General features: G+C 39.1%; 1 protein-coding gene across 1 annotated transcript; it reads left to right on the top strand.

Moving 5' to 3' along the window:
• The first annotated feature begins 36,482 nt into the window (after nt 1–36,482).
• LOC139144821 (uncharacterized) lies at nt 36,483–47,636 on the top strand. The gene is made up of 5 exons (XM_070715613.1): nt 36,483–36,585; nt 43,943–44,133; nt 45,281–45,402; nt 46,559–46,623; nt 46,802–47,636. The coding sequence occupies exons 2-4, from the start codon at nt 44,000–44,002 to the stop codon at nt 46,621–46,623; spliced, it is 321 nt and encodes a 106-aa protein (XP_070571714.1). The 5' UTR covers nt 36,483–36,585; nt 43,943–43,999; the 3' UTR covers nt 46,802–47,636.
• The last annotated feature ends 24,453 nt before the right edge of the window (nt 47,637–72,089 follow it).

The following is a 72,089-nucleotide window of genomic DNA, read 5'->3' as shown; positions in this document are numbered from 1 at the left end:
GATATCGGGGAGCTGGTGGATATTGAAGGTATGGCCAAAGAAAGAAAGATGTACTCTGTTTATACTGAAATGGAAGTCAAATTATCGGATCCGAAAACTGGTAATACACAAAATCGTACATTGCCTGTTAAATTAAAAAATACATACACAAAAGATGTAAGAGGGGCGGATGTGGGGCAACAATTAATAGATCGCTACGATCGTATGCTTGATACAATTGAAGCTGTTGAGGGTTCTGGTCTCGTTCTCGAGGAGATACTTAATTTTGAAGTAATTCTAGTAGAAGTTTTACTCGGGGCTGGCGCAGTCCAACTTCCCGGATGGTTAAAAAATAAGCATTGTGTTAGCGATCTTATTCTACCGGTGGGGGTCGAGAATTGTTTTCAGTATGCCGTCGTAGCAAGTATAAAGTTGAGCGATCCCGAGTTTCGTGAAAAGAGGGGTGGTCAGGTAAGGAGAAACTGGAAGACGTACGCTCCATTTATGGCTGACTACTGTTGGGAAGGTATTCCCTTTCCTACGCCCGCCGATCTGACTGTGTTCAGGCGCTTCGAGCAGCAAAATCCGGGAGTCCAACTTCAAGTGTTTCAGATCCACGAGTCCGATCCCGACCTGTCCGACATAACTGTGTTATATAGCGGAACCGAAGGTGGAGCGGGACCCGTTCTGGGAGCGGATCGGGTAGCAAATATATTACTGATAGTTGGTGGGGACGGGGGTCACTTCGTGCCAATTACTTCGTTAAATCGCCTTCTTAATTCTCATACTGATCGTAAGAATAAGCACAGAAGGAAGTGTATTTGCCCGGTTTGTAAAAGAGGTTTTAAGTCAACAGAAGAATTAGAAAAACATCAGGTATACTGTGGAACAGACGACGCCCAGCCAGTTTTTCCTAAGGAAGTATGTCAATTCGAAGGACATCGGAAGAAGGTTCCTTCTCCCTACGTCGTCTATGCAGATACTGAGGCAATTATTGAGAAGGGGACCGGTCGACATATTCCAATTTGTCTTTCGTATGTTATGGTGGAACGGGGGTGGGGGGCTCCTTCGGAACGGCGGCCCACCGTTTATGGTAAAAGAACATTCACAGGTCTCTCCTGTGTTACAGAATTTCTAAAGGATATGAAAGAACGGGCCGAGTATTATTCGAAATCGTATTATTGGAAAATAATACCGATGGGGGATCCTTCTAATTACAACAATCCAGTCTGTATTGCATGTGGAGAGCCGGCAGGATACCGAGTAGTGAAGGAGGGGGCGACTTTTTATTGCGAGGGATGTCGACCGTCGAGAACCATTCCTATCTACTTTCACAACCTCAAGGGATACGATGGTTCTTTTATTTTGAAAGAATTACATGAAATAGATGATGGAGGTACCGGACTAGAGCCAAATATCATAGCTAAGACGAGCAATGGAGGAATTATGGGTCTCTCGAAAACATTTATTTTTAGTGCCTCAATTGTTGTTGCCGGAGGGAAGAGGGAGACAAAGAAACGTTTCTTTTCTATAAAGTTTATGGATAGTGCTCAGTTGATGATGGGGTCATTGGCGAAGTTGGCAAAAACTGTGCCGGAGGATGGGTGGACGGTACCACTTTCGTACCCGGACATTCAAAGGGCAAAAGGTTTCTTCCCCTACGAATATTTAGACTCGTTTGACAGACTAGAAGAGGGGGAGCTCCCGGAGAGGAGCAAATTTTATAGCGAATTAACGGAAGAGGGGATTTCTGAGTCTGATTACGAACATGCATTGCGAGTATGGGACGAAGTTGGATGTCGTACGATTAAAGATTATATGGAATTCTATTGCGAGACTGACGTTCTCCTTCTTGCAAATATATTCGAAAATTTCCGTGACACATGTTTAGAAGCATATAAGTTAGATCCGACCCATTACATGTCAGCGCCCGGCTTGACATGGGATGCTATGTTACTTTACACGGGCAATAAATTTGGGCTCATTCAAGATGCTGAGCAGATGAATTTCGTACAGAGGGGGATTCGAGGCGGTATCAGCCAGTGTAATATTCATTATTTACAGACAAATCATCCTGCTTACGCCGCCGCCGAAGGGGCTGGTGAAGCTGGCGGGAACTGGGATCCAGAGAAGCCGGTGACCGAAATAAAATATCTCGATGCAAACAATCTCTACGGCTGGGCAATGAGTCAGGCAATGCCTACGGGCGGACTTCATTGGATGACGATGGAAGAGTGGGAGGAATGGGAAGAAGGGGGCCGAGGCGGAGCCGGCGGAGCTGGCGGGGCGTGGGGACCTGGCGCCACCTTTCCACCAAGTTTTCTAGAAGTAGACTTAGAATATCCGGTCGAATTACATGAAGAACATGACGATTTACCATTAGCGCCGCATCATTACGAATTTCCGGGCCACGGTACTCGACTGATTACAAGTGTGTTGGATAGAGAGAAATACGTCTTACACTACAAGTTGCTGGAATTCTATCTTCGGATGGGAATGAGATTGAAAAAGATTTATCGGGTGCTTGCTTTCGATGAGAGGGCATGTCTCGCGAAATATATTGACTTTAACACTAAAATGAGGGCAAACGGGAAGACAGATTTTGAAAAGAATTTCTATAAGCTGATGAATAATGCAATGTTCGGTAAGACAATAGAAGATGTTCGAAAGTACAGAGACTTTAAATTTGTTTCGGACTGGAACGGTACGGATAGTGGCCGTAAAAAGATTCAGAAGTATAATCCAAAGACGAAACATATAACTTTCATAACTTCCGAAGAGGATGGCGATTCCTGCGACAGTGCCCTACTGGAACTGAAAACGGATGAGCATAGATATGTAAAACCAGTTTTCATTGGCGCGGCAGTGCTTGAACTTTCTAAGCTGCTAATGTATGAGACGCATTACAATTACTTTCGAAAGCGGTTCCCTGGAATACGATTAGCCTACATGGATACTGATAGTTTTGTTTACAGTGTACCGATCCCGGACCCGGACGTAACTTTCAATGATATAGTCCGAGAAGATGTTGAAAAGAATGGTGAGAAGTCTATATATGATACTAGTGGGATGAGTGGGCCCAACTTTCCGAAGATTAATAAAAAAGTGATAGGTAAATTTAAAGATGAGTTGAATGGTGAACCTATTCTTGATTTTGTCGGCATACGCTCGAAAGTGTATGCTTTTCGAACTCCCGTTTCCGAGACGAAAAAAAATAAAGGGGTGAAAGATGTTTGTGTTAGAAAACATTTGAACTTTGAAGATTATAAAGATCTATTTGAAACTGGGAAGGAGCCGGAGCCGGCACAATTTGTACAGTTTGTACGGAAAAAGGCTGGAGAAATCCGTAGTGAAAAGCGTAGTAAAATCATGATGGCGCCAAATGATATCAAACGTGTGCAGTTATACAATCCAGACACGGGCGAATGGCTGGCAGAAACATGGCCGATAGGGAAGAGTCCGTTAAAATAGTAAAGACTTTAATCTACTATTTTCAACAGAGACCTGGGCATCGCTAATAACATAAACGTGGGCAAATATATTATAAACGTGAGCGTCGTCGCCAGTCATAACTGAGGTGTCCATTTTTATTATCTCAAGTTGAATTCCATCCTTTGTGTTCATTACTTTAAGACCATTTCCATGAAACTCAATATCTTTAAAACTACGCAGATCGATAAACAGACAGAATTTATTCTTCAAATAATCGACCTCATCTATATCAATTTCACACCAATCTTTATCTTCAGCAAAATACCGTCGCGTCTCTCGCCAAAATTGTCCTGGTATCATCTTCTGAGCGTACACTTTATTTGCAATGCCTTCGATTGATACAGACACAGATTCAATGTGTGGGTTAAAGAAAAGTTCACTGTTCAGTTCTGTCTGATTCTGATTTTTAGTGAAGAGTAATAAGATACCTCTAATGCTACGTCGTGGCACATTTATATTTTCATTGATAACCGTGTCCGATTCTTTGAATGGGATTGTTCTAAAATAATGTATATGCTCGTAGAGAAAACTTTTCCCACTGTTGTAATAACCAGCAGTATCTCTCGCGAGTACGGAATCAGAAATTGTTTCGTATTCCATTTGAATGTTTTTTAATTTATAATTGGCTGTAACAACCTGATTACTGACAAGTAATTGGGAGGCAGGTGCAAGCGTAATTTCCCATTCGATATGACTCCCTAACGCTTCTGGATATGCAACTCCATGGCCTGTTATGAGGGGGTGAGTGAGACGAATAGCATATTTTGTTCTATACGTGTTGGAAAGTAAAATATCGTCCAAAACGGTAGTGTCTGCATCGTCCGCAACACTTCTCAATTTTCTTAGATTTTCGTTCTGAATTCCGTACAGCGTCATGTTTGTTCTCTCCTTTTTATGTTTGAAGAGATCGCGATAACATTCAATAAGGTTATATTTATTCAAATTGAAAAGTTGCTGCCCCTCAAATGTGAGAACCATACGCTCCACCAAATTTTTTGCAACATTTTGTACTACTCGGTTATTTTCATGTCCCGTTACTTCGAGATCAAAAACCAGGTCGAAAGTATCTGGAACTAGTACTACTCCGCTTTCTAACTTCGGACATCGTATGATAAGTGTCTGGCCTGGATCTGCCTCACTTGGATTATGAGCAACCACATGATGAGTTCTATATGACTTTGTTCCATTCGGTATTCGGTTGGTGAAATTCGGTAATAATGAACTATCGTACCCCATTTTCGTGTAATGTATATAGTAGTGTAGAAGAAAAAAGAAAAAAGAAATCACATCTTTACATAAATATTTCCGTCTGCCTAAAAGATAAATCAATTACCTGTGTCGCGAATCAATCGAAGGACCCAATATTCTTGGAGATGATGAGCCTCTTGGTCATCCTCAGTATCCTGGAATACAGCTATGAATTCTAGTCGCTTAAAGAAGTTAGTCTTTTGACATTCTTTAATGAAAGCTAAAATGTTATGATACAGATTATCATCTTTGAGTCGGACACCTGGATTTGCTCGAAGGATATGGCGATTTACCCGCCGAAGTTTGCACCATTCCAATTCGACAGAGAAACCAAACAGGTCTTTATTTTTAGAAAGAAACTTTGCAATATTCTTTTCACCAAACATGCCGATTCCGTAGGGGCCATATATTAATACATAATTTTATTTATAATGACTAATGTTAATCCAGTTAAAAATATCCATAGCTGTTCTCCAACAAATCCAACAACCGATCCCGCTGTTTTTAAAAGAAAACTGACAAGGGAGCCGATTAAACCTGGTATTGCAGCAGCACTTTTTGCGGCCAATGTTTTTAACCATTCGCCAAATTGCTTTACAATTTCTTTCGCTTTTGTATATACTTTGAGCGGACCTGAACCACCTGTGTTTGCTCCAGTTCCTCCTCCCCCTCCTCCCCCTCCTCTAGTCACAGCCAGGGCAATTGTTGATATTGTCATTCCAAGGGCAGTCAGTATTGCAGCGATTGTAATACCATTTCGTTTAAATAACTCTGTCAGCTTCAGCCTGAGTGACAATTCTGGATCGGAAATTACATCACGAAGAGACCTAGTCGTAGCCAGTCTTTCACGTGCCCCGCTAATCTTACCATTTTCGTATTCAATTCGATTGTCAATTTTAGCTTCTCTTGTTATAAGTTCAGCTAGTAGTTTTTCAGCTTTTTCTTTTCCTTGGGTGTGATCTTTAGGAATTTCCTTTAACTGTTTTTCAACTTCTCTTTTCTCTAGCCTTATTTTAACTTTTTCATTGTTAAGGTCGCTAATACGCATATTCGCAATCTTTAATTCATCATTAATAGCTCTATATTCTGGGTTTAGATTGTTCCATTGTTCGATTTTATTTTCAAAAGCTTGTATTTTATCTGCATTACCAGAAGCATCTTGTCCGTAAGAATGTCAGTTCATCTTTGTATACACCCATGTCTTCTGGCGTCATCTTCTCAGCCGGTATTTTATCATTTTTCACATCTTCAGAATACAATGTAGTACTCACAAATTCGGGCTCTGCGCTAGAGCGATATTCGACTCCACTCCATGTGTATACTTTATTTACGAATTCAGAACCTCCTTTTAACTTTTTTAATGTGGATTTCTCTAAAAATCTACTTCCTTTATCTGTTGTAACTCTGATGTTTTTATAATACAGATCATTACCAATAATCTTAGCATTTATAATCAATTCGTTTCGTGCATACGGATTAGTAATCTTATATTTGTCTAAGAGTCGTTCAGCCATTTGCTTTGTAATTTCTACTCTCTGTTTAATCGTACGATCCACATACGGACTATCGCGTGCGCTAGCCTGGAAAGGATCGGCTTCTGCAAGGGCATTATCATCGTCTATAAAGAATGTTTCATCAATAACATCATCATCATTTAAATTTGCATCATCGAAATCCTGGAGTGGTATATTTTCTTCTCCTCCTTCTGCCATATTGTCTTTCTATATTACTACAATTATTTTTTATCCTCCTTACATATACAGTAAAAAATGCACATCTCAGTTGTTGAAAGCGTTGAACAATTGGCTGATTACATAGAAAGAACAAGTGCTGCATATCGACGAAGTTATAAATTAATGGGTCGAATTGATATGGCTCTTAATGTAACTAAGGGAATTCTTGTAAGTTCAGCTGTAATAGCGGCAATTCCGACAGTTCCAGTTCTTTTAGCTTTAACTCCTATACCAGGCGTTATTATTGATGTAATACAAGGGAAAACTGGAGTATCAAAAAGAAGAGAGAAGTATAAACATTATTACGTTCAATATAAACAGCTGCTTACACAAATACAAGAAAAAGGTGCAACAACAGAGGCCCCGGGGTCAGAACTTATTCAGGACATATTTCATCAGGCGCTAGAAATTCAAAAACAAGAAGGATTTAGTCCACCTCTGGAAAGATACCTAAGACATTATGGATTGAATGGATATGAAAGTTAGTTAACTAGAGTCGTTCAGAAAAAATTCCACAGAAAATTTTATGAAAACTGTAGAATGGCAGACATTGAACATGACATCACAAGTTGCTAAGCAACTGGAACGGTATTGTGAAATTCCTGGAAAGCCCCTGCTGGAAAGGTATTGCACAACAGTGTTCTGATAGGGGTATTGCGCAACATCCCTATGGTTCCGCTCGTTCCGACGACTCCAACATAGTGAAAAGGGACCAGCCAGCAGATATTGATAAAATCCACATCCAGAAACGAGAATCAGCTCCGGAACCGTAACAGAAGGTTGCCTTTGTAAGAGCAGACCGGCTCCGGTACGGCTCAGTCAGAATCTATCTAACAAATGAGAGAGAGAATAGAATGTCGTTCCGTTTTGATAGTGGGGGTGAGTCATAGCGCATTGCGCAAGTCTCATTCAGAATGTGACCTGACTCAGCAGGGAATTTCCCCGCTTAGTTCAGGACAATGCACTGCTGCGCCAAAATTGTTGCGCGTGCGTGAGTTCGTATATAGGTCAGGGTCATACTTTAGTTACATGGATGGTTAATTTTTCCTTCACTTCCTTTAGATAAATGAATAAAATGGGTGTAAAAATTCTTATTTGTCACGGAAGGGAACAAAAACTTACTACTCACGGTCCCTCCCGGTAGACAGACTGTGATTATCAGTGTGTAGCATTAACATTTAGAACAGCGCCCTCTGTGCCAGTAACCTGAAGTGAATAAAAAATCATGCCGATGCAAATTAATGTAGCAGTGGATGAACTAAAATAGTGCAGCTATTGGCCAAAACTAGATAAAAAATAGCATGTTTCGATAGACTATGACATTTTGTTTGTATGATTCAGTTCTCTTTAATATGTGGCGATTTTATATTTGCACAAAATCCTGTTTACTCTATAAGCTTACATACCTATGGAAGACCGGTCACGACATGCGACATGCGAGTTTTTTTAAACTGCGACCTGGGAGTTCTTAAACTGCGACCTGGGAGTTCTTAAACTGCGACATGCGAGTTACAAAACTAATAATGGCGTTTGCATACATGTCATTTCGTTCTCCTCCTAACGATAGATTACAGAGGTAGAGACGGGCTTATTTCTTCATACTTCTACAATGAATACACCGTGGGAGAAATAGCGGCCACGTTAGGACTCAGACATGTATGGAAGACCAGTCACGACCTGCGACATACGACCTGCGTCTTTAAACTGTGATCTGCGACCTAACCCTAACCGTAACCCTAACCCCTACTAACGCTAACTAACCCTAAGTTATGCCGTTACGATTTCCCCTCCGGCCTAACCTCCAGGGTTGAGAGCGAAGTAAGGCTTTTTACCAGAGAAAACCTAACCTCTAACCCTAACCCCTACCCTAACCCTTCCCTAACCCTAACCCCTAACCCTAACCGTAACCGCAGATCGCAGTTTTAAAAACTTGCATGTCGCATGTCGTGACCGGTTTTCCATACATACCAATTTGAGAGCACCTGTTAAATGGTTGGGAGAGTATGGGGTGTATGTACATATATTGACAAACGGTTATAAGTCACTTTGCACGAGGTCATGGTCGTAGCCCTTCCAAAATAGTCAATACTCACTGACTGACACATGCACCACGCATATACAATGCCAATATCCCACGTCAGTGTTTACAGTGATCCTGGGACAGTGCAGCTTTACAGCAGAAATTGTTTCGAATTGAAACCTGCTGCGCAACCTAAAGGGCTGAGCCCTATGTGATATTAGTATTAGGGGTTATGCGCATGCGCAGCTCATCTTTTTTCACAGATTGGTTTACACCCTGTAATAAGGTACCGTTCAGTTTTTACGGCCGGGGGGTGGGGGGGGGGGGCGGGCAAAATCCAGGGGGGGGGGTCATCAAAATTTTCGAATCCGCAAAGGGGGGGTCATCGCTTTTTCACTGGTAAGAAAGGGGGGGTCACCACATTTTCAAAAACATAATACCAACAATAAAGTTCACTTTATGCCATTGCTATGATCGACCCTCTTTACCGGCGGGCCGCCTTTGGCGGCCCACTACAATAAATATACATTATGTATTACCCATGACCCTCTTAACAGGCAGACGCCTTTGGCGGCCCACTCCAATTAGGTTTACTTCATGCAATGGCCATGATCGACCCTCTTTACCGGCGGGCCGCCTGCGGCGGCCCACTCCAATAAATGACTTTATGTAATACCCCACGGCAATCTTAATGGCCGTGCGCCTTCAGCAGCCCTGTCCAGTAAAGTCTACTTTATGCAATAGCCATGATCGACCCTCTTTACCGGTGGTACCGGTGGCCCACTAGAATAAAGTTGACTTTACGTAATGGCCATGACCCTCTTAACCGGAGGGCTGCCTTTGGCGAACCACTCCAATAAAGTTCACTTTATACAATGTCCATGGACATGAGTTGTCTATTGAAATGAAGTTAAAAATTGCCTTACAGTCGTCCTAATTAACAGACGTTTCAATGGATGTGGCTGAGAAGTTTGTGCACTGGCATCTCTGCTACACGAATAAAGTGCGCGGCGTACCGGAGTTCAAATCCAAACCATGTGGGTAAATTTGACGTATGGGTTTTAGTTATTTTTAAGCGGGGGGGGGGGGGGAGTCATCAATTTTTTTCGTCTGACAAAGGGGGGGTCATCTTTTTTTCACGAAAAATGCAGGGGGGTCTATATTTTTTTGAACACCGGCGACAAGATTTTGCCGCCCCCCCCCCCCAGCCGTAAAACTGAACGCTCCCTAAATGGGTTTTGGCAAAGCAGAACCCGTTAACTTTCAGTGTATAGCCTAGGTCATGATCCTTACCCTTCGTAAATAATCTTCAACCGTATGACATTTCATCCACTTATGGTCAAATGTCAGTCTATCTTTTTACATTAGTCTTGACCGTGACAGTGTAATTATGCGTCCATTTTCAATACATTTATACAAGACTTCCTGGGATGTCGTAACTTCGTCGTTCAGGCGTACTTCTGAATAGCTCTGCAAATTAAATATTAAAATTTAATTGACAGTAATTTTTTGACATGAGGTTCGATTTAAAATCTTACCTTTTAAACACCGATCAGCATTCTTCAATCACAACAAACAATACACTCAATATTCGATACTCACCATGTAACCCCAGGAGTTCTGTTTTATGAAAAAGTTTCCTCTTATTCCATGCCCTTCTGGTTTATCATCCGTTATGTTTGAAACCTATCTCAAGGTGAATTCACCAAGAGCTGAAAAAAAAAATCAGAGACCCTAACACAGGAAAAAACTACATGTATGATATTATTGCCTCGGCGTTGTTTACTCCTCTGTGATAAGGCAATATCGTTAGCTTTATTCTTGGTTTTGTTATTTCATGACACATGATTCCGTTCAAAATCATATCGTACGTTCAACACTTGGTCTCCTATTTGAAAGTGTTTGACAACAGTTCAGAACCAGTCTTCTGTAAAAGCCATTGTCAAGTTCTCTGTTATTAGCAGTCTCCTTCAAGACTAGATCACTCAGCAGTTTTATTTGGGTTTGCTTAACAAAGTCATGCGTAGAATGCAACGTTTTGTATATTGTTGTTTCTTTTATATGCACGCTATTATGAATTTAGTTAACATAGAATGCACGTGGGGGACAGATATTTGGACTCTCAAATTTTTACAATTCTTCTCTGATCTAGCACTTGTGGGTCTAATTTTAAAGCTCTCGGAATAAGACAAAAATTTAATGTTTTAGTTTTTCGAAAATCCAACATTTTATTTTTCTCCCAGAGTCAACGCAGGGATAGTGGTCATTTTGAATTTCACATATCAGTAAATATTCGGTAATTTGCTTCACTGGTACTACACGTTGCATGGTGACCCCTGATTTTATTCTTGATTTGGTAAGAGAATGGTTTAAAGTTTTAGCAAATGTTTAGGTCTCTCACGTAAGAGGCGCACACTACCTTAACCGGAACTACAGCACTGTCGGTGAAATTTTAGAACGATTGGTTGATTCGTGCACCAGAACCAGTCTACTTTTAATGTCTTTTATTCTGTTGTGATGTGGTTAGCAATACTTCTTTGAATACAGAAAAGCCACTTCCTTTCATTTTCATGCGATAGAAACAACTCTAAAACTTAAAAAAGAGCTAAACCACCCACTGGCAGTTTTTTGATATAGTTCTAACGGTGTTTCAGAGAAACGCACTGCGTATACTTAAGAGAACATTGAATAAGTATGAAAGATGATCCTTTAGATGGGAATGGTCACATGCAAATATTTTCGCATTCCCAAGATGCAACGTATTTTATCGATTCAGTCTCATCACATTAAACGAGAGGATAGGATACTTTTTACTCATCATCACGTGGATGGCTTTGCGAGATATATCGGAGATTCACTGATGTAGTATTGACTTCACGACTACCGAAATCCACACGTTCAAGATAACATAAACTTAATTTCAAAGAGGCAGTTTCATAAACGCCATCTTAAGATAAAACTTCTAAAATATACCACTGTGTATATCGGTGTTGACCCAAGTCATTATTGTGCCTGTCAAAGGAAGTCGGTATTGTTGTGATATGGGTTTATAAACTAAACTGTCAAAGAATGGCTTCAATCCTACAAGGGTTATGAACACGTTTGGAACTAATTTTGGATAATCGGATGGTGAAGTAATGGCGGTTTAATCCGCAAATGAAAGCTTATCTGCTTTTCTTTTTGAAATTATACACTTGTAATTTTCATAAGCAATTTGTAATATTGCAACAATCAGTTAAAGGGCACCTAACACTTTTGAGAAACTTGAAAAATATGAATATCAAATTCTCCCAAATTAGTTCCAATCGCCATGATGGGTAAATAAAGGAGTCACCAAATAAAAAAAATTATTAACAAAACAATCATTGAAGTAATTATGGGAGGTACTTCAATATCACAGTTTTAACCAATTTGTGCATACCATATGCAGTATAAAGTTGATGGGGTCAACAAGTAGGAGGACAGATGCCGGGTAAAGGGACAAAGTCGCATTTTTGTTTTTGTGATATCAAAACTGCATGGAACACTTGCGTACCCCGTCAATGCATGCCTCATAGCGTCAAAAATTAGGTCGAGGCTATTGACACGCACGTGCAAATAGCCACCTTTAATATTGATACGCCAAAATTTTGAGCGATAATTTTGAGATTTTATCCCAATATGTAATTGACAATCTTGACTGTTCACGTCTGAGTCCCTTTACCAATAATTTGGTCAATAATCCTAACCAATCGTAATATGTTGCTCGACTTCACCCGCGATGCAATGTTAGTAATGCCCAATGAAAACGGACATCACCTCATCATAGTTTGTCAACGGTGAGCTTTGAATCACATACGTTTGAGAGCATTCGATCTTGTCTATAAAAAAGCACGATGCGTAAAGTTTTGAGGACTAGTCTTTATCGTTGATGCCAAGGCTAGAGCTCGAGCATTCATTCCTGACGTATTTTGCTGACGTCACTTGGAAGGGGTGGGACAAACATGAGTAGTATTGAGAAGTGTGTACCCCCAAAGTGAAAGACTTAGATTTGTTGTTCAAACTTTCCTCGATAAAACTCTTACCGCAGCAGGAATATAAGCCTTGGGTGTACGTGCAAAGTTTGGTACTACAGAGACAATTATTTACTGATATTTGAAATTCAAATGACCGCCAACAATATCCCTGGATTACGACGATGAAGAACAATAGAATTTTCGATACAACGTATGTTGTGGAGACCTTATTCCTTATAGTGGTCCCTGACCTCAAAGTGGTCTCCATGTTAGAATGACTTCCAAATATCGATATGACTTCAAATGAGTCATTTTAAAGATAAGTCATGATTTATATAGACACTAGCCCTCCCCATTGTTAATTCTGTGCTCAGCATTCATTTTGTATAATTTTTTCCAATTTTGGGTATTAAATAGCAGCTAATATTACATCAAAAATGTCCCTGTGACTACAAAAGCGTCCATTATGCGGTAGGTGTTGGCAGACTTCAGTTTAACCCCCTATCTTACCGGACATTTAGTATGGGGGCCACTTTGTGGTCGGGGACACCACGTTCATGGTTAAGAGAGAAATGCATGAGGTTACATGCTAGAGAAGGATAACGTGGATCAAGTTCAGTGCATCCCTCAGGTTTGATACGGAACAAACTGCAGTGATTTTCTCGTCTGCTACTATACTAGTATCTCAAGAGCCTGACAGTATCGCTTCAAGGGAAGCCATCAAAGCAGAAGGCGACAAAAAGGAAGAAATGTAATTATCTGGTAAGGCCTTGATAACTTGATAATGCATCAAAAGTGTGACAAGTTCAACAGTAGCCGTTTTGGTTCCAACATTGATATCGACAATAGCTTTTAATTACGAAAATTCATTTATATCACGGTTAAGAATAACTCACGATCTTCTTTTGCAAAACGTCATGATATAGGCAACTGTTCATTCAGGACGAGTGGTCTTGTAAATGTTTACTCGTACGTCATAATGCAAGTGCAGCGCCAAAGACGGGCTATGGCGGGCGAACTAACCGTCTAATACCGTGGAAATAAATTCTACCCCATGCACTGTCGGCATCATACTCCATGGGGATTTAAAAGACCATAGCTCGGTTGCTGCTATGCGTAATGTACGTCCATGTGTTCATCAAAATTGATTCGAAACGAATAATTCTGCGTATAAATTTCTTACAGTGTTACGGAGGAAATTCCACCATAATTGAAGTAATGTTAGAAAAAGTGTTGGCCAGACACAGTCCGCCATAAACCTCAATAATGTTACGTGCAGAGAAAACGAACAAAAGGGTGAACTCAGCAGTTAATGTTTAAACAAAATTTATTACGAAAATAAAACTAATTGCTAAGTCAGGGATAGAGTACAAGCTTTAAAAGTGTACAGACTACTTATCTCAGCTGGGACGGCAAAGCTCCAGTCTCAGAGTTGTAACAGTCAGTTGGATGAATGAACAGTCCTTTGGCTTGCAGGCTTGAAGCTGCACAAAGTCCACAGTATAAATCCAGCGTTGGCAGTGAAGGTCTTGAAAAGTCTTGAGAATGACTACTGCTGGAGTTTAGTAACACACAAGAGACACGATCCCAAAAGTCTGACTGGAAGCTGTGCACGTCCCTTTTATAAAGGCATATAAGAACAATCTAGAACTTTTATTGACATGCTAATTACTGTTCTAAAATTATCTCTCTTACACAACTAATCAACTTTCCAGAACATTCCAAACATGACTAATTGAATTCAAGGTTGTGAGGTCATTAAGGGCAGTGACCTTGAGAATGTTCTAGACTAATTGAACTCAGGTCATGATGAGTGTGGGGTAAATGACCTACATAACACACCCCCTCTTCAAAAAGAAAATTTTTCAAAGAAAAATCTTTCTTTTGCAAATGTAATCTTGAAAAGGATTTAAGTACTCAAAATTTTTTTTTTTTTTTTTTTTTTTTTTACTCTAAAGTAAAATTTCTTGAAAGTGAACAACAATAAACTCTAAATACGAGAGAGACAGTCTGCAATTAAATTGTCTCTGCCTTTGATATGTCTAATATCAAGATTAAACTCCTGTAACATTAAACTCCATCTTAGCAATCTCTGATTTTTGCCTTTAAATTTCTGCAGAAAACAAGAGGGTTGTGATCAATATAAACCACTATTGGCTGATTTGAAGAAGTAACATAAACTTCAAAATGCTGTAAAGCTAATATCAAAGATAAACACTCTTTTTCAATTGTAGAGTAGTTTCTCTGGGATTTGTTAAATTTGCGTGAAAAATAGCAAACAGGATGATCTACACCATGACTATCCTCTTGCAATAAAACAGCACCAGCAGCCGTATCACTAGCGTCCACAGCTAATTTGAATGGCAAAGTGAAATCTCGTGCAGACAACACTGGGGCACTTTGCAGTATGGCTTTAAGTGTATCAAATGCCTATTGGCATTGCTCTGACCAGACAAACTTTACTTTCTTTTTAAGTAAGTTAGTCAAAGGCTCAGTAATTGTGGAGAAATTTGGACAGAATTTTCTGTAGTAACCAGCCATACCGAGAAAGCGCATCAGTTGTCGTTTGCAGTTTGGTATGGGAAAACTTGAAATGGCACTGATTTTGGCATCAACAGGTTTTACCTCACCCTGTCCTACAGTATGTCCGAGGTAAGTTACCCTAGCCCAACCAAACTCAGATTTGGCAAGGTTGACAGTCAACATTGCTTTGCTCAGTCTCTCAAAGAACTTCCGCATGAGCTTGATGTGTTCCTCCCAGGTGTCACTATACAGGACGACGTCGTCAACGTAAGCTGCACATCCGTCTAGCCCGGATATGACGTCGTTGATCATCCGTTGGAACGTTGCCGGAGAGTTCTTCATTCCGAATGGCATCACCTTGTACTGGAACAATCCGTCTGGTGTAACAAAGGCGGATATTTCACGAGCACGATCCGTCAGAGGGACTTGCCAAAATCCCTTCAGTAGGTCAAATTTCGTCACATACTTGGCTTTTCCCACTCGGTCGATGCAGTCATCAATCCTCGGGATTGGGAAAGTGTCTGTCTTTGTTAAAGTGTTGACCTTCCTAAAGTCCGTGCACATACGATAACTGTGATCTGATTTGGGAACAAGTATGCACGGCGAACTCCAGTTACTTTTACTGGGTTCAATAAAGTCATTGTCCAGCAGGTATTTGACTTCTTCCTGGAGATATTTCGCTTTTGTTGGATTCAGTCTGTATGGATGTTGTTTTACAGGCTTACTGTCCCCAACATCAACGTCGTGATAGATGACGTTTGTCCTCGTTGGAACATCTTGAAACAGGTGTTTATATTCATGGAGCAGTTCTTTCACCTGTTGTTGTTGTTCTGGTTGGAGGTGTCCAACTTTGTAGACTCCAGCTTCTCCAGGATTTCTGAGTTCTGAAGCTTGACCGAGCCCAGCTTTGAGTTTAGAGTATTTTCACTCAAGTCAGTTTCAGTATCACTATCTTCATAATGGTTTGAACTGACTGCACTGACAGGCTGAGTTATAGTAGGATTATCCCTATCCAAATATGGCTTAAGCATATTTATGTGACATAGCTGTTTTTGTTTTCGCCTGTCAGGTGTTATTATGATGTAATTTAAATCACTCAATTTCTTATCAATTAGGTATGGCCCAAAGTAACGAGCATGGAGTGGTTTGCCAGGAATTGGAAGTAGAACAAGAACTTTTTGACCTGGTTCAAACTTCCGTTTTGAGGTGCTTTTATCATATTTGATTTTCATTGACTGCTGAGATGACTCAAGATTTTCTCTGGCTAATTCACATGCTTTAGAGAGTTTCGTACGAAAATCTGACACATATTGCAAAATATTCAGACAATCATCATCGTCTGATAGGAATTTCTCTTTAACGAGCTTAAGTGGGCCACGGACTGTATGTCCAAATACAAGCTCAAATGGGCTAAAACCAAGAGACTCTTGAATTGACTCTCTAACAGCAAAGAGCAAAAATGAATTCCTTCATCCCACTGCTTCTCTGTGTCAAAACAGTAGGTCCTAATCATGTTTTTCAAAGTTTGATGAAATCGCTCAAGAGCACCCTGACTTTCTGGATGATAGGCGGATGACCTATACTGTTTAATGCCTAGCTGATCCATTACTTGTTGAAAAATACCAGACATAAAGTTGGAGCCTTGATCGGACTGGACACATTTAGGGAGGCCAAATAAAGTGAAAAATTTGACTAAAGCTCTCACTATAGTCTTTGTCTTTATGTTTCTCAGTGGTATGGCTTCTGGGAACCGAGTTGATGTACACATTATTGTCAACATGTACTCATTTCCTGATCTTGTTTTTGGTAGGGGCCCAACACAGTCTATTAGAATCCTACTAAATGGTTCTTGAAATGCAGGAATTGGCTGTAAAGGGGCCTTTGGAATGGTCTGATTTGGCTTTCCTACCATTTGACATGTGTGACAAGTTTTACAGAAATGTGCTACATCCTGCCTGAGATTAGGCCAATAAAAGTGACTGAGAATTTTATGATAAGTTTTCCTGACTCCTAAGTGACCAGCCCAGGGCGTTTCATGGGCCAGGCGCAATATTTCAGCACGATAGGGCTTTGGAACCACAATTTGATGTTTTATAGCCCAATCGTCATCAACCAAAACGTCTGGAGGTCTCCATTTACGCATGAGAATACCAGACTTTGTATAATAGGAAACAGAGCTATCTGAAGTTTTACCTTCATCATCTACCCTGTCAAACAAAGACAAAATATCTGGGTCTTTGTGTTGTTCTGCAATGAGATTTGATCTAGAAAATGTCTGACTTTGGTCAGCAGAAGTTTTACTGGAAGTTTCAAATCCACGAGGGATAACGGAATGATCCGTGTCAAACACCTGACTGAGAAAGGTGTCATTTAAGTCAACATCTGTGACATTATTTTTGAGAGTATTTTGATTCTCGGAAGTTTTCTTTGACATGCTCGAGTAATGGCACATGAAGGAAATAAATCGGTATCTCTTGTTCAATTGGCTCTGGATCCTGATCTAAACTAGGATTATCAGTCACAAGTGGATTAGTAATGACCTTGTCCCCAGCAAGGTCGTTTCCAAGAAGAAGGTGAATCCCTTCAAAAGGCAAAAAAGGCCTAATACCTAAAGTCACAGGTCCAGAAACAAAGTCCGAAGACAAATAGACATTATGGAGAGGAACAGGAATAAAGTCATTGCAATCTACCCCCTTAATAAGAACCTTAGAACCTGAAAACGACTTTTCAGAAAACGGCAGGGTATCTGCCAACAAAAGAGACTGGGAAGCCCCGGTATCTCTTAAAATTTTGACAGGGGTAGCGGAAGAGAAATCACCAGAAAGCGATATAAAACCATCATGAATAAATGGTTCGAAAATACCCATAATGCTATCTTGAGAAGAATTGACCTTGACCTCATTAATTGGGGATAAGAGGGGTTTAACCTCAGAAAATGTGTTGCACACATTATTAGACTCTAATCGAGTTGATGAAGAAATAAAGCCGGCTGGCTTAGATCCACTTTGACCACTTTGACCTTCACGTTTTCTTTTCAATTTGAAACACTCTGACACCAAATGGCCGTCCTTCTTACAATAATTACAAGAAAGTGTACCGAACTGTTTGTCAGAAGGAGATTGAGACTTCGGATCTGATGATGTGGGAGTGATACTTGAACTCTGTGAACTGTTGTCATTTGATTTCCTACTCTCCTTTGAAAAATTCTTGGATGAAAAGGAGGAGTTAAATTTACCTGCATTGTTTCTGTAGGAAAAGGACTGGGATGGTTTGCTGAGAAATGAAGATTTGTGAGTCAATGAGTAATCATCGGCCAAACGTGCAGCAACCTCCAATGTATCTGCCTTTTGTTCATTGATAAACGTCTTGATGTCACTCCGAATGCACCTCTTAAATTCCTCAATCAAAACAAGTTGTCGTAATTTGTCATAATTCTGACTGACCTTTTCAGAAGAACACCAACGATCAAACAGTTGTTCTTTTGTTCGAGCAAATTCAACATAAGTTTGATCCTTCACCTTCTCACAATCCCTAAATTTCTGACGGTAAGCTTCAGGCACCAACTCATAGCCCTTGAGAATTAATTCCTTCACAGAATCATAATCTGAAGCCTGCTCTACTGACAACTGAATGTAAATTTCTCTGGCTTTACCCACCAAAGCACTCTGCAAAAGCATAGACCAGGACTCCTTAGGCCAATTCAGACTCTGAGCAATTTTCTCAAAATGAAGGAAATATTTATCAACATCCTTTTCTTGGAAAGGGGGGACTAACCTGAAATGCTTAGTGATGTCAAAACCGTGTGAAGGGAAGGATTTTCCTGACTGTCCAAGCTCTAAACGTTTCATTTCTAATCTTTCCTGCCTATCTTTCTCTCTCTGTCTTTCTTCCATTTCTAACTGCATTTGAATTTTTTCTTTTTCTATTTGTAATTCTAGTTTCTTGATCTCCAAATTTGTCTGCATTTCTAATTCTAATTTTCTGAGTTCAGAGGTAGACTCGGGCTCATAATCTTTCAGGGTGGATTCCTCAAATTGGCCTAAATCAACTAGATGTTTGGCAATACGGTACTGTATTTCCCTCTTGCGCATAGATCTTTTGACTTCTACTTTAAGGAAATTGGCCAGTGTTATGAGGTCGTCTTTTCTGAGGGAATCAAATGTGTCCTGATCAAGGTCATCCATTTCCTCTGGTTTAAATTCCGCCATGATTAAATTTCGCTGAGTTCACAGTATACAGTAGTTTTAAAAAGGCTGTCAAAATGTTGTCAAACGGCTCAAAATATTCGTTCTCCCGGACGAGCCCCCAATTTTGTTACGTGCAGAGAAAACGAACAAAAGGGTGAACTCAGCAGTTAATGTTTAAACAAAATTTATTACGAAAATAAAACTAATTGCTAAGTCAGGGATAGAGTACAAGCTTTAAAAGTGTACAGACTACTTATCTCAGCTGGGACGGCAAAGCTCCAGTCTCAGAGTTGTAACAGTCAGTTGGATGAATGAACAGTCCTTTGGCTTGCAGGCTTGAAGCTGCACAAAGTCCACAGTATAAATCCAGCGTTGGCAGTGAAGGTCTTGAAAAGTCTTGAGAATGACTACTGCTGGAGTTTAGTAACACACAAGAGACACGATCCCAAAAGTCTGACTGGAAGCAGTGCACGTCCCTTTTATAAAGGCATATAAGAACAATCTAGAACTTTTATTGACATGCTAATTACTGTTCTAAAATTATCTCTCTTACACAACTAATCAACTTTCCAGAACATTCCAAACATGACTAATTGAATTCAAGGTTGTGAGGTCATTAAGGGCAGTGACCTTGAGAATGTTCTAGACTAATTGAACTCAGGTCATGATGAGTGTGGGGTAAATGACCTACATAACAATAATGAGACAGTGGGTAACACTTTGCCTTTGTTTTTTGCTTCCTCTCAAGCGATAAAGTGTGCGACGAGAGTTACTCGTCGGTAACTTCGGCGATAAAGGAACTTCCCCCATAGAAGCCGGATTATCGTAAATCTGTGCAAATGTAAAAAAGCCACGCTACCGTGTTTGGTTCCAGCATGGAGGTAACCATGGTCCTAGACTCCCATAAATTTGCCACGTTTCAGGCGTTCATTGTCGTTGAATCTTGTATATGATGTCTGTGAATATATAAGGCCAAAGATGAGACACTCGAACACAAACATTGATGGAATCGTTCGGATTTCGGAAAGAACCGCGAATACCATATCGGCATTGCCAAAAGGAGGCCCAAAGAGCTGTTGTCAGTAATCCCAATCATTTGCTTTTATTGTACACTCCGACTCAAGGGGATCTACGCCCCTTTCATGACACTAAAACATGACTGCAGCATCATTGGTCGATGTTAGGGAATACATGTAGTTAATATTTTAACGACTAGAGTAAGCTTCCAACCCCTAGGGCTTCTTGGCGGGAGATCTGCAGATAAAGTCTACGTTGTCAGGGCTAAAGGGGCAAAGTAACACATATTACGTGCACCGCATCGAAATCACTGACTGGTCATAAAATGACCGAGTGACATATGCATAGTGTCACCGTCTACCATGTGCTCCGAATGGAAATCACAAAAACGAACAAATTACATGCTTTATTAAGGTGTCATCAGTTGATGACGGCTTGTACGAAACTGTAGTGACAGAAGTTCTGAAAAAAATCACCAGCAAACGCCTGAAACTTTCAGGCATTTGCATTTGCCGGGAACTTTGTTGAGAACTGGCCATGAATACTCGACCGCACTTGACGTTGCATATCGCATGTGTAGAAAATTCAACTATCTTGATTTTCACAAATAATGATTGATAACACAGCCATAACTTATCATGTAAGTTGCGTTGTGGGAGATTTTTGAGTATGTAAGGGACTGGTCAGTTTTTTTCGGGTCGGTGAATTCATGAAGTGGGGGGGGGGGGGGAATCACCCTGTTTTTGACTTTGATGGGGTCACCATGTTTTGAAATGTCTAATGGGAAGGGGGTCAGAGTGTAGTTGAATTTCGACACGGGCTCATACTTGCCTAAAATGCATCGCCGCAGCAACGAATTTTCTCATTCAGTTGTATTTGTCGCCGCGCCCTTCGGAGGCTTAACATTAATAGCGTGTATATATATATATATATATATATATATATATATATATATATATATATATATATATATATATATATATATATATATATATATATATATATATATATATATATATATATATATATATTCCACATGTTTTACCTTTGTCACCCTGTTTTCTAACTTTTGAATGGGATCACCCTGTTTTCCAAAGTTTGAATTCGGGGTGACAGGCACTTTTTGAAGTCGGCGAAATATAATCCACCACCCCCTCCCTAGAAGAAACTGACCAGTTCCTAATGAGAAACGTGGACGAAAACGACAATATTCCGCACTGTTAAAAATTATCTGAAAATTCTCCGTCCTGACAACTATTTAACGATAATTCTCCGTTCTAACAAAAAGTTGATCTGCTGCTGGGATAGCTGTGGAAACGCTATGCGGGTCATCAAAAGGTCAACCCCGTGGGTTGACCTTTTGATGACCAGCATAGCGACGCACGCCACCCCGCCAACAGACAGCTGGACGGAGTTGACCTTTTGATGACCGGCATAGCGACGCACGATACCCCGGCCCCGCAAACAGATAGCTCCGTTTCCACAGCTACTGCTAGGAGACGTTCTCCGTTCTTATCAATTAGGGGTGGACCATTTGATTTTGGGGGAGCTGAGGAAAAGGGTACAGCAACAATATTTTTCCACCCCATCCTTGCAGCAATTTTCTTTTTTCAAGGTTACTTTGAAGCAATTTTTTGCCCAATAGCTAGCAATTTGTTCAACAAAAACAAAAATATTCAAACACAGTCTTTGTGAAATACAATCAGGGTTTTCACTAAGATATCTGACAGGAGAGAATTTGAACGTACACGGGGAGGACATGCGAGAGGCTGAGGGGAGAGTGACGGAGGGGTGACCCTTCTCTTGCGTGGAAAATTTAGGGAAATTGATATGTGCAACGGTGCAGTCTTCTTCAAGAGGTGTTTTCAATTTGTTGTTACTGGGTAAAACTGTTTGAAAATGAAATGGGACAGGCCCAAGGGGGAAAATACGAGAGGGTATGCCCTTTGGCATCGAAAATTGTGAGAAATTGATGTGTGCAAGAGTGTAATATGAGAGACGTTTCAATTTATTTTGCACCAGGTAAAACTGTTTGAAAATGACATTGAACACAGATATTTTTATCACATTTTGCATGATAAATGCTTGAGTCACAAAATTCCTACAATAGTTACAATACTCTTTTCTAGATTGCTTGAAATTCGAACTTCTGTTTTCAGATACCAAGCATTCAAAGAAACCTGCTGTTTATGAAACGTTTATAGAAAATTGTTAAAGGTGCAGGCTTTTATCAGCTTTATCGCGGAGCAAATTGACTGACTTTGCACAAAGTTCAAAGCAGAAGACAGAACCAAAATCACATAAACAGTTAATATCAACAACCACTGATGCAAGAACCAGGGATTTATAACGGATCCTTTAAATGGAAAATTTTAACGGGCAAAGTACCCCTAATTAGCATTTTTTGATTTAAGAAAGTTCGCCATAACGCATATGTAAAGAATTTTCAAGTAAACGGAATACTAGTGCACATTCTGCTCATTCATTCCATATATCCTATGCAGCAAATTAATGAACAGCGTAAGTATCAACCAATTTATAAAAGCTTGGCCATAACAAACTTCTGTATGTGGCAGTTCTAGAGACTACAATAACTGAAGACACCATGACAATCTGTTGTCTCAGGGTACATTGAAACAATTTAATTTGCATAGCCTTGCAGCAAATTGATTTTTCCTAGCCACTTTGCGGACAAATACTGTTTTCCAATAAATGGCCAGCAACATTTTTTTCGAAAATCCTCATGCCTCTTCCCAGAAATCGAAAGGTCCACATCTTAGGTCTAAATATATGATTTCTTGAGAAGAGTTTTCAAATGAAACTCTGAAAGTGAGATGCATTGTGTTGATGTTTTGAAAGGGATTCATTAGAATACCGATAAAATCAGAAACACATCGTCTCTGAATCTCAGCCAGAGAGATTTTTTTTTTCTGCTTGTTTCTGTGTTATTCTCGTAAGTCTCGTGAAAATTAATGCCGGCTATCTCCGGTGAAACTGAAGATACCGTATTGCACCATATCTGATCGTAAAACTCATTGTTGTTTTTTAAAGATTATTTCTAGCATAGTTAGCGCGTGTCATGTTACCCATTTTTGTTTCCTGTAGGAATATTTACAATAGCCAGTTTCGCAGCTTCAAAACAGTTTTCTAGTTTTGTGTTCTCTATTATACGTGGGATCCATGTTGACTTCTATTTGGATTGGTTGGTTTGCTAAGGAAGCCTTCAGAATTTACAAGGGGGCGGGCTGGGGGAATGAGGAGGGTCACTTTTTAGAAAACTTTTCAAGGGGAGGGGGTCATTGTTATAAACCTATCTTGGGGGGAGGGTCACTTTTGATAGAAGCTGATTTAGTCATCTCCGCAAGATTTAGTTCATGCGTTCACCGGCAGCAAGTCTTGTGTTGGAATACCCACAACAGGGGGTATTCTAGCATTCCCTCAGCATTCACAAAACTCTCCCCTGTCCTATTAATAGTCTTGCTTCAGACCTTACTGGGAACGTCGCCCACGTAGGTCTTGTTGCGTGACCAAATTTTGATTGCGTTTTGAATAGGATATAATTCATTTACAGTTGTTTTTCTGGCAGCAAGTCAAGTGTTAAAACATTAAATGCAGTTATGCATGCATTCCTAAGTCCCTCCTTTGATCTACATCTGTATTTAAATTTTTATATGGTCTTGCTTCAGACTATACCCAGAGTAAGTTGTCCACGCAGGTCATGTAAGGACACTATCTTTTGTTTGTGAATTCTATAGAATGTCCATTAAATGTTTTTATGGCAGGTCATCGTCTGGTGCATTGAACGATAATTATAACGTTTGTCTCAATAATTTTCGCAGTTTATATTCTCCGTAGTGTACTTGCTGTTCCAATGACTGGACTGGGCTGACTTGCTGTTCCTATGACTGTTCGTTCCCTTCGTTACTGTTTTTCTGGGAAGATTGGCATGTGTATTGATCATGATAAGAACTACTTTGGTCAAATAATGATCATCACAGTTTGTGTGCGATGTGTGATTGTGAGTGTACGAGCGTGAGTGATTCAAAAAACTCTACAGCGTGTGGAAGGGTCGCAGTCAGAAAAAATAATGTAACGACTATATTAAGCTCGGTTATTGAACCACTCATTTTTAGCTTGGGGATTTGGTCGATTGGTTTTGTCTGTGGCATCTCCGCTAGGTGACTGGGTGCCGTACATTGTGAGTTCGAAATCGATTGAAAACACTTTATTGTTGCAAATCTGACTGTTATTTAAGAGCGAGTATAATCCCTCGTAAAAAAAACTTCCCCTTATTCGCAATACATTATTTGCCAGTCGCATTCATCTCAGACTTTAGCAATTCTTGCAATAGTCTCACAGGTCATCTTCAAAATACTGAGTTATAATTAATGTCGGCCGTTAAATGGTAATTCGCCTCTACTTTAGTTAAATTTGTCATCATTAACTATCATACTTTGGCTCCTGCTCTAGTCCTTCATAATGATTACAACCTTAGTGTAATATTTCTCGATAACAGCCTGCCTAGCCAAGTGAGAGCGTTCCCTTGACATACATGCAGTGTAAGGCCAGATTAAGTAACTTATTTTTGCGTCTGCGCATACATCTACAGGTTTTCGGAGTTTTCCATATTACCGTTTTATCTTCTTGCAGAATATTCCACTCTTGACGACAGTCTATTTCATAATTATAAAACCGCTATGACTTTTACATTGCAACAAAAAATCACAGCAGTCAAATTACAACAATTGAAAGATGTGGTGAAGTATTGTTGCATCCTCTATAAACCCATGGTCACAGGAATGAGATGGTTTTATGAGGCATAGTCACTGATTTGGGCAGGTGTTTTAACTGTGTACCCGCCTACCTTTCTAAATTTGAGCTTGACGCAAATCAAAGAGCTTACTTACTTTTGCTGAGTCAGTATTACATGTGAATGCACCCGACTCCCTCACGCAAAAATTCTGCACGGCATCGAATTTCGCTGATGTGTCATATATGTAAATATTTCAAACCAACTTGTAGTCATCGATGTACACACAATAATAAATACATCGTGTGACCGATGGGTCGTACTTCTCCCAGTGGCGCTGAGCGGAGCTGTTTACACACTTCCATAGGGCTAAAATACATTTTGATTTTTTACGCAAAAAAAGCTGTACCACTGATCATTTATGCATCAGTAACCTCTGCCATGTTGAAAAGTCAGAAAGTTTACTTTAATTCACTTCATTGTCCCTACTATTTTATTGCTTGTTGTTGAAACTGTGGACTAATTTAGTTAGTTCCACTTCTCAAATAAACAATCAATAATCAGCTAATAATTTTGCTTCTAGTTTTGAGCAAATGAGCAAAATTTGCTCCACTATGTGAATGTACATTAGGGTTGATTTAGGGTTGATGCAAGATGTTACACATAATCGTCGTGTCGCAGGGTAACGTATCTAGTAAACCATAATCATATGAGCGACATTTTACCACATATATCTTATTTATACTGCGTGAGGGCCCTAGTAGCTGGAACGAAAGATGTAAAATTTACATGTTGAACCCGGCTTTCTTCGAGCCCAGCTCTTCCACGGGCAGCGTGTTCCTATGGAGTCCTTTCAAAGCTCTCTCAGCACCCCTCCAGCTAATCGATGATAGCATTGTTTTAGCCACTATAAAGACCGATAATAACAGCGATGCTAAAGTATCCCTGCCGGCCATCATTCTTAGGTTTTATTTCATACCGAACTTGCTGCTAAACTACCACGACACGGTGCCTGACCATCCTGGTTCAAGACATTCTTATATAGAACATGGTCTTGTGACAAGTCTCTCATATGGATAGGTGCCGGTATGGAGACACCTACGGATCCACAGAATTTAGCTCTCTCGGACATCAAAGGCATCAAGGGCGTGGAGAGGGCAAAGGCAAAAAAGAACCATGGGAAGGTCTTCAACCTTGTTCATCAAAACTAATCGGGATAGGGGGCTGTGATGGCCTTGAGGCCGGTCGTGCCTCGGAAGCCTGGCAAATGGATAAGATGCGTTTCCAATATGACATAAGGTATAGGATGCGTTTTCAATAGGGTGTTGTTGTTTTTCTGGCAGCAAGCGAAGTGTTAAAGCATTAATAAACAGTTATGCGTACATTGAATTTCTTACGACCAGCCTCCTTTCATCTATTTTACATGGCTTGCTCGTAAGTTGGTAACGTAGGTCTTGTTATGACAACAACTTTGTGAATTCTATAGAATGCCCATAAATCATTTTTTATAGCGAGTTAGTCGCCTGCTGCATTGCACAATAGTATCTCTGTTTGTCTCTGCGGATCCACAGACGTATAGGGCGTGGAGAAAGCAGAGGAAAACGAGCCAAAGGAAGGTCTTCAAACTTGTTTATCAAGAAGAGTCTAGATCTGGGGGTACGGCCTTGAGGCCGGAGGTGCAAGCCCTGTGCAGGCATAAAATACTGGGATGTCCTTGTCCCTGAAGGAACGACAGTAGAGACCCACGTCGCCTTTGGTTACTACGAGTACTCTGAGCAGCTTAGAAAGCAAAACGTATGATGTCTATTTTGTTTTCTACGAAGACACAAGTTCCCTAGAAATAAAAATGAGCTTAACAGTCCCCGCCTAGAGCGAGTAGGCTCAGCTCTTCCACCGACAGCGTGTGCCTATGGAGTCATTTCAAAGCTCTTTCAGCACCCCTCCGGCTAATGGATGATAGCATGTTTTAGTCATACAAATCGATAATAACAGCAATGCCCAAGTATTCCTGCTGGCCATCCCTCTTAGTCTTTATTTCATACCAAACATGCTCCTAAGCTATCACGACACGATGCCCGACCCTCCCGCTTCGTGCCACTCTTATATAGAATATGTATGGCCTTGTGACATCTCTAATATGGATAGGTGCCGGCATGGGGACACCTTCTGCGGATCCACACAATTTAGCTCTCTCAGACATCAAAGGCATCAAGAGCGTGGAGAGAGTATAGACAAAAAAGAACCATGGAAAGGCCTTCGACCTTGTTTATCGAGACTAGTCTGGGGGCATGATGACCTTGAGGCCGGTCGTGCCCCCGAAGCCTGGCAATGGAATAGATGCGTTTTGAATAGGTTATAATATATAAGACACGTTTCAATATGATGTTGTTGTTTTTCTAGCAGCAAGCAAAGTGTTAAACATTAAAAACAGTTATGCGTACATTCTTAAGACCGGCCTACTTTGATCTATTTTACATGGCCTTGCTTCAGACTAGGTCTTGTTAGGACACCAACTTTTGTTTGTGCATTCTATAAAATGTCCATAAATTATTGTTAATGTAAGTCAGTCGTCTGCTGCATTGAACAATAGTGTTAATGTTTGTCTCTATAATTTCTCAATTTACACTTTCTGTAATGAAGTTGATGTTCCCACGACTCGGCTTATATTCGTTAAGTAAATATTCATTCCCTTCGTTACTGTTTTTCAGAGAAGATAAATATGTGTATTGATTATGATAAGAACTACTTTGTTCAAATAATGATCTACACTTGTTTCAGATCTTACTGTTGTTTCAGAGTCTGTATAATTCCTGTTATTCGCGAAACATTATTTGCCAGTCGCATCCATCTCAAACTCTAACATTTCTTACAACAGTCACACAGGTCTAGGTCATCGCAAAAAGACGGACTTATAACTATTTCCGGCTGGCAAATGGTAAACTCACCTAAATTTTTACCAACTTGATTATGATAAGCAACCCCTACGTTTCGAAATGATTATTACATTATCATACTTTGGCTCCTGCTCAAGTCCTTCATAATGGTTAAAATCATTGTTTAACGTTCTTCAACAGTGGCTCAGTCTACCCAAGTGAATGCGCTCGCTTGACATGCTTGCAATATAAGGCCAGAGTAAGTAAATTATTTTTTGGCGTCTACGCGCGCGTAGATTTTCGGAGTTTTCCATAAAAGTGACGCAATATTGCCTTGTGGAATGTTTGGTTGTTGAGGATATTCTGTCTCATAAAATAGCCATGACTTTCACATTGCATCAAAAAAACTTCCTCTCAGCAGTCATACCACAACCATTTAACCACTTGGTGAAGAGAAATTGTATCCTCTGTAAGCAGACCGTAACAGGAATGTGCAGGCTTTATGAGAAAATGTCAAATAATGGTATAGTGATTTGAGCAGGTGTTTTTACCCGCGTACCCGACTAACTTTCTGAATTTGAGTTGGATGCAGAGCAAAACAACTTTCTTACTTTGACCGAATGCAGTATTTCATGGAAAGGCGTCCAACTCTCTCACGCAGAATTCCTGCACGCCATCAAAATTTCTCCGACATGTCATTGCTCTCAACATTTCAAACCCACTTGTAATCATCGATATACCTACAATAATAAAATGCATAGTTTCATCGCTGTGAGCTTCTTCTACCGGTTGAATTCGAAGTCAACTAATAACTACATACTGACTAAAAATACGCAATTACAACTGGTTGTTTGTAAACGCCTAAGGCATCAAGAAATTTCTGTGACCTTTCGCGGCAAACGATATATTTAGTTGAAACTAGTACATCGATATATCTTTATTTTGACAATAAGATAATGTCCTTTATTTTCTCTATTCTCTGTCTTTGCCAATATATACTGATATGCCGAATGATGACAGACACATAAGACGATCTTGAACGAAGTGCATTACAGTTCCTCAGAGTATATCATAACTTAAATATTTCGTCTAGCGTTTGCAGCATGTGCGGTAAAGTTTGCGGCCATTTAATCGTTAGAATATGGAATATCATAATTTAATTTTGAATTAATCTGGCAAATGTTGAGGAACGTTGGATTCTATCTTTGCCATAGACGGAATGCTCGATATTGTTATCAAAGCATCACTTGAAAGTAATGATGACTGCGAAACTAAGGCTGCGTTCATAAAAAAAAGTAAAAAGGGCTTGGGGAATGGGGGGATTTGAAAATCGTCTGGGTAGTAGAGGGGGGACTGAAAGTTTTGCTCTGCCTGTAGGAGGGACCTGAAAAAGGTTTTGGTTAGCGTTTTTTTTACGATTCCAAGGTTTGATGGGTAATTCAATGTAAATTTAATAACATTTTAATGTCATCAAATTCTTCTAATGTTAGTAATAATTAAACAAAGTCTAAAAGAATGTTATCGCATTTCATTACTTTTGTCTCGAAAAAATCTAAAAATGTTTGAATTTCCTTAAAAAACCAAACAAGTGGGCCTTGTATTGGCGCAGAAGTTGATATTCGTTGATATTTTTTCAATATTTCAATGCAATATATTAAATACAGATTCTTGCTGTATCCCTACAGCATGCCAAAACTCACAAAATTCAGTTTGTCGACAAAGCCTGCATATATGAATATGGGTGATAATTGAATTAGAGTCGAGACTGAAAGTCATTTGTCAATTATACAAATGCGGTGTACATAATCACAGGCTGTGTTGGTAAACTGGATACTGGACAGTTCAATACACTGTAGGGAGTAGAACAAGAATGCAGTTGTATAAACTGAACAAAATTATTGTCAAAATTATCAAAGTCCACTCGCGGCCCTGCTACTGCCTACGGGCAGTGTCGTTGTCACTGCATACGGCAGTGACAGAGACAGCTAGCTCTGACTGTAAAGTAGCTGAAGAAGAGTTCGGATCATGTCTCATGACAGTGAAACATACTCGTACACCAGATCAGGCCACAAAGCAACGCATGGAAGACCAGGAGACTTGAAAGCTACCAGGGATTTTTGAATTCTAGCACATGAGAATAATCAAATACTACAGGAAAAAGGTGGGGTCACCATGCTTGATTTTCTAAATTTTCACAATCTCATCGTAAAAAACGGAGGAAAAGTCAAACTTTGTACAGTAAAGACTCTAATTTAAATTAAAAAAGTGTGACTAAATATAATTATTTTAATTTACCATATTTACCATCAGTACACCAAACATTTCAGAGTTTAAAAAGTTAATTTGAAGGAATATTTTAACCTTCCAGTATTGTGAATTTTATAAATTGCATCTAATGTAGCAAGGAATTCACAGTTAGCAACTCTCTCACGATCGTCATTTTGTGTGATCTTCAGCAGGTGCCATTGACCTGGCCAGAGTTGGATTAACTCTAGTCATCTTTGACTGATAAATGAGGAAAATCCACTGATATGTTGAAAAATGAATCAATTTAAGAACTTGCCTTAGTATATGGCTCTACAAACTGCTAATAACAGGTAGTGTTGAACATCTGGGAACAGAACTGCCCCATACATGTTCATTTTTTCTTTGTGTGCATCCCTATTAAATATCCGGTTATATGATATTATATTACCATGCCCTGTCCATTGCGTTTTAATTGGTCGAGCTGAACCACGTGACTGCCCACAAATACACAGTAATGGTTTGTTTTCATGCCCGTGAATATGAATAATATCGTAAACACAGTAACTTTACAGCTAAAACGAAAATTGTGATTTATACAAAGATCATAATTAACCACAAAATAAAATGGAGCATTTGTGGGCCAAGTTTAGACGCTTTTTTCAAAAAATCTCCGAATTTGCAAAATTTTTGCAGCGCGCGCACTACTCACTGACAGGTTCTGGGGCCCGTTGTCGTTCGCAAATTCGGAAATTTTCGTAAATTTTGACGGTTTTTAGGGGTTCGTTGATAATATAATTGAAATAACAGACTCCGCGCTGACCATTAATGTTCATTTATGGACGCGGGCGAGAGGAAAGCCAAATTAACCGGGCGGCAAGCCTAGCCCGTTAAAGCCCCAGTATTTGTAACTTTTAACCTTTTTTTATGTTCGAAATTACATATTATTCTCTTACATCCATCGTGAAATGTTGTTCAGTAAAGAAATAAGCCAAATTTGTGCTCCTGTAGTGACATACAAACGCTAAATATTGCCCGATCGAGTTGGATTGCCGCGCGGGTTTGTTGACAACTTGTAGGCTGTGCACGTGATCGAGAACGCCGATACTGATGACATCATCGAGCCTGCAACATTCCTGGGGCCTTGCCATGCCACGCCACACCGCCTGGGTAATCGCCCATGGTCGCCGGCTGAATGACCTGCGAATGGTTTTATTTTGTTCTTCTCTGTTCAAATACATACTGCGACTGTGTTTCAGAGGATACAGAACTTTGGCAGAGGAGGCTGACATTCTATTCTGGTACCGTGTGCGTTATATACGGATTATTCAAACTGCAGTCGGCAGTGCACCGATGCGCACCCTGCAGTTGGTCACTCAGAACTCATGGTACCGATGTAAAATCAAGACGACACTATATACACTTGGCTCACTTCTGTACGCAAATAGCTATCAAAATTGAGTAACTTGAAGTAATAAATTTCAGCTGATTGTCGCTTTAGCGGAAAGGTGATTGCGAAATCGAAGCAACATAGTTTGGCAATGTATGGCATACAGGCTGTCAAATGCAGTGAACGCGATGGCCTTTGGCAGCAAGTAAGGGAACCGTCAGTATTTACGACGTGGGGGTCATTCAAAAATTGAAAGTTATAAGGGGGTGCTCAAAATGTTTTTTCTTTGTCTTACTCTGTCCTCAATGACATAATGAGTGGTTGATTATATATATATTTTACTCTGATACATATTAAATGAAAAGGAAATAAATACTCTAACAGTACAAATAAATATATAATAGATGAAGCATGGCAAAAAACTACAAGTAGCTGCTACTACTAGCAATAGTTATTATGAAAGAGAACATAGTGACGATGAGAATGATATCGTTGTTCATGTACGCAATGGCACCAGCGACAGAAAAGATGAGGATCAACAGTGGTGATGATGATGTCACACAGTAGTTTTCTGCAGACGTTACCAGGGTTGGAAGGAGAGGCTGGGTCATGCAGAAATGTTGTCGACAGATATCACTATAAGTACACAGGATCTAGGACAAAACTGAACTGTTGTGAATTCATCCTTTATATTGTCATAGAAATGTATATTTTATTTGACTTGAGTTCAACAACCATTTGGACATTTAACCATACCATAATGACATGCTACCTATCCAAATTTAACAATACTATATGGTCGGAGACTGCTTATTAGGTAAGCTTTTATATCTACATATTGTTACATGGGCTCAGGTAAGCCAAACTTTCTGTTAGAGAGGAGTTACTCAAAGTCATCATGGTTGGCTGGGGTGTGACTCAAAATTTCGGAGTTTCTAATGTAATTCCTCCGACCCCCACGTGGTAAATAATGACGTCTCCCTAAACAGCTGTGAACGCCTGAGTCAGAACGATCGGGACCAGTACACGCACTGCTGTATCTCAGCGAAAATTTAGAAAAAAATACAATGGAGCTACTGCTAAGAAATTTACAGACTCTTGGCTCTTGATGCATCAGTTACTGAGCTTTTATACTGGTAAAAAGGCATTCTGAATACAGCGGTAAATTCCCTCCCAAACGAGAAAGGATAACACGCGGGCATTCTGCAATGGACGCTGTCAATTTTACCTTGCTGCAGGCCCCACACCAATCTCGGCCCGGCCCCGCTGCACTTGTACAGTCTACTACCTCCATGTAGTACAGCCTTACAGGACTAGTAGCCGGCCAAACACACAAAAAACAACGTCGCAGTGTAAAATCCGTAGGTCAGAACCGTTGATCATAAATTTTCAGAACCAGTGATGTTTAAAAGTTTTGTATTGATCACTTCATTTAGGTTTATGTGAATGACTTTCTTATCGAGCTGCGTCTATAATTGTCCCGGGCATTGTCCATGCAAATTTGGGGCCTGCCTTAGCTCCCTCCGATCGTCTCTAGACTACAGCCAAACTCACAGTCCTGAGCAAATTGTACAGTTGTGAAAGTCAGATATATGTATCATGAATTTTATACAAAAATATATAAACAACAGAATCAAACCAAGAGGTTAGTTTGCTGTCGGGCCGGGTGCGCAGGGGACGACTTTGCAGTGATGCCGTGATCTCTCTTGTGTTCGAACTTCTGCTTACAATGCCTGGTAGCGCCATCGCATCGCAGCTAGCCGATATAATTGTACTACTGTAGTCCTTGTGAGGATTAGATACCCGTTACGTTCGATATTATTTGGAAATACTTTTAAATTTAATAAGTAAGACTTTTGTACTGCATTCAAGATATAATTTTTCCTTTCTGAGCGTTTTCAATTACGCCGTACGGCAACGATATGCGAAGTTGATAGACTGTGTTGCCTGCAGCGTAGCCTGGCCGTACACAAAACTTCGTTTGAGTAGACGGAGCAGAATCAGTCCGGTAATTTATTTTCAACGAAATTACTCAATAATGGAAGAAACGACTAGTTCAATGATTACAATGGTGAAGTGTTGAATTTTTATTCATATATGTTTTTCTCTCTCAATTCATTCAGCAAACTCTCCGTACCATCGGTCACAACATGCAGTGCCTTGCATGACGCTTACAATCGACTGCCTCCGTCGTTAGTTTAGCTGTTCAAGACGTCTGTTTGCACGGCTCATTATAGTCGGAACAATCTATAAACACTTACATATTTATATCTTTCCGGTATTTCACCCAACTTTCGCGCGTTTTCAGCTGAGTCTCCAGTTTCGATGGATCAGACCTTTTCGAAGAGCGTATGGTTTCTACGGACGCCACAGTAAAACAATTGCGTAGATGTGGTTGAGCATGCGCGGTGGTGTGATTACGTTTCGTTTCGTGTGTCAACAAAGCTGACTTCTGGTCCGGACAAGAAGTCATTTTTCACTCCTTTTACTGTTAATCGTGAGGCGGGCTGGGCATGCAAACCATGTGATTCAGTATTAATTATGGTCTGCTTTCACATACTCAGGATGTCATTTTAATCAAAAATATGAAAAAAAATGTTGAAAGTTACAAATACTGGGGCTTTAATTTTTGGCTTTCCTCTCGCCCTTGCCCATAAATAAACGTTAATGGTCAACGCGTCGTCCGTTATTTCTGTAATGTTTGAAAGGATTGAGGGCGAGCTAAAAAAATGAGATTTCGCTCCAGCCCCCACCCACCGTTATTTGTGAACGCAGCCTAAGGCTTTCATAAACGTGATCGCAAGCATTAAAAGCAGACGAAGACATGGATGTCTATTGCGCAAACTTTGAACAATTTTAATCCAATACAAAACCGGAAATATCTGTGCATATATGAAAACTGATATGAACGTACTTTACTTTTTTTATGGTGATTAAGAGGGCAATTGTGTACAAGAAATTTTATGCTGTAATTTTTCATTACCACACTTGTTACGTGAGAAAAAAACTGTGAACTCGGCAATTTCCTTTATAATAAAATTGATTACAAAAAATAAAACTAATCACTAAGTCAGGGGACAAAGTACAAACTGTAGAAGTTTACAGGGTATTTATCTCGGCTGGGACGGCAAAAAGCTCCAGAGTTGAGTCAGACAGTGAGACAGATCATTGAGTGAGTAAACAGTCCTTGGCTTGCAGGTTTGAGTGAGTGAAAAATCCACAGTAGTGCAAAGTCCACAGTATAAATCCAGCGTGGCAGTGAAGGTCTTGGAAATTCTTGGAATTAACACTACTGTAGTTTCCAAAGTCTTGAAGTAACACGTCAGAACACGATCCCAAATGTCTGACCGAAAACTGTGCCGTCCCAGTAGTTATACTTAAATGGTTATACAAGAGAAAATGCAGAACCTCTATTGATATGCTAATTACTGCTCTAAAAATATCTCCACTTTTGACTAATTGAATTTCCAGAGAGTTCCAAACATGACTAATTGAATTCAAGGTCGTGAAGGACAGCGACCTTAAGATGTTCAAGACTAATAAAACTCAGGTCATAAGCGAGGTAAAATGACCTACATAACACACCTTCTCTTCAAAAAAGAAATTTTTTCAAAGAAAAATCTTTCTTGTAAAAATGTGTTATTAAATGTGTAAACAACAATAAATTCTAAATACGAGAGAGACAGTCTACAATTAATTTGTCTCTGCCCTTGATATATCTAATGTCGAGGTTAAACTCCTGTAACATTAAACTCAATCTTAATAATCTCTGATTTTTGCTTTTTAATTTCTGCAGAAAAACAAGAGGGCTGTGATCAATGTTAATCACTATTGACTGATTTGAAGAAGTAACATTAACGTCAAAATGCTGTCATGCTAATATCAAAGATAAACACTCTTTTTTCAATTGTAGAGTAGTTTCTCTTTGGTTTGTCAAATTTGCATGAAAAGTAGCAAACAGGATGATCTATCCCATGAGTATCCTCTTGTAATAAAACAGCACCAGCTGCCGTATCACTAGCATCTACAGCTAATTTGAATGGCAGACTGAAATCTGGTGTAGACGGGACTGGAGCGCTTTGCAGTATGGCTTGAAGTGTATCAAATGTCTGTCAGTGAAGCAAGTTTTTTCCCAAATTTGATATCAACCAATTCATTCTTCACATTCCGCCGGCAGATAAAAAGTGATTAGAATAAGTTTGTTGTCATTGTGACTTACACGAGATAGTATCTGTACATACATCTCTCAAGGCAAGTATAGACCTTTATTCATTAAAACTGATTTTCCCGTTCTGTTAAAATCTTGTTCGTATCAGAATCCGTATTTAGCGAACAAATTAAAATATTTCAGTTCTTCTAAAATCTTGCTCTGTAAATCACCGACAAATTTGCCTTCGCGATGTTATTTTTATGAATGTGGAAGACAATGATAACGTACCCGCGTCCCTCGAATTATCCACTTTCCCTACAACGTATAGCTCATCTCTAATAGTGTAATGAAATGTGAATTCACGTGAACGGTTAACCATGAGAACAATTTATTTTCAAGTTTATATGCTCTTCTGTATTCTAACGCTTGATCATTTTATCATTTCTTTACATTTCTAGACGTATGCAAATTATTTCAATGAGATTAGTCACATACAATTTGAAGGAGAAATGAAGTCGCCGTGTTTACAATGGTTCTTTCAGCAGAGATTTGGTCAGAAGGAAACAAGCGGAAACTGTCCGGAATACATATTCACTTTTTGTAAATAAAGTGTCACTTCTACACGCCCACTTTGCTCAATATGATCGATGCCCATATATGGGCATCATTAGGTAAAATATTGATGATGTGCAGAGACTCGGAAGATTATATTTGATTGGTAGTTTGCCGTTAATTATAGTGGCTTAGGGGGTCTGAAACTACGGCTTTCATATACCTGACTAACTGTTTGGGAATAATGCAATGAGAACAATGAGTTCAGCTAACCAATCGGTTATAAGCGCCCTTGAAATACAGTAACATCACGTGACAATTCAGGATTATATAGTTAGGTGGAACTCGTCCGTTGGTCACTCAGCCAACAGAAGGCACGCAGGACACGCTGAAAATTTTAACTTCTGGGCTCCGAAGACACGTCGCCTTACGGTAAGTTGACTACCGTCATTCCCTATTAAAAACGGTCGGGCTTTTGGCCTTTCACAGCGTTCTGTTGTGTGCTGTTGAAGATCGGTCAGATTGAAAAGCTAACTAGATGCGCACAGCCATGCTATTTGCCATTGAACATTACCTAAGTGCATTAATATTCAAAGTCAAGGTTTTCCCCCTTACTCAAATACTCGTCAAAACAGGATGAGATGGTCTTGCATCTTGAAGCTTGAGTCAACGAAAACCTCCTATCATTTCTAATAAGTTTACCATCTGTTAAAGCAATACACTCAACGCAAGGCAGACAGTCCTAGGAAGTCGTGCTTGGCAAGATCTGTAAGGTCGTGAATTTCCGACATATATCGTAGATTTATCCGCGATTTGACAAGTTTAGTATCGAAGTTAGAGTTGGTCTTCAAGGAAGTCGGCCTTGGTCAGCTCTAGTATCGAAGTTATGATTGTAAAGTGCAGAAGGAATAAATGCAATAGGCACGATGTTATACATCTGCGAATTTTCAACAAAAGATTTCAGATTCCACATCACCTTGACGTGATTGGTCACTCCACAACGACAACTTGACTTTTTAGATTTAAAGTTAGTTCCATTTTCTTCAAATATATGAAAATTGGATATCTTGCATCTCCCTACTGTTTTATTCAAGATAACCGATTAAAGGCTTGCGCATAATTACAATTCAAACAAAAGTCGAAATTACAAATCGAACATGTAAAAACACGTGTTTTAGAATATGGTATATCAAGTATCACAGCATAAGGTGTGTTTTATAGTTAGTTTTAAAATCATCTTCTAAATCGTGCATTTTAGATATTTTACCAACTGAAATTTTTAAAGATTGTATTTATTGAAATCGCTCCGTTTTTAACTCACCTTTTTAACAGCTCGCTTTTATCAGGTACTGTTCCGCACGTTTTTAAAACTGCATTTTATAAGCCTTTTATAAAGAAACCTAGTCTTGATAACAATATTCTTAAAAATTATAGGCCAGTTTCAAATTTATGTTTTTTGTCAAATGTTTAGAGCGTATTGTCGCGGATCAATTGAAAATATTTTTATCACAAAATAAATTGTACGTAAAATGCTAGTCAGCTTATCGTGTAAATCACAGAACTGAAACTGCATTGCTTAGGGTTCATAATGATATCATGACAGCATTAGATTCACGAAAGGATGTCATTTTGGTTATGCTGGATTTATCAGCTGCTTTTGATACTCTGGACCATGACATCCTTCTCAATAGATTGCAGTGTCGTTTTGGAATAACAGGGACAGCCGTACAGCGGTTTCGTTCCTATTTAACAGGCCGTGTTCAACGTGTTTGTATTAATTCCACAACATCACAAGATGCTGTTCTACGATTTGGTGTCCCACAAGGTTCTGTCCTAGGACCTTTACTTTTTACTCTTTACACAACTCCTCTTGATGATATTATTTCTTGCCAAGGCCTTGACGACATGCTTTACGCTGACGATTCTCAGATTTATGTTGCTTGTAATAGTCCAGACGATGTTAAGTTGGATCTTGAATCATGCATGGATAATAACGTGCGTCAGTGGATGAGGTCAAACATGCTGATCCTAAACGATGAAAAAACTGAGGTAGTTCACTTTTCATCGCGTTTTAAGAGAGATGTGACTAAACTTGACAGTCTCAAGATCGGTACTTTCGTTGTTACCTCGTCCATTACAGTTAAAGATCTTGGTGTTGTGCTCGATTTGAATGGTTCTATGACAAATCAAATAAATAACACGTGTAAATCTGCACTGTACAAAATCGGTAAAATTCGTTCTTTGATAGATACGCCGACCACAGAGAAATTAGTACATGCTTTTGTCACCTTACGACTAGACTATTGTAATAGCCTGATGCATGGGATTCCTGACTATCAGCTAAAAAAAACTTCAGTCAGTTCAGAATGCGGCCGCACGTCTCGTAACACGCACTGAGAAATGTGAACATATCTTACCTGTTCTATTCCAACTTCATTAGTTGCCAGTGAAAGAGAGAATCAAGTTCAAAATTGTGCTTTTTGTTTTCAAAATTCTTCGTAGCGAATCTCCACAGTATTTGCAATCATGGTAGCTATAAATATCCCTGAGCGTGCTCTCCGTTCATCTAACAAAATACTTCTTACAAGGCGTGACGCTAGGGGCATACAGTTAATTATGGTTATCGCGCATTTTCAATTGCTGCCATATTGCTGTGGAATGAGCTTTCTTTTGATGCTCACTGTCTTGGTTGGTCTTGTGAGTCTTTTAAACGTTGTCTTAAAACTCATCTTTTTAAGCAGTGTTATAGTACTTATCTGTAATTTTTTATTGCTGAAATTGATTTGATGTCATATCTATATGTAATGTTATTGTAATGTACAGAGCACTGAGACGCTGTGTAGTGCGCTTTTGAGCAATAAATATTATATTATTGTACTTGGGCCTCAGCCCAAGTACATTTGTTTTCATTCCGTGGGAAAAAACTCTGTAAGGTATAACCATTTCTGGCTGAGACCAGGGAGGGCAAAATGTCTTGGCTTCATCTTTCTTGGCATAATAAATGGCGTAATGATGTTAACTGAATGGAAGTGCTGCTCTCAGCCAGTCTTGAATAAGTGAGATGTGAATATTAATGCTTCTCTATCTGAGTTTTTGCCACAAAATCTTCTGAATATAATCAAAATGTGCATCGAAATGCAACAATTAATGCACCCTCCGTTTCCTAGGCGATGGCACGACCCTTGCTACACCCACTGGACGAGCCAAAGTGGGAGGGGTAATTTCAGTTTGGTCGAACAAGAGGGCTCGAGACCAGAATTTAACATTTAAACTTGAAACATGTTTAATCGCTGACAAGATGTGGACTAGTGTTAATCAAAGTAAAAGTGTGAAAAGGAAAGGTTTTATATCCCGGACACAATGAAAAACATTACGACTGGAAACTGTACCCCCTGTTGAGAATAGTAATGCCCACAGCGATGGAGAACACTTATCCTTGAGCTGAGAAAACCAGACCATCATTTCGAAATAGAGCTGCAGATTCGAGAAGCTCGTTCAAAATAGCTAGGTACACCCCATAAAGGGGTGGTTTCGAGTTTTGAGGGCAAATTTCGCCTCCTTCATATAGAAATCGTACGTTTGTTTTTCCAGGAGAACACACCATTTGACACAAAATTTGCATGTAAAGGGGTCGCCAGTAAGCACTTGGTCAAATCTGGCATAAGAAACAATATGAAATGTTGGGTAAAGCCAGTCCAAAATAAACTGATTTGAACTTTTGTGTTTTGTAATTTATACCACTGCAGTAACATTACCTTTTTTTGACAACATTACACAATGTAATACGTTTTGAAACTGAATACTCCGACGTATTCTGTGTCTCCTTTGCTAAAAAATACGGTATGTCCGATTACCATGTAAGGAGATGATGACGTCAAGACAGATTTGTAGTGCGTTTGGTCCTGGATGGTGCACGAAGATTTTGTCAAGGTAGCTTGTGTATTTATTTCCTAATGGGAGAGATTAGGGTCGATCTAAACGAAGGCCGAAGAATGTTATGATACTCTAAGCGAGCTGAACTCTAACGCGAATGGTTGGATAATTGGAGGATGTCTTGAATGATCTCGTCTCATTAAGATTATTTGGCGGTCCGTATTGAATTTCAACTGCGTCACAATTTTGCGAAATGCATGAGTTTTCCGTCGAACGGTCAACGAACGATATTTTAGAAATCTGGAGACATGGCACATCGCATTTTATTTTAGTATTTTATATTTTACAAAAGGTTTAAGAAGCAATGATTTTGTCGAAAATTCTGAAAAAAATATAGGAAGATTTGATCGCGAACACATTTTCACTTGGGGTCAACTAGCCCTACGTACGATGCTGTGTGTTCCGCTACAGCTAATCCCCCGCTCACCACAGCCCTGCAAAGACCCGTACGTAGGGTCGGTGACTTCATATCCATTTTGGGACGTGACGTAAAAAGCCAAATTACTGCCGAAATTCAGCGTTCTTGGGCCCAAGTCGTATCCCAGCCTACCTCAGCTACTCGATCACTTCCAAAAATGACAGTCTTTTATTCACTTCTCGTAAATAACCGTCGATGTCGGCAACTCTCTCGCTAGCCCTGCGTACGATGCTGTGTGTTAGCTGTAGCACATAGCATCGTACGCAGGGCTAGGGGTCAACATGGGGTCGCAGCCATATTGCCTCAAAACTTATTTCTGTCTGCACTCAAAACTCAAAAATGTCGGATATGAACCTGAAAAATCGATGCAATTTTATCAAACTTCGGCGAAATTTCAGTCTATAGACAAAATTTCATCTAGGTAAGGTAAATTTACTTAAATTTGATCGACAAATAATCCTGAGCTTGAACGTGACTGCTCGCCTTCTTCGGGAAGTCAAGTATCCAGCTGCCCATACACAGTTGCCCATATGGCCAGGTTTATGAGATTGTTTTCAAGCGACGGCGGCAGACCGTACGGGGCTCTGGATATGAACCTACCGCCGGTGTAGCTGTAATAACTGTTGCGTTGTTTTTAGTGCCCACGGACGAAGTCCTGGGGGACTTATAGGTTTGGTCATGTCAGTCCGTCCGTCCGTCCGTTCACGCAGATATCTCAGACATGCCCTGGTCAATTTCTTTCAAACTTTGCACAAGAATAGTACCCAACCCCATTCAGATGCACGTCGATTTGTTTCACAATGCGATCGAATTTGGCCGTCTTAGAGGACTTTTTAGTTTACACCTCCATAGACTCCCATGTATAAGGCAGTTCTCCATAGACTCCCATGTATAAGGCCAAGAAAAATAAAAATTTAGTTTCTCATCGTATTCATATTGCCTAAAGGATGCAGTCACACAGTTTTTTGTCCCCACGGATAAAGTCCATTGGGCTTATAGATTGGGTCATATCCGTTCGTGAGTCCATCAGTGAGTCCATCGGTTCACGCAGATATCTCAGACATTTTGACAAAATATCATGTGACCTTGGTGACCTTTGACCTCAAATATACATTATTGTCCATAACTCAGTAACCACAAGTGCTAAACCTTTCATATTTGGTATGATGGGACACCTTATGACGCCACATATTGTACCCATTAATATGCGCATATCTAATTTTGAGCGAGCCAATAGAGCTAGAGGTCTGATTTTTGGTATATACAGGGATAAGTTAACAATATAACTTTGACAAACGTCACGTGACTTCAATGACCTTTGACCTCAAATATACATATTTGTCCACAACTCAGTAACCACAAGTGCTACACCCTTCATATTTGGTATGATAGGACACCTTATGACACCATATATTGTACCTCATTAATAATGTGCATATCTTATTTTGAGCGAGCCAATAGAGCTAGAGGTCTGATTTTTGGTATATAGGAATAACTTAGCAATACAATTATTATGACAAAATGTCACGTGACCTCAATGACCTTTGACCTCAAATATATATATTTGTCCACAACTCAGTAACCACAAGTGCTACACCCTTCATATTTGGTATGATGGGACACCTTATGACACCACATATTGTACCTCATTAATTATGTGCATATCTAATTCTGAGCAAGCCAATAGAGCTGGATGTCCGATTTTTGATATATAGGGATAACTATAGGGTAGAAATCTAAATATGCCCATCTAAATATTAGACAACTACCATCGAGAACAAAATGAAATTTGCTGTAATTTGAATATTTAAGGAGTTTAAGCAATTTCCACTATTAATAGAGAACCCCTGCCTCAAACTCCACAAAAGTTGCTAGACATATTTTGCCGTTTTCATGCCATTGCTTCGTTTAATAACCAGTTAATCAAATGCCTAATTGACAGGAGGAAATTCAAGACCATATTTGAATAGTAGTATATATTGTCCTCAAAATTACTCTATCACAGCCCAAGTACTCATTGCCTTCAGCAATACTGCCTTGTTATTATTATTATTGTGCACGCCACTTGTCGCGGATTAATTGGCAAGCCAAATAAATCTCTCTTTTTGTATATTTTGCCGTCCGCATTAATATATTTTACCAAGATGGCTGCAATACCATACGTACTTACATTGCATTTTCATCATTTTGATGGAGAATGGTATTCGCATGAGGATTTTCAAACAAAATTCAATTACCTTCTGAATCAGTGTATTTTTTCACAGCCCTTTGTCTGCCTTTCCGGTAGCACAAAACCAATTTAGTCAATTCAGGCTTATGATTGCTCAAAACTTCGCAGTCTCGGTCGGCCTATACATATGTCTCTGCATGTCTCTGGGCAAGTCTTTGACAAAAATGAAAACATGTCCGTGTGACGACCAAGAGTTTATCGCTATACCTTCTCATATTTGTTGTTTTGGAGTAATGCATCGAAAGAATGCACGATACAAGGGGAAGAACGTACTTCCGTGGAAAGGAAACCACCAGCGATCTCTGGCTTTTGATAGTTCGGGAATACAAAGACATCGGTTGTGATCATAAAAAAACGGCAAAGAGATATTTTGATTGTCAGAATCGACAGTACATAACATTTCAGGGTTATTTATCAAAACCAGTTTAGTATTTAACTCACCCTGAGAAACTGTATCTGCATTGCAGTGGTCGACAATGTACAGCACTTATTGTTGACGTTGAGTTCATAAGAAGTCATCGAAACTGAGTCACAACTTACAACAAATTAGAAGCACGCCTTGAGTTACGTTTCTGGATTCAATACACATGTTATTCTGGCCATTTCCATAAAGACTAGCTTCAATGTTTGAATTTATTTCGATATTAATATTCCCATTACATAAATGATTTATCCGTACAATCACGCCCTTGATACAAAATGGTCGAACTTTGCGATGTGGTTGACAAGTTGCACACTATGTGAGTTACCTCCATGGGTTGACCGGATGCAATCGTTTAAGCCAATCATACGCCTAGCCAGAAATAATACAGTGACTGTCACTTTGCGAGAGGTGAAAGCTCTACAGCATTTTTATTTTGAGACGTTCGGTATGATAAGAGAACGTGCGGCAAACGTCACAAACTTTGATGTTGTGTGTCAGAGTAAAACAGCTTGTACGTTACAATCAAGAAATCCGTGTGTGCAAAACAATGAAACTCCAAACTCAAACTCAAGTGACAAGCGCTGTACTTGTCAATGCCAACCAGAGATGCAACGAATAAGAATGATCATGTTCTTAATGACAAATACTTGGAACCATTTATTTTCCGTTTACCTGAAGTACCATAAAACATTCCTACATTCCCAAGAATGCAGATTTTGTCGTGTTATGAAAATCTTCCTAAGTCGCTGACAATAGTTTTGATTTTGTGTATATTGTGACTCAGGTGCTGAACTTGACTGCAGCGATATCGACAGCAAAAAACAGTACCACACTTGCAACGATGAAACAAGTCACAATAAAAGTAACGAACAAAGTTGCTGGTACGGCTCCACAGGAGTTTCCAATCCAGGCTAACAATTCTGATACTGTCTATGACTGTATGGCCAAAGCTGAATCTAAGTACGAATCGTTCAGGTAGGACGAATAACCCTCATACTGATATAAAAAACTTCAGTTGAACAATCACCGATATTTTTTTTCAAAAGTGAAACTTACTTTACAGTTATAAATTTTAATGATTGTCCAAAATGTTACAAGGGTGTCGTTATAATGACAACTGATTGCTTGGTAAAACGATTGCCGACGATTACTCTAATCTACAAGGAAATTACAGCGCCAGATGTCCAAGTTCTTCCTGCGAGAACGTTCAAGTTCGTCAATAATCGTAAACAACGTTATTTTGTAGCCAGACCTTCACGCATTAGGCTTTGCATTTAGACGTTTCTCATTATTATATTTGACCCGCTACAATTCGTTCATGAATGTGAGACCGCTGCCGTATGCAAATACTATCTTTATTAAGGTTCCAAAACAAGAAATTGACCTTTTTAAGCTAACGATTCTCTAGTGATTAATTAGCTCAGAACCCCTGTAAATTATATATAAAGCTTAGATATAGGGTAACATTTTGGTTACCACAGTGTCACCATTGTTTCCATAACTATCACGTGACAGGTAATTTGCATAACCTTTCAAAATCGGTTTTCCCTGTGTTATGTTTCAGTGCTTTGAGATATGTGGCTGAAATTGGTGTGAATGCAAGCTGTCTCAAGGATCTTCCAAATGTTGTATCAGAATTTTTTACTCCTTCTCAAACAATTTTTATGCCAGAAAAACTTCCTTAGCGGTGAATTTAATCCTAGTTAATTTCTAAAAACTAAGCAAGATAAAAAATCTGAGACACATGTTGGAAGAGCGTTGTTACAGCTTAATTTCCAGCAAGTTTGAGTCAGATATTTTGAAGTATTGATACAAAACAGGGAAAACCGATTTTTGAAAGGTTATGCAAGTTACCTGTCACGTGATAGTTATGCAAACAACGGTGACACTGTTGTTACCAAAATGTTTCCCTATATCTAGGATTTCAGAAAATGTATAATTTACAGGGGTTCTTAGCTTATTTACCACCAGAGAATTTTTAGATTAAAAAGGTCAATTTCTTGTCTTGGAACCTTAATTACAGCGAGTTAGACACTGCACTCTAAACGAAACTTTCCGTCACAATTACCCTCGGGAACGTAAGTACAAATGTTTATGACTTATTATTGTTTCATTTAATTAGTTTCTCGGTCAGCGGACAAATGCCTAATCGTGTGGTTACAGAAATCAACGGGCAGCACAATAACAACGAGCTAAACGATAAATGGTACTTCAAAATTAACAACTTGGAGCCTGAACATCAGAGTTAGTATGTTAATCGCCTGACGACTGTCTTTTCCACAAGCTCATATAGTGTTATGAAATTTAGCGACAGCGTAATGCCTTTATTACTGATAGACCACGAACGTATTTAGTTTTTACTTCGAGATATGTGCTAAAGTGGCTCCGAATTTTCGGTTCATCGGCAGAATGGGCAGTTGGATTTTCCAAATAGCGCCGATCACCGTGACTGACCAAAAGAATGTAACAATGCTTGAAACACAGAGATTCGTCTTTATTTTTGAGTGTCCAAGCTTGAAATGCGCAACAATTGAGATAAAAAGGTTCTACAAGGAAATCGAAAAAAACCCATTTCACTTGGTTTTGTTTGACAAGCAGGATGCATCATACCCCTTTGGCTCATAGATTTGGCTGATTTTTAATTATTTCTCTTTGTTTGTAATATGTGCCTCATTATACTCAAAAAACCAAATCTCGAAAAGCTTAGTGTTCAACTTGTCAACAAAGTTTGAATGTATGTAGCATCCAATCTCATTGTTGACATCTAGATTTTAGTACAGATTAGAAATTCATTTGCAAACAACAAAGATTCATATTAAACTCGATGTATGGTGTTCGTCAGGGTAGTAGGCCTACATTGCATATATTTCAACATACTCTTGGGAAAAAATAACAACTTAGTTGTTTCCGAGAAAGACAACAATGAAAATGTTGTCAAAAGTTAATGTTATTGTCCCCTTCAGAAGACGTATATCGAATCGGTCCGAATTTGTCTTACCAGTTCCATGCTTAGCAGACTTACCACCTCCATAATTTTGTCAACTTTCTAGTTGAGCTTTAATCCAAACTCAATCAAGGCCTTTAAGTTATAAAGTCGAAATGTTTACCTTCCCCAAAACGCCTACGAATTACAAATTATTGAACTGAGAAAACTTCTTTGGAGACCAAAAGCCTTTGAATAAACCCTACCAATGGATCTTTTTTTTATGTAGAGGACAAGACTTGATCGTATTGAAGGATGTTTGTACACTGTACAATCTTTAGTTATAGGGTATTGTAGCAAATGCTACTCACTTTTGATTTAAACAAAAACGTCCTACTGGACGGAAGAAGTGTAATGTCTCATGAAGTAAAGTTTAAGCATCATATTCACACGAGCTTTTTTGTTGTCAATCAACAGATATTGATTCTGTTAAACCAACCGATGGCGACACTATCGATTGGAACTACGAACACAGAGATTAAGTAAGTATACGTGTATCATCATCATTTTCATGTAAAGGAACAATGGTTGTGGATTTGCAAGGAGCAGTGATTAAACCACATTGCTAGTCGATAAATAGCCACGGATATAGAGAAATCATGCAATGATTCAACCGCAGAACGCTCGATAATATTGTTGCTTCTCCACATTTTTTTCCAGGTGACACAGCCATTAGTTCGGTCATGGAACGATGCCAATGCGCAGTTGCAAGGCAAATAAGGAAGCTATGATGACGTCAAGGAATGAGTAGAAGTCAAAGCTTGCGTACTTATTAGAAAATCTCAATGCCACGTCATTAACTGCACAGCAGAACCGTTTAACTTTTAGTGATCGTTACCCTTCAAATAATCTTAAACGATGATATTTCATCCACCTATGATCGACTTCCATTCTGTCTTTCTACATTAGTTTTGACAGTGTGACTGTGCGTCAGTTTTCAATATATTTGTACTAGACTTTGGGGAATGTTGTAACTTTTTTCAGGCTACTCCTGAATAACTCTGTTCATGATATTTGAATGACATGAAGTTCAACTTGAAATATTATCTATTAATCACCAATCAGTATGCTTCAATTTTAATAACCAAAACATTAAGTACGCGGGACACAATATGATACCCCACGAATTCTGTTTTATTTGAAAGTCTCCTCTTCATTCAATGATCTTCTGGTTTATCATCCATTATGTTTGAAATCTATCGAGAGACGAATTCATCGAAGGCAGAAACAATTATAGACCCTTAAAACATAAAAAACCTATGATATCATTGTGCAGGTGTTATTGTTTACTCTTCTGTCACGTGATATTGGAATTCCGTTAAACTTTATCCTAAGTTTGCTCACTTGTGACACAGAATTTCGTTCAAAATTATCGTATGGTCGACACTTGGCCCCACTTTTGAAAGCGTTTGACGTCAGTTTAGAATCAGTCTGTTATTAGATCACTTTCTAGTTTCATTTGGAATTGCTTAATAAAGCCATGCGTAGAATGCAACACTTTGTGTATCGCTGTCTCTTTACTAAGTAATCATCTGAATTTAATTAATATAGAATGCGTACCGGGGACAGATATTTGGAATATTATAATTCTGTTCTGATTTGATCAAAGCAATTGTAACAATCAGAAAAAATTCAACGTCTTAGTTTTTCGAAAATTTTATCTTTCCCAACAAAGTTAACACAAGGATGGCGGCCATTTTGAATTTCAAATATCGGCAAATGTTTGGGATTTTTGTTTCCCTGGTACTACACTTTGCATGGTGACCCCTTATTTTTATTCTTGATTTGGTAAGAGAATGGTTTAAAGTTTTCTTTGGTAAAGATTAAGCAAAAGTTTAAGTCAGACTCTCACTTTCAAGACGCGTAAGCTTACTAGTACCTAAACTGAAACTACAAGCGTTTTCAGTGGAACAATATTAGGACAATTTTGGTTGAATCTTACATCAGGACCAGAGCGTTTTTTTTCTCTAATTCTGTTGTGATAAGTAACACCTTTTATGTACAAAATGTTACTTCTTTTCATATGACGCGCTAGGTAACAACAACTCAGAAACATTAAAAAGAAGTAAACCTTCCAGCCTTGTTGATATAGTTCTAACAGTGTTCCAGAGAAACGCACTTCGTAGAGTGGTACAGGACATGGGATAAGTATGAGATATGAACCTTTAAATCCTTGGAATGGTCGGAATGGCCGGTTTCCGAGATGCGACTATTTTGCCAGAGTCAGTCTAGTATAATAAGAAACATCCGCCCATGTACTTTGGTTACCGCAGCTTTAGTTTTTGCTTAGTCATCACAGTCGAAATTCAATTATTAAAGGAAAAGAATAAAATATATTGGAGCACGGGTACACCTACCAATAAGTCGAACAAAACGTTATTTTACATTATTTATCTGTTTTTCATCAAACTCAGCAAAAACTAAATGAGCGAAATCAAAAAATGCATGGTCGAGTGTTAAGAGAGGACAGGCCACCACTATTTCTTCTCGTCACGTGGGTGGCTTTGCAAGATATATCTGAGGCCCTTCGCTGACGTAGTATTGACTTCATTAAGATCGAAATCCAGCCTTTCAAGATAACATAAACTTGATTTCAGAGAAATAAGTTCATTGATGTCATCTTAAGATACAAATTCTAAAATATCTGTCCTGTGGCTAGTGTTGTGCCTGTCAAAGGATGTCGGTATTGTCGTACCATTGGTTTATAAACTATTCTTTCAAAGAATGGCTTCAATCGCGTGACGTCAAAAGGATTCATCAAATAATAAATTTATTAACAAAGCAGCTCTTGAAGTAATTATACTATGTACTTACATATCACAGATAATTATTAATAATTAACCAATTTGTGCATAGCATATGGAGAACAAAGTTGATAAAGTCAACCAGTAGGAGGACAGTAGCCGGATAGAGGGATAAAGTCGCGTTTTTTTATGTAATACCAAGACTGCATGAAACACGTAATTATTCACTCAATGCATAATTTCAAAAGTGTCAATTTGAAAAATTAGGCCATAATTTTGAACGATAACTTTGAGATTTTATCCCGTCATGTAATTGACTATCTTGACTGTTCGCGTCTAAGTTCACAGCTTTTGCCAATAATTAGGTCAATAATCTTATCGTAACCTAGCGTTTTAAGGAGCATTCGATCTTGTCGAGAAAAAAGCACGCTGCGCAGTTTTGGGGACTATTCTTTATCGTCGATGCCATAGCTGGACGGCTTGGCTTCATTCTGGCGTCACTCGGCAGGGGTGGGCTAGTGTTGAGTGGTGAGCGCCTCTAAAGTGAAAGACGTAAACCTTTTGTTGAAACTTTCCTTGATAAAGCTTTCAAACACTGTCTTACCAAAGCAAGAATAAAAGCCAGGGGTAAACGTGCAAAGTATGGTGCTACAGAAACGAATACTTACTGATATTTGAAATCCAAATGACCGCCAACCAAATCTCCGGAGAACAAAAGAGTTTTAGATTTTCGGAAAAATAAGATGGTAAAAATCATCCTTTTTGAGAAGGCCTTGAAATGAGAAACAACGTACGATAGACCAGAACATGTTGAGAGTTGGAAAGTCCAAAAAGCTGTCCCCGAAGTGCATTCTACCGCTCTGTCATGAGTCGTTGGTAGCCGTCCCTGAGACACTGTCTCAGGGACGGCTACCACCGACCCGCTTCGTTGACTAACTCCCTAAACGAAAGGTGAATTATGGTAGAGATATAAAATCATTTACAACAAGTTCTACACAAACTAGGAACACTTTGATTCAATCCATCGACAAAATCTGTCTCCTGATCTTAGCCTGTCAATAGCCACCTTGACATTTGCCGCACGCGCGGTGCAATAGCCAAGTTACCTACTGCAACGTGCCACAGTGGGTAAAACCGTGCAATTTTCTTATCTAAATGAAAGGCTCCACCAGTCGAACGATCATTCTAAAAGCTCGCCAAACTTGTGTAACTGTGCAGTGTATATGCGGAAATCCACTTCTAGCAAAGATTCAGAGAAGATATTTTTGCATATATGTCGGTACACTAGGCAATATAACTAATTTCATCAACGCAATCAACAAAATGCGCCCAACATTTAAAGTTTCCTTCGAAAACTCACAAGAAATAGCGTTTCTTGACATTGAAATCTTCCGAAGGCTAAATACTCTGAAAAGAAAAATTATTGACACAATATATCTGCACAGAAAGTCCTGCAACAGCAACTGCTTAGCTTCACAGGAAAGCCAAAATATTGACATCCTAGCTTCCTTGAAGAACAACAAAACGTGATATTAGAAAAAGGGAGAATATCACAAACACAAATTAACGAAAAGAAACCGCTTTGCGACTGATGAGAAACCACACTCGGGTTAGAAACGTAGGAGACAAAGGATCAAACATATTCTACACTGTAGATCTGACTTCGCTTCACCATAGATTTCCTCCAAACAATACACACATTCACTGCTAAGTGCAGACCCTGAACGTAACGACACAAACTCAACATATGATAGCTCAGATGTGGAGCCGTTTTCCCTTTTTATAACATCCGATATAAAGTAAATTAATCTTTCATGGACCATTGTCATAGACTTTTCGTTCATGAACAGTCCATCAAACCACTCTTTTGTGAAAGAAATAAGAGAGTCTTCATATAACATAGAGAAGTAGTTGAAAGTGCTTGTGTTCATAATTCTCTATTGACAGTCCCCGTTCAATGGAAGGACTGTTAGACTTAGTCAAGTGCGTGAATAAAAGCGTATTTAGTGAATACGATGTCGTAGATCTTTTGTCTGACAGCGATGTGAAGGAGTTATCCTAAATTGACAGACTGTCACCTTGCAGCATTTTTCATTGCTATGAATTATTAATGAGATGACATATTCAGTTCTCAAATTGACTATCCACAAGATGACATCATAGTAATTTGCATAATGGAAGGAGTAACAAGTGACTTCGTGAACCTGTTGATAAAATTCACGTGGCTTTTGATGACGATGTTTCTACCGTCACGATCACCTCTTCTGCTGCTGCAAAATGTTCGATGCGATCACGCCAATGAAAATCAGTACGACCATCTTCCTGTGGGGTCTATTGCACGCCTATATACGGTACAGATAATTCGCAGCTTCATTTCGCAATGGCTAATTTCTAACGCCAAAGACAAACACGCAAGAAAGGCAATAAACGCGATAGAAATAAACTCTGAACCTCCTTTCGCCGAGCACTTGTGACTACGATTCCTTTTCTATGTGGCTGTATGCAGTACGTTGTGAGTTCGAATCCTCTCGACAACTTCCTGAACTAACCTTCTTCTGTTGTACCTTGCTGGTGCGTTCGTTGTTGACTTTGTCAAAGTTCGTCCGGTGATAATCTGGTGACAGCGTCCACAGATTAGTAATTTACCATTGGTTGCCTTGGCGCATTGCGGAATCAAACGCATCAGATAATAGACACAACACAGTGAATTAAACTTCGCGTAAGATTGTCAAAGGACAAATACGTGACACAGCGAAAGAGAAAACGAAATCTTAACAAAACCAGTGCTAAGATGAGAGCAAGACACCAAAGGTTGGCAGTGTGATTTTTTATTAGCAATACATATCATAGTCAAACGTATTAAAATAGATCAAACCACAGCAAGAAGAAACATGTGCTGGGACCAAGACACCCCTACCCCGCCCCTGCCCCTGGGGCCGGACATGTAAGCAATCCCTATGAGTGACCGTGAGTCAATGTATGCGATATAAATAACGAGCAAACATCGGCGCTAGAAATGTAACAAAGACATTAATTTTTGGCAGTGCCATTGATTATCCAAGTGCATAAAGGTGCATAAAGAAGCGTTCAGGTTCTGCAAACACCTTTATGCATTGCACACTGAAATATAATATATACAGCCTCATGAAGGCTGCATTCACAGAAACCTCTGGTGGCAAGCTGGAGAATCATAAAAAATTGTCTGATTTTTCTCAAAGGCCCCTGCTAACAAACTCAAGAGGCATTCAAGTACGCTATAATTTTGAAATCCCCCTCAAAATAAAACTGGCCTGGTTTTGAAATTTGCAGATTTTTTGGGGTGTGTGTGCATGTACGTGTTTGTTTACAGGGAAGGAGTGTGTTGTTTTGACACATTTTCTCTTCAAATAGAAAAGTCCATCTTGTAAAAAAGAGAAACAGCGATCACATAAAAAAGGTTTTGAATCAGGATGACTTCCTTTATCTGTCAGGGAAACCCAAAAAAGGAGGTGGAGGTAACAGGAGGTGTTACACCCTTCCTACTGCGCTCGTTGATAGATTAGTTTGTGATTTGTAAACACAGGTGATTAATAGTTTAAGTCTGTTTGTGTCCACAATCAGAAAATTAAGTCTTTGTTTTTGTGTTTCACCCGGCCTAATGCGCCCTCTCGAGTTGTAATAAAGGAAAAGTGGCTTCAGACACCATCAATCTTTTCTTGTCTGTGGCATGTGTTTCAATCTGTTTTGTGTCTACATCGTTTTTTGCCTGTGGCATGTGTTTCAATCTGTTTTGTGTCTACATCGTTTTTTGCGGTTAATGTGAAAATTAACAAGTGGCTTAATAATTTGAAAATAAGCCATGGCGAGACGTTTTCGAGCGCGTCTGAGTCAACTGTGACTCTTTGACTGTATTTTGTAAACATTACTGTCTCGCAGGTTCCGTTCAACATTCTCTGGATACTTTCGTCCGACCAGACTGAGATAAGTAAAGTGATCGCTTCGTGCAGTACTCTGTTTGGAAGCCATGACAAAAGTAAATTGAATGTTGGTTGTTATTTGTTATATGTTACCAATACCTGTCGCGTGAGGGCGCTAAGAACGCATCTAAAGCACCTCGGTCCGTTTATACACGGAGTTGCGAATAGAGTTAATCCTTACACTCAGGGCCAGTTAAGAGCGTCCGTACACACGTCACTTTTATGCCAGTATTGGACTTGAGCCGTTTCAGAGGCTGTGTGTAAACATGCCATTACCTTTGCTTCCTTTGGCCACGTGAAATGACATGCTTTAGCGCAAACTTAGGCAATCAAAGGCATCAGATAATAGACGCTACACAGTGGTAAAACGGCATCGTTTAAGACTGTCAAAGGACAAAAACGATACATGAAACAGTGAAGGAAAAAAATAAATCTACAAACTAACGTTAGGATGAGACCACGAAATCAAAGATTGGTAGTATGGCAGTATCAATCTTTATTGTAAAATGTGGTATTGACATAAAAAAAACAATAGCAAGAAGAAAACTGTGCTGAGACCAAGACACTTCTACCGCGCCCCATCCCTGGGGACGGATATTTAAGCAACCCCCTATAGTAACACTGAAACTGACCCGTGTTGAGTAGGCGGGGTGTATGTTGATTAAAAAAACTGATTCTGGACCGCGTGATCAAGGCGTGATACGACTACGACCTTTCTGATCCATGATGTGGGTATGCAACTCATGACACAGGTGAATGGCGTACCTGCATTAGGCAGTTTGTACATTCAAAAGGAGAATATGCACATGTAAAACACTTGTTCTATAACTGATCATGATCACTTGTCAGTGGAAAAAAATACTTTGGGAAGTACGCACTTATCATATTATTCTTAACTGGAATTATTTGAAAAATAAAGACTGTAATTTCAATTTCTTATTTTAAATAGGCGTTCAAATGCTAGAAATTGACAATTTGAATAATAATTGCTATGTTAGCTAGCGTGGTTTTCGCCCATGTGTAAGGTGAATAACCCCTAGAAATTACCCTGCATTTGTAGCGGCGTACATTTCACTCAGTCAAACACACCAACATTTATAGTCAGCGATTCAGTCTTTAAGATATCATAAATTTACTTTGACAATTACATTTTATGCCAATAAAAGTTTTTCAATGGAATATTTTCCAAGTTTTACAACTGAATTTGATGTTTTTTGTTTAAAATGTACCTTTTTAAATGTGTCGAGCTTAAGGCCCCGATAGCTGTATCTTTTAGCATTATTTTTGTAGTTTTACTTCGTAAACAAGTCCGTGGGAATGTACTCATTGAGCGGTGTTTATACAAGTATGATAAACTGTCCGCTGGGACTGCATGTGCAATTTTCAGCAAGATAAATAATAAACATTTACAGAAAAAACAGTAGAAGAGAAGTCCTATATAATGTATAGTGCTGAATCATATGTTTTTTTTTTTAAATGGCGGGAAATCAAATAACGGTTATAATTCAAATTTACTTGTCCAATTTTTTAGTAGTAAAAGATTATATCCTTTAAATTTGTAGAATTTAAAGAAAGCAGAGGAAATAGAAAGCCATTTTCAGGTCACCAAATTTCAAGAGTTACAGCTCAGGGTCGCAGACATACCATCTCTCGTAATGCAGGAGCTACTTTCACAATGACTCAACAGGCTCCAGAAGCTGCTATAACGTTCAATCTTTGTTTACATTTTAAGGACTTTTTACCAAATGAGCCAAAATGAAAATAAAAACAAAACCATGTCTGATGACCGACAGTGTGTATCTTGCCTTCAGTTATTTTTTGCGTGTGAATGAAAGACGTTGTCTATACTTGTGCACTATCATAGATTGTGGAACAGACATGCACGTTGGAGGTAGGTAACAGCCAAAGCAAGATGACACCCTTGACCGTGGTCTATACTGCCATGGAGGTAAAAAATCTGTATGTCTATATTTGTTACAACCATTTTCAGTAATAGAGCGCGAAGCCACTGCAGTGAACTGCAATAAAACTGCTTACACTAGTTTCAGCTGTAGCCGTGGCCACTTTGGTGTTGAACAAGGCTACTTGATACAGACAAAAAGTCTTGTACAAAGGCAAAACTAGCTCTGTCTGAGGCTCGGGTTGTAATGAGAGTTTACGATTGGAACCCTGTGTTCAAGATTAAGATACAATGTAACATTACTATGCACTGGTCCATGTACAAATCTTTTTTATTTCAACTTCCCCAGACAAACTGTCTGCATGGGACATACACTGTTGTCGACTTTGCCAGCTGGCTACATGTACAGCTGAAACTAATTAGTGTGAGCAGTTTTATTGCACTTCACTGCAGTGGCTTCGCGCTCTATTACTGAAAATGGTTGTAATGTGTCGTGACTTAATTTTTGTTCCACTAATTACTCAAAACATTCACAGAGGATACTGTATACGGTAATGTATACGGGTACCAATTAACTGTTGTTAATGGCGTGCCTGCATACTATGCATTGAGCGAGAGAAGCATCTTAGAAAAAAAGAGATTGGGGGTGACATTCACCAATTTATCAGTCATTGTTTGGTGAAAGACTATCATTTCAATGACTACTACAATATATAGCATCAAAAATCGTAGACTGATTGAGATTTGGAGGGAAGCCAGTTCTCTCTTTTCACAATGCTTGTAGTATTTCAAAGTGAGACGGAGAAAACAGCTAGTTTCCCCTCCGCCCATGTCCGTATGCATAGAAAGGGTGATTGACCCTTGCCTGTCATGCGTTATGCTAACATTCGTGGTCTTTGGTATTTGTTCAGCCCCGAAATTCAACATTTTAGAACAAAACTAAAGACAAATTTCTCTTAGTGGTGCAGCATGGCAAACCCATTGTGCATTTTGTGATAAAAGCATCAAACTTGGCTCAGATGTGTCTTAATCTACCAAAGCGTTGCTATGGCAACCATTTTCCAAAATGGCTGCCAGACAGATATTTCTCACCTAGTAAATGCCAACAGCAGAAGTTGTTTGGTAACTTTAGGTTCGATATTTTCAATAAGAAACTGTGAAAAGAGTTATTTGAAAATACTTTTAAATTTTCTTCACCACCTGACTTGTTAAACGGGTAAATACAGGCAAAAAAACACAACTCTTATTCATAAAATGTACGGTATTAGATCCTATAAAAGGATGACGCTATGTAAGCAGTCAAGATATGTTAGGCCGTGGGCTAGAGGGGTCTACTTGCACCCCCAGGATAACAAACCTGTCTTTGTAGAAGCCTTGGGATCCCTAGAATACGAAATAGAATTTTGACAGAAAAAATATAGGGATGCAATAACTGGTATGGTCGACTTTTGAACGGTACCGCAAAATAACCATTTTGCTACCCACGTGCATTTTTCTTGTAGTACTTGTAAGTCATCTGCTAAGTTTTTTTAACAACCTGACTTGTCGGATATCATTAGAATGCAAATTTATTCCTCTTTAAAATGACATATGTAATATGCAATATGTTCGATAGATTTTTTTATGAAATGGGACCAAAACTTACCCAATACCCCAAAAATCTGAAATTCTACCAATTTTTTACCTTGGCATAACACAAAAGGCAATGCTTTGTATGACATCTGTTTATTTGCTACAAGGACATGTCAAAATGTGAAATAGTCTTTTGATAGGAAAAATATTGGGATGCTATAGGTCTACCGGTCATACTTTGAAGGGTACCGCAAGATTACAGTATTGCCAACTCGCATGCATTTTCGTAAAACCTGTGTTCTTGTAAGTCATCTGCTGAGCTTATTTTTTTACATAACCTAGCTTGTGGGCTAACATTGGAAAGGGATTTTATTCGTCTTTTAGATGACATATTTTAATATGCAATATCTTCCACAACTTTTATAAAATATGACCAAAACTTACCCTAGACCCCAAACTTTATATTGCAAATTACTGTCACCGCTTATCTCAAATTCTACCAATTTTTACCTAAACATATTACAAAGGGCAATTCTCTATGTGCAATCTGTTTTATTTACTACGGAGACATATGAAAATATGAAAGAGACTTTTAACAGAAAAAAACACTGGAAAAGGGAACTGTAAAGTCAAAGTATTGCGAATCGCATCTTGTTTGTTAAACGTCAAATTCTACCATTTTTAACCTAGACATATAACATAGGTAATGCCTTGTATGAAATCTGTTTTGTTTGGTATAAGAACCTGTCACAAATACGAAATAGACTTTTGGGCAATGCCTTGTGTGAAATCTGTTTTATTTGCTACAAGGCCATGTCAATAATATGAAATAGACTTTTAACTGAAAAAATACTGGGACGCAACAGCTGTCACAGTCATATGTTGAAGGGTACCGCAAAATCACGATTTTGAGACCCACGAACATTTTTGTTAAACTTGCCTTTGTTTAAGTCATATGACGAGCCTAACTTATACATAACCTGGTTGTGGGGTATCATTAGTAAAGCGATTTATTTTTCTTTAAGGTGACCTTTTGTAATATACAAATATCCTTTACAGTTTTCATGAAATAAGACCAAGACTTACTTAATACCCCAAAAGATTACATTTCAAATTACGGTTTATCTTACATTCTACCATTTGTTTTTGCTCGACACACAGAAGGCAATATAAAGCTTATAAAGTCAAAATATGAAGTGAACTTAATATGATTTAGTCGCCACCGGTATCATATTTCTAGGGGTACACAGATACGGCAAATTTCCTGAAACATATAAATTTTTATCAAACACGTCTTTATGAAAGAAGTTAGCCAAAATCATAGTCACGGATGATCTCAAGATAATATCAGCATCGCATATTAATTTATTTTGTTTCAAGTTTGTTTTGTAATATTTAACCTGAAAAATTCTTATGTGGAACTCTAATTTAACTTTTTTGGCAAAGCAATTTTTGAAAACTAATTATGGTATGTGTTCTACTCGCTGTAATGGAGATGAAAAAGAAAGGCATTATACTGAATTATACAACAGCCAAAATGAATAAAATTACTTTTAGTAATAAAGAAAGCAGTCAGACGGTTTGGAGTTGAACCCTTTATTTGAAATATCACAGTCAAAGTTCATAAAATCAAATAAAGTAAACCGTTGCACAAAAACCGATCCCTCTCCAACCGTGGGGACTGATTTCTTCCCCCTGTGTCATGACAAAAGTGAATATTGAATGTTGGTTGTTATTAATTACATGTTACCAAAACCTGTCGCGTGAGGACGTTAAGAACGCATCTAAAGCGCCTCGGTCCGTTCATACACTGAGTTGCGAATAGAGTTAACCCTTACACTGGCCCAGGTCTTGCCGCGGGATAAATCGTCTCAAACTTGAAATGTTTCAGGGCAAGTAAGAAGCGTCCATACACACGTCACTTTTATGCCAGTATTTGACCTGAGCCGTTTCAGAGACTGTGTATGAACATGCCATTACCTTTGTTTCCTTTGGCCACGTGGAATGACATGCTTTAGCGCAAACTTAGGCAATCAAACGCATCAGATAATAGACGCTACACAGTGGTGAAACGGCATCTTTTAAGACTGTCAAAGGACAAATACGATACATGAAACAGTGAAGGAGAAAAAGAAATCTCCAAACTAATGTTAGGATGAGACCACGAAACCAAAGGTTGCTAGTATGGCAGTATCAATCTTTATTGTAAAACGTATTAACATAAAATAAACAATAGCAAGAAGAAAACTGTGCTGAGACCAAGACACTTCTACCGCGCCCCACCCCTGGGGACGGATATTTTAAGCAACCCCTATGGTAACACTGAAACTGACCCGTGATTGAGTAGGCGGGGTAATGTTGATCCAAAAAAAGACTGTGATTCTGGACCGCGTGATCAAGGTGTGATACGGCTACGACCTGTATGATCCATGCGGGCATGCAACTCATGACATAGGTGAATGGCGTACCGGCTTTAGGCAGTTAGTGCATTCAAAAGGAGAATATGCACATGAAAAACACTTGTTCTATAACTGATCATTTGTCAGCGGAAAAAAACTTCGGAAGTACGCACTTATCATATTATTCTAAACCGGAATTATTTGAAAAAAAAGACTGTTATTTCAATTTCTTATTTTCAATAAGCGTTCACATGCTAGAAATTGACCGATAAATAATTGCTATGTTAGCTAGCTTGGTTTTCGCCCATGTGTAAGGTGAATAACCACTAGAAATTACCCTGCATTTGTAGCGGCGTACATTTCACTCTTTATTCAGTCTTTAAGATATCATAAATTTACTTTCACAATTACATTTTATGCCAATAAAGGTTTTTCAATGGAATATTTTCCAAGCTTTACAACTGAATTTGATGTTTTTGTTTAAAATGTACCTTTTTAAATGTGTCGAGCTTAAAGGCCCGATAGCTGTATCTTCTAGCATTATTTTTATAATTTTACTTCCAAACTAAAACAAGTCCGTGGGAATGTACTCATTGAGTAGTGTTTATACAAGTATAATAAACTGTCCCCTGGGATTTCATGTGCAATTTTGAGCAAGATGAATAATAAACATTTACAGAAACAACAGTAGAAGAGAAGTCCAATATAATGCATAGTGCTGAATCATATGCTTTGTTTTCTTTGTAATATTACCAGTTTTTTTTTAATGGTGGGAAATCAAAATGACGGATAAAATTCAAATTTACTTGTCCAATTTTTCTGTAGTAAAAGACTATATCCTTTAAATTTGTAGAATTTAGAGAAAGCAGAGAAAATAGAAAGCCTTTCCAGGTCACCAAATTTCAAGAGTTACAGCTGGTCGCATACACACCATCTCTCGTAATGCAGGAGCTACTTTGGCACAATCACTCAACAGGCTCCAGAAGCTTCTATAATCTTCCGTCTTTTTACATTTTAAGGTGTTTTAACAAAATGAACCAAAATGAAAAAAACAACAACAACAAAACCATGTCTGATGACGGACAGTGTCTCTTGCCTTCAGTTATTTTTTGCGTGCGAATGAAAGACGTTGTCTATAATTGTGCACTTTCATAGATTGTGGAGCAGACATGCACGTTGGAGGTAGGTAACAGCCAAAGCAAGATGACACCCTTGACCGTGGTCTATACTGTCATGGAGGTAAAAAAATTATATGTCGAAGTCTATCGCTTTGTTAATGTGTCGTGACTTAATTTTTGTTCCACTCATGACTTAAAACATTCACAGAGGAGACTGTTAAAATTTTGTGTCTGCTATGATCATGCAGACATTTAGATTTTAGCACCCTCACTGTGATCGAAGACACATTTAATTTTCACAAGTACTGATCCAGGCTTATATGCAATATCTGTGAATAATAAGTAGTGGAATTTGATTTGACTTTTAAATCTTATAATGGATAAGGATTGATTAGCGTGGCTTATACACTGGCCACCAGTCGGTTGGCTTTTCTCTCGACAGCTGTCACTGGATGGCCAAGTGTGGGCCAACGAGTTCATCCCACCATCTTCGTATCAGCCTGCCATTGACGGGACATCCTGCTGAAACGAAGTCCAAAGACTTAGGGCAAGTCTACATGACTTATTTACTGATTATATATAATCTAAGGCCCCGTCGTGCTTGGATCATATCCTGAGACTGAATGCACAGAATTCCTCCATACTTAAGTTTTAAATTGGTCAAGCTTAGTTTTCATTGCGCAGGAATTTGATAAATATTTACGACAGTTTTGCAACCCATTGACATATTAATGAATTTCTGAGTAGATCCCTCATGAAAGAAAACGCACGGAGTTTAATCGGACTCAAAGTGCATTGGTCATTCTTACTTTTAGTCATCCCTAAAGTTGGCATAAGCGTGTCATACAAGATTGCGCTATATATATTACAGAGGAATCACATGCAAAATACAGAAAATATTCACAACCTTTCTTACACTCTGCTTCGTGAGCCTTTTCCCATCCTAGCTGCAATGTTAAATGTACATCGATCATGGGTCATGTGATGGCTTTCTATTATTGATTGTTCTTTACTCCTTCAGGCAAATATACGATTTTCGCGGGTCTTTGTATAACAGACTATCGTGAAGTAATCTGGAAGTTGCATTTCATTTTGTACAGTTTACTCCGCAGTATACTAGTGTGATTTCACATGACATCGCAAGGGCCTGCCAGTGCTTTTAAGCCCGCAGTGTGGACGAGAGGGACTTTCGTTCCTTTACAGGTTTGTGGACTCTATAGTTGGCTGAGCGACAGTGAACATGTGAACATCTGATGGATATACGGCTCTATATGGATCATTTAACCTATATATATATATATATATATATATATATATATTATATATATATATATATATATATATATATATATACGTATATATATACGTATATTATATATATATATATATATATATATATATATATATATATATATATATATATATATATATATATATATAAGCAATATAAACCTCCATAGCGATGCGCAGATTAGCCAGATTCGATGGACTAAGTTTGGAATTTGCTTTCCCTAGCATAAGTAGGCTTTCCGTAATGGTGTGAATGTAAAATTGTCACTTCCTAATCGATGGGTGATTGTAGTGAATGCGCCTTTAATTCTCTTACTAGTTGTCTTAGCAGTTTTACAATTTAATAGATCTGATGCTGCAGAAAGTTCAACCGCAAGGCATTGAAAACAAAGCATGCTATGCCATCGACCTCTACAGTTAGAGTATGTGTGAAAGATTTACGAATGTTTGTGACCCTTGTTTGCCCAACACCGTGACCTCAGTACCACCAAGAGCTCACAAGATCAACTTTAATGTAATATTCCTGAAATTTACAAAAAATAAATCCGTATTAAATACGAACGTGTGATTTTAAACGAATTGACTGCTATTAATCAATTTAACTTTCGTAAGAAACAGCAAAAAGGACATACAAAGTCTGACTACGAGATATATGCTCGCACATGTACGTGTATTCAACCAAACCTTCTATATACTTGCCACTTCGGTTGATTGAGCTGATACCCGTATGTGGTGAGACTAAATTGATAAGGCCCCTGTGTAGATAGCATGCATAATAATACGCCTTTGACAAATTATCTGGTTCAGCTACTTGCAGGGAATTCTCAATTGTATATTTGATCTTTAGCTGAGCAACGAATGTGTGAGTGTTTCAATCTTCGCTTCTCGAGACGAGTCGGAAGAGTCCACCCAATATGACTTAAAAACCGGAGGCCCATGCAGGAACACCTTGGAAAGTTGCGTTTGGCATGGTCTTGTGCAGAACGACAAGATGTAGCACCTACATTGCATTCTGCAACGTCAAATGAATATAATGCGTTCGTTTGGCTCGAGGTTTTCATTTTCGGTTCAATCTCGGAATATTACCATTTACTTCACTTGCCAGACATTAAAAAGCGCTGGGCACAGTATCAGCCTACGGTCGATGGAGTAACTGAATGTTGGTAGGGGAAAGTAAAAAGTGTTCGCAACTGCCCTCCCGTTACCACCTGTAAAGGATATCCCTTTCTGCCAATGATTTCGTCCAGCGCCCACATTGAAATATTTAAAAGTCCCGCTTGCCAGCACCTATCCATTAAAAGTTTCACACTGCCTTCTCGCCGCCATTAGATTTTACCCACCCCTAATAGCACCCCCCGAATAGATACGCATACTGCTCATGCCATCTTGTTGACCATGAGAGTATTAGTGATGAACTTCGAAGTAATGTCCGTGTAAACCTTTTTTTTTTTAAATTATCAGTAAGCAAAAACACCATGGATCGGAGACTTTTGGCCACATGATTTTCAAACAGGCAGGTTTACACGGGATTTACTTCAAAGTTATCCCTATCTTTGCGTGGGTCGCCTTGGCTATCCGTTCTGTGTAAGCCATTAAAACAGTTGTAAAAGGTTAATAATCCTTCTTTGAAACTAACGTAATGTATACGGGTACCAATTAACTGTTGTTAATGGCGTGCCTGCATACTATGCATTCAGCGAGTGCAGCATCTTAGAATAGAGATTTTGGGTGACAGTCACCATTTTATCAGTTATTGTTTGGTGAAAGACTGTCATTTCAATGCCTATCACAATATTTAGCATTAAACATCGCAGATTGATTGAGATTGGTAGAGAAGCCAGTTCTCTCTTTTCAGAATGCTTGTAGATTTTACGTTTTCAAACTGAGACAGAGAAAACAGCTAGTTTCCCCTCCGCCCATGTCCGTATCCATAGAAAGGGTGATTGACCCTTGCCTGTCATGCGTTATGCTAACATTCGTGGTCTTTGGTATTTGTTCAGCCCCAAATATCAATATTTTAGAATAAAACTAAAGACAAATTTCTTTGAGAGAGCTAGACTTGCTCCAAATCTGTACTGTGGCATATGATATCAAAACATATAATAAATTGAAGAACCAAACATTAGTAGACCGTCGCTCTAAGTGGTATACTGTTGCGTATATCGTGGGTGAACCCCTTGTCCAACTAGTATCTCAGCTGCAGAGAAAAGCCTGGCGACTGTACTGGAGGCCAGTCTACGAGATAGTTTGCCTTAAACATTTTTGCTAAGGGAGCCTTCAGTAATTACAGGGGTGGGCCGGGGAATTTTGTGCGCACCTGTACCGTAAAATGCAACCCTATCCTCGTGTCTAAAATGTGATCCTCCCTCTTGTCCGGAAATCTAAAACTTGACCCTCTCAATCACTGCAGTATTCTCCCCAGGAATAACTGAAACAATATCAGCTTATTTACATAACAATTGGATGTATGGAAGTTAAGGACAGAAATTACGGGGAGGAGCTGAAGTGGTTACAAGTTGATGTGTGTGCAAAAAAATCGGATTTTGGAATTTCACGAACAATCTTGATTCACTATACATGGCACTATGAGGAAACTATGAATTTTTTCCAATACAAAAATAGGTTAATCTGTGTATTTATGTACTCTTGATTATTAATATTAATGTCCTTGATTAGACTAGGGTGGTTACAAGTGGGTGTGAGTGCAAGAAATTGGATTTTGGAATTTCACCGAAATGTTGATTCACTATACATGGTAGTCTATGAGATAACTATGAACAATTCTTTCGAATATAAAACGCAAAACTAACAATATCTGTGTATTTATAGACATTTGATAATTGATGTACTTTACCACCTATCTAACATATTTTTGTCTCTTGTCTTTCATCAGTTTTAAATGTTCAAGGTGTCTATATTTAATGTACCATACCACTGCATCTTCTTTGCTTTTGAAGCTTGTCAATAATTTGTAATTAAAAGAATCAATGTATTTCGTCGGTGATTTCCTATTCGGGAAAAATCACATATACAATGAAAGGTTTTGGCCGTTAAAGCAGTTTCTGTCAAAAGTGACTTTTCCTCCGAGATAGGTTTATAAAAAGTCGCCCTCCCCTGGGACAGTTTTCTTAAGAGTGACCCTCCCACAATTCTCGTGTCTACTACCCCCTAATAAGTGAACGTCTAATGGATATGAGGCACTGTATGAATTGCTCATCATTTTCCATGGATATATCGACAAGACTAACCTCAATATATACCGATGCGCATCGCCGGATTTGATGTAGTAAGTTTCTAATTAGCTTTAGTTGGCATATGTAGGCTTTTCGCCATGGTTGAATATACCCGCCATTCACATGGCCAACACCTAATTTGTCACTTCCGAATCGATGGGTGATTGCAGTGAATGCGCCCGCAATTCCCTTACTAGTTGTCTCAGCAGTTTTACAATTTAATAAATCCGATGTTGTAGAAAGGTCAACCGTCAGACATTGGAAACAAAGCATGCTATGCCATAGCTCTCTACAATTAGCCTATGTGTGAAGATTTACGAATGTTTGTGATCTTTTTTGCTTGACTCCTCAGTACCGTCAAGAGCTCACAAGATCAAATTTGATGTATGTTCTTAAAATTTACAAACAAGTTACGTATTAAATACGAACGTGTGATTTTAAACGAATTGACTGCTATTAATCAATTTAACTTTCGTAAGAAACAGCAAAAAGGACATACAAAGTCTGACTACGAGATATATGATCGCCCATGTACGTGTAATTCAACCAAACCTTCTATATACTTGCCACTTTGGTTGATTGAGCTGATACCCATATGTGGTGAGAATATATTGTTAAGGCCCCTATGGAGGTAACATAATAGTACGCCATTGACTAATTCTCTGGTTTAGCTACTTGCGAGGAATTCTCAATTGTATATTTGATCTTTAGCTGAGCAAGGAATGTGTGAGAGTTTCAATCTTTGCTTCTCGAGACGAGTCGGAAGGGTCCTCCCAAAATGACTGAAAAACCGGAGGCCCATGCAGGAACACCTTGGAAAGTTGCGTTTGGCATGGTCTTGTGCAGAACGACAAGAATGTAGTACCTACATTGCATTCTGCAACGTCAAATGAATAGAATGCGTTCGTTTGGCTCGAGGTTTTCATTTTCGGTTCAATCTTAGAATATATCACCATTTACTTCACTTGCCAGACATTAAAAAGCGCTGGGCTCAATATCAGCCTACGGTCGATGGAGGAACTGAATGTTGGTAGGGGAAAGTAAAAAGTGTTCGCAACTGCCCTCCCGTTACCACCTGTAAAGGATATCCCTTTCTGCCAATGATTTCGTCCAGCGCCCACATTGAAAATCCCCGCTTGCCAGCACCTGTAAATTAAAAAAGTCTCACACTGCCTTCTCGCCGCCATAACATTTTACCCGCCCTTCAACAGCCCCTCCTCCGAATAAATACGAATACTGCTCTTGCCATCTTGTTGACCACGAAAGTATAGTGATGGACTTCGAAGTAATATATAATTTAGTAAGCTTTAGTTGGCATATGTAGGCTTTTCGCCATGGTCGAATGTACCCGCCATTCACATGGCCAACACCTAATTTTTCATTTCCGAATCGGTGGGTGATTGCAGTCAATGCGCCCGCCATTTTCTCCCGGCATTTTCTGATAGTTGTCTCAGCAGTTTTATAATTAAAAGAATATCCGATGTTATCATGTAGAAGGGTCAACCGTAAGACATTGAAAATACCGCCACCGCTCTCTACAATTAGTGTATTGGTGTAGATTTAGGGACTGGTCAGTTTCTTCGGCCTGGGGGGTGGGTGGTGGATTCATGGGGGCTCACCCTGTTGTTGACTTTGGTGATAGGGGTGTCACCATGTTTTTGAAATGCCCAATAGGGGGGGGGGTCAGTGTGTTTTTGAATTTCGACACAGGCTCATCATTGCCTAAAATGCATCGTGTCAGCTTCAAATTTCATCATTCAGTTGCATTTTTCGGCGCGCCCTTCGGGCGCGTAACTTTAATAATCAGACATTTTTCAGCACGCCAAACGTTCCATATCAGGCATACGTATATCAGAGATATCTGTATGTTCAATATTTTTCAGCATGCTCTTCGAGCACATTACTTTAATATATCAGACATTTTTCAGCACGCCCTTCCTGTGCATGACTTTAATACACAAGACGTATATATCAGAGATATCAGGATGTTTCATATTTTTATCCGTGCCCTTCGGGCGCCATACTTTAATAAATCAGAGATATATGCCAGAGATATCTTGATGTTTGCTAAGTGAAAGTGTACGGTTATGAAATCTGCTTTTTATATGATAAGCAAGACAAATTCCTGATACTTTTATGTTCTCTCTATGAGAATTCAGTATGAGAAAGCAACATGCACAAATAATTCACAATATATTATTGTATTACGACATTGTTAGTCTTATTAGTCTTACTCTAGATACTCAGATAGAATTCCTTCTTAGACTAAGCTTTGAGGCACCGCGTCCTATCACTGTTTATTTTACAAACCAGAGATTCTATCTGCTAAGACTATGTCTAATCCATCATGTGCCTTTCTCGTGAATCATAGTCACTTTTCCCGCCAAAAGTGCTTTATCTACGGGAACATCGCCTTCCCTAATCAGAGACTTTTCCACCCTCAACAGAGACACTTTACGTCACTGGACTCTATGTAGGGTCTCTAACCCAAGTGTTATGCTTCATTGTATTAGCCACTGTCTATTATTAGTATAGAATATAGTAGTCATATATAGTATTAGACGACTTCGTCTCCCGACTGCTTTCTCAGACCTGGTCGTATTCCACACAGTATGACAGCACTTTTATGTAATAGTTAAGGTAGAACGCGCCTTGGGGACAGATATTCGGACTCTCAAAGTTTTGCATTTCTTTTCTGATATGCCACTTTTAAAGCTCTTGGTGTAAACAATTTTCACCAGCTTATTTGTTCGAAATTCGAAATTCTTATTCATCTACATAACGTTAACACAGGGATGGCGGCCATTTTGAATTTTAAATATCCGTAAATCTTTGTTATTTGTTTCTCTGGTACCAAACTTTGGAGGGTGACCGGTGATTTTATTCTTGATATTGAAAGAGCATACGAGGCGCCAAATGTAGAAAAATTAATTTACACAATCAAGCTTTTTAAGAGATAGAAAAGGTGGAAAATGTATAAGAGAGAGGAATTATTATATATATATATATATATATATATATATATATATATATATATATATATATATATATATATATATATATATATATATATATATATATATATATATTTATCACATGAACTGGCCGTATCTCCACCTGTGTGACGTACACCAGCACAGATAAGAAATCCATATTACCGCTGTTGTACGTCATCAACCGGAACTTTTTTTCTGCAATGGTACCGTTGACGTTCGTACATGCACGTTGCGACACAGACTGATTTGTGGTTATCGATGCCGTGCTCTCATGACATTTTGACAAAATGGTGAAATCAAGATATGGAAATATAGAAGGCATGTCCAACGATATTTCGAGTCGCTAAAGCTTTAGCTATTCCAAAGAATCGAATGAGGATACCGTCGGTCGTTATAATGGCTTAGTAACGTCAAGGCTCCAGTCGTAAGGCTCAAAGTGGACGTCGTCGTACCTGGCGATCGCCAAGCGACGTCGTACCGGGCGATCGAGGTTGGCGATAAACCCGAAATATACACCTCAACGAAAGTTCAACTTAATAAATGAGTACCGTATAATCTTCGGGAAAGCGACATAGAAGGCACAAGCATAAAGTCATTTTACGAACAACGATAAATTTCCTTCATCACACAAATTATTCCGTCGTTTCTCGATCGGAATCAAACCTGCAGCGTAAGGCTAATAGTGAAAACATAAGCTGTCGACCTACAGTGCAGCGCCGTAGAATCCGATGTATTTCGAAAGTTGACTCGGACAACACTCAAACAGAACAGAGTTCCCGTCAAGTACAAAATTGGGATGTAACTACGGGCGATATATGTGTCACAGCAAACATCAAAGTCCGTAAGACGAAAAATTGACGACCGAGATGGCCACTGGCGTAGACCGGTGACGGCAGTGCCCACTATTAGCTTTACAACTTACAAGCGTACATTCTGTGTGTCATCGATCTGAAACTTTCGGGCTCGCCAAGGTCGTAAAATTGTGATATTTTAATATCCACAGCATCTCTAAGCATGGTAACTACTGTTTCGATCGTGTCGTTGTATTAGTTTCATAAATATAAATGTAAATATTCTGAATAACTCAAAATACTAAGGTTATCCGTCGCTAGCGCGGTGAAAGTCATGTCCGCAGATGGTAGACTTGCCTTGGCATCGATCCAGCGCGAGACAATGATTGACATGCGCACGTGACCGAATCCGTATGTCTGATTGGTGAAGATACCATTTCATGTATCAAAAGTTCAGCTTAATCGGATTTATGAATGAAAGTATGCCTGTGAACGTTCGCACATCTCCTGGGTGACGGGCCGCTTTACCCAATAAATGAAAGTAATCCGCGTAAGGAAAAACACAAAATCGCGATAAAAACCATGCAATTTGTTACAATAATTTTGATCCATCCACATCAAAGAAAAATAAGAAGACTGTTCATGTGATAAATATATAATCCCATGGAATTTTTCTCTGTTTGACGTCATCGTATACTCGTGTTTTTCGCGGAGCCGCACAACTTCTCGCCTTCGGCTCGAAGTTGTACGGCTCCACGAAAAACTCGTATACGATGACGTCAAACAGAAAAATACCATGGATTATATATATATATATATATATATATATATATATATATATATATATATATATATATATATATATATATATATATATATATATATACTGAGAATCTAGGAACTTGTAGTTGTCACTCTACAGGCTGTTTCATGCGCTAAGCAATCATCAATGTGCTTAGCGCATGAAACGCCTGTAGAGTGACAACTACAAGTTCCTAGATTCTCAGTATTACCGCCCTGCAGAAATGCATTGAGCACTATACTTTTCCTGCATTGACAAGCAAACCATTTTCGTATATATATATATATATATATATATATATATATATATATATATATATATATATATATATATATTATATATATATATATATATATATATATATATATAATCATACGCGTACGCATAGAGTGTATTCATTCAGACATGTACAATACATACATATATACGTTCATACATACATCATACGTATACACGTACACACATAATTTTGCACAAACATGCATAAACACACACACTACACACACATACATACATACATACATACATACATACATACATACATACATACATACATACATACATACATCGGACTTTGATACAGCTCGAAGATTTTACATTTAGCCTCGTTTTCGAGGCAGCTGCTGACGTTTGCAGTATCTGACAGCGCTGCAAAATCTTATATATACAGCCTCGTTCTTATGAAGTATCGCTGTATCAGAACGAGGTTCTATATGTCAGAAACTTACTCAGCTCAGCACAGCTGCAAAAAGTTTATATATATCGGCCTCGTTCTGATGATACAACTACACACAGCAAATTTTACATACAGTCTCGATTGAGGGCACAGCTATAGCTGGGAAGTTTTATACACAGACTCAGTGGGAAAGTTTTACATACAAACCCGTTCTGAAGACACAGCACGCTGGGAAGTTTTATACACAGACTCGATGGGGAAATTTTACATACAGCTAGCTGGAAAGTTTTAATCACAGACTCGATAAGAAAATTTTACATAAAGTTACCTTTAAAGGTTTATACACAGACTCGATGGGGAAATTTTACACACAGCTAGCTGGGAAGTTTTATACACAGACTCGGTGGGAAAGTTTTACATACAAACCCGTTCTGAAGACACAGCACGCTGGGAAGTTTTATACACAGACTCGATGGGGAAATTTTACACACAGCTAGCTGGGAAGTTTTATACACAGACTCGGTGGGAAAGTTTTACATACAAACCCGTTCTGAAGACACAGCACGCTGGGAAGTTTTATACACAGACTCGATGGGGAAATTTTACACACAGCTAGCTGGGAAGTTTTATACACAGACTCGGTGGGAAAGTTTTACATACAACCCGTTCTGAAGACACAGCACGCTGGGAAGTTTTATACACAGACTCGATGGGGAAATTTTACACACAGCTAGCTGGGAAGTTTTATACACAGACTCGGTGGGAAAGTTTTACATACAAACCCGTTCTGAAGACACAGCACGCTGGGAAGTTTTATACACAGACTCGATGGGGAAATTTTACACACAGCTAGCTGGGAAGTTTTATACACAGACTCGGTGGGAAAGTTTTACATACAAACCCGTTCTGAAGACACAGCACGCTGGGAAGTTTTATACACAGACTCGATGGGGAAATTTTACACACAGCTAGCTGGGAAGTTTTATACACAGACTCGGTGGGAAAGTTTTACATACAAACCCGTTCTGAAGACACAGCACGCTGGGAAGTTTTATACACAGACTCGATGGGGAAATTTTACACACAGCTAGCTGGGAAGTTTTATACACAGACTCGGTGGGAAAGTTTTACATACAAACCCGTTCTGAAGACACAGCACGCTGGGAAGTTTTATACACAGACTCGATGGGGAAATTTTACATACAGCTAGCTGGAAAGTTTTAATCACAGACTCGATAAGAAAATTTTACATAAAGTTACCTTTAAAGGTTTATACACAGACTCGATGGGGAAATTTTACACACAGCTAGCTGGGAAGTTTTATACACAGACTCGGTGGGAAAGTTTTACATACAAACCCGTTCTGAAGACACAGCACGCTGGGAAGTTTTATACACAGACTCGATGGGGAAATTTTACATACAGCTAGCTGGAAAGTTTATACACAGACTCGGTGGGAAAGTTTTACATACAAACCCGTTCTGAAGACACAGCACGCTGGAAGTTTTATACACAGACTCGATGGGGAAATTTTACATACAGCTCGCTGGGAAGTTTTATACACAGACTCGATAAGAAAATTTTACATACAGCTACCTTTAAAGGTTTATACACAGACTCCATGGGGAAATTTTACACACAGCACGCTGGGAAGTTTTATACACAGACTCGATGGGGAAATTTTACACACAGCTAGCTGGGAAGTTTTATACACAGACTCGATGGGAAACTTTTACTTACACACTCGTCTTGGATTAAGTGTAATACCTAGTGATGCTTGTGCTCAGAAAGCGTGATTGAACTCTGCCCGGTATTGTACGCGGCTAGACCCTGGCAAGACGAAAGCTAATACACGCATAGTGCTGGCGCTTGTGCTATTCAAGTGCATTTTAACTTTCCGGTTCATTTTGATCTAGTAAGCTAGCCACAACAATGATCGTGGTATTGCTATCAGGTGAGATCACCACTGATCTGGGCTGCTCGTAGCCTAGCCCCGTGTACATGTCTGTGTGTTCTCGGCGTTATACGGCTGTGGTGGAGGCCGTATAATGCCCGGAACACACAGACCTGTAAGCAGGGCTACTCGTAAACTATACAACGATCGTTCACCGAGACCGCTGCAGTCCGCCGTCATCATCTGTGCAATGAACTTTCGCGGTCTACGCCGTTACGAGAATAAAAACAAAGTTAATACTGAAATCTTGGTGCCATAAACCCATGCACAATGATGGATGAAAATAAATTTGAGTAAAAAGACAGCAGTTCTGTCTTGGTCTTGGACTTTCCTCGGGGCATTTGACACAAGGAGCATGGAGGTACACGCGAGCATGTACACTGTAAAAATAGCGGACGCTAGACGCGTCTTTACGCGTTCAAAATGTACATGTCGGTGTTTAAATTTGAACGGTTAGTGTTCATATTGTTAACACTAGTGTTCATATTATTAACAATGATGTTCTAAACCTGAACAC

The sequence above is a fragment of the Ptychodera flava genome, chromosome 12 (assembly GCF_041260155.1).
Source record: "Ptychodera flava strain L36383 chromosome 12, AS_Pfla_20210202, whole genome shotgun sequence".
In the NCBI taxonomy this organism is placed as follows: Eukaryota; Metazoa; Hemichordata; class Enteropneusta; family Ptychoderidae; genus Ptychodera; species Ptychodera flava.
Note: the sequence above shows the minus strand (reverse complement) of the source record. Positions and strands in the feature narration are given on the sequence as shown.

Excerpts from the sequence above, each read along its gene's own strand:
- LOC139144821 (XM_070715613.1), top strand. The coding sequence starts at position 44,000 with ATGAAACAAGTCACAATAAAAGTAACGAACAAAGTTGCTGGTACGGCT. Across the intron at positions 44,134-45,280 it reads TCTAAGTACGAATCGTTCAG|TTTCTCGGTCAGCGGACAAA; the intron begins GTAGGACGAATA and ends TCATTTAATTAG. Across the intron at positions 45,403-46,558 it reads CTTGGAGCCTGAACATCAGA|ATATTGATTCTGTTAAACCA; the intron begins GTTAGTATGTTA and ends GTCAATCAACAG.